This window comes from Brachionichthys hirsutus, unplaced genomic scaffold (assembly GCF_040956055.1).
Source record: "Brachionichthys hirsutus isolate HB-005 unplaced genomic scaffold, CSIRO-AGI_Bhir_v1 contig_245, whole genome shotgun sequence".
In the NCBI taxonomy this organism is placed as follows: Eukaryota; Metazoa; Chordata; class Actinopteri; order Lophiiformes; family Brachionichthyidae; genus Brachionichthys; species Brachionichthys hirsutus.
This window is the reverse complement of record NW_027180450.1, coordinates 63,857-135,945: the sequence shown is the minus strand read 5'-3', so window position 1 is coordinate 135,945 and position 72,089 is coordinate 63,857. Positions and strand designations below refer to the sequence as shown.

At 43.3% G+C, this 72,089-nt stretch overlaps 3 protein-coding genes across 4 annotated transcripts in view; 2 read left to right on the top strand and 1 right to left on the bottom strand.

Annotated features, from left to right (window-relative positions):
• The window catches only part of LOC137914992 (testican-3-like), a 12,627-nt gene extending 10,513 nt beyond the window's left edge, over positions 1–2,114 (top strand). For both annotated transcript variants that reach the window (XM_068758468.1, XM_068758469.1), the window contains one exon: positions 85–2,114. In XM_068758468.1, coding sequence (XP_068614569.1) covers positions 85–242 — 158 coding nt within the window. In that variant the 3' untranslated portion in view covers positions 243–2,114. The remainder of the gene's footprint in view (positions 1–84) is intronic.
• A 3,050-nt stretch (positions 2,115–5,164) lies between these two features.
• Positions 5,165–10,698, bottom strand: LOC137914990 (choline transporter-like protein 1). Its single transcript, XM_068758467.1, has 16 exons — positions 10,675–10,698; positions 10,411–10,497; positions 9,673–9,815; positions 8,928–9,064; positions 8,662–8,755; positions 8,342–8,511; positions 8,158–8,247; positions 7,937–8,079; positions 7,550–7,736; positions 7,021–7,189; positions 6,736–6,892; positions 6,527–6,610; positions 6,293–6,430; positions 5,970–6,206; positions 5,647–5,721; positions 5,165–5,510 (listed from the first exon to the last, which is right to left on the bottom strand). Exons 1-16 carry the CDS (start codon positions 10,696–10,698, stop codon positions 5,499–5,501), a joined length of 1,947 nt encoding a protein of 648 aa, XP_068614568.1. The 3' UTR covers positions 5,165–5,498.
• A 7,383-nt stretch (positions 10,699–18,081) lies between these two features.
• On the top strand, positions 18,082–71,540 carry LOC137914989 (rho GTPase-activating protein 7-like). The gene is made up of 17 exons (XM_068758466.1): positions 18,082–19,908; positions 24,155–24,289; positions 24,390–24,503; positions 34,414–34,447; positions 57,409–57,480; positions 59,643–59,724; positions 61,139–61,202; positions 61,284–62,908; positions 63,416–63,595; positions 65,070–65,229; positions 65,884–66,091; positions 66,597–66,813; positions 67,172–67,286; positions 68,207–68,422; positions 69,254–69,471; positions 69,583–69,756; positions 69,879–71,540. The coding sequence occupies exons 1-17, from the start codon at positions 18,082–18,084 to the stop codon at positions 69,976–69,978; spliced, it is 5,541 nt and encodes a 1,846-aa protein (XP_068614567.1). The 3' UTR covers positions 69,979–71,540.
• The last annotated feature ends 549 nt before the right edge of the window (positions 71,541–72,089 follow it).

Below are 72,089 nucleotides of genomic sequence, written 5' to 3'. Positions count from 1 at the left end.
TGGATTTTATATTTATAATTCTGAATTTGCAGATGTGAAAGTGCCACAAACATGCTCGTAAGATTCGCTTTATTCTCTTCCTAGGCGTGATTTTGGAATCTTCCGGGGACCCGGGCAGCGGGGACTTGCTGCTCACCGACGACGACGAAGATTCCTTTGTCCTCCGCGACCGGGCCAATATGGATGATGAGGACGACGAAGATGAGGAGGAGGATGACGTCAATGACGAATATCTGTCATAATTGTTCAAAGGAAAAGAAAAAAGAAAAAAAGAGAAAACTGTTTGGTCAAACTGCACGTTTCTAGGCGACTCCCCTGGCAGATACTTCATCGTTGTAACCGCCTGCGGACTGCTCTGCGTATTGTTCGTCCATTAGTAAGAAAAAAAATACTCCTGGCAAATGTTTATGATTTATCTTCCGATAGAATATGATTGGTTATTGCCACGTGTTGACTTATGTGTCGGCCGGCCAGAGAACAAGACAAGGACCAATTGACAACCGGGGGGGAGTTGGTCACTTGTGCAAAGACCTCTCCCTTCATTGGACGGTCCACATCTTCTCGTAGTCCTGTCTTTGTGCAGCACTCTGATGCCTGAGGCACAAAATTAAAGAAATCCTGCCACCTTTTTATCCCTTATCAAGCGTTCCCGTGTATAGGTGGGATGTTGGTGATTTAGATAAGAGACTATTGCACTCTGTAGGTTTCTTTTCATCTTAAAATGTTTTTTTTTTTTTGGTAAATGTGACTGTAACTGTGTGGAAAAACAAGGTACCGGTAAGTGTTAGACATACCGGTACTTCATTACATGCTAGCTGCGTCCTTTGAGACACAGTTTGAGTCACAATCATCTCCGAGGCTCGGCGACAGGGAGCCACAGATTAATGCTTCTCCAGCGGTGTCGAGAGGGGGAATATTGTTTTGAATCTATTTTTCTAATCCATTGTTGGTAGATGGAAAGGATTCTGGCGTAGCAGGTCGATGATGTGATGTCGTTTCAGAAGCAGAGGGGAAGCCTTCGCTGATCTCTTGAAGCAGGTGGAACGATGGTTTTGCTACCCCTAATACATCAATGAGCTCAAAGAAACCCTCGTCTCAGCTCGCACCGGAGCCTTTTACTAGTAGAGTTTGATGCTTTCAATTTTCAAGACAAGGTTTTATTTGGATTTGAGGTCATTTGAGCGCACGGGTGTGATGGAATAAATAGCCGGCACGGTTAATGAAACTACGCAGGAGAGAAGACGTGTTTGAAACATCTGGCAGGGGGATAAAGTGCATGGCGTGTCTTTCACTGGTGAAGACAGATGACGGGAACTGTGGGAGAAACGTGCTGGCTGGGCCGAATGAAGCTCGTCTTTGCGTTGAATAAGAGTGGTTTGGTGTCAAGATACTTGATTCGAGTTGGGTTTTGGTATGTGTGTTTTAGGTCTCTTAATATGGTGTTTAATGGCCCATGTCTTTGACTTGTTAATATAGGTTCGCTAGAATGTAGAGAAGCACAGATATAGTTATCAGTTACAGCTTAAAAAGCAAAGTTAAAATGGTTTATACCGCATATTAGTACATTGGCTAGAGGAAGCCTTGGTTTAGACAGCTTTATACCGTTTCATCATCTTACACTGTTTTATTTTACGGCTTGATTTGTATCTAATCTGCTGTAACAATTTATAGCGTAATATCTGTCGATGTTCAAAGATGAATCTAATCCCAGATTTGTGCATTCTTTATAAACTCTGTGGTGGGATTATGCAGGCCTGGGATTTGGTGGGCGCTTGTAGTTTTTCGGTTATTTATCTCCCTCATTGTCAATCAAACGTCTGTTGAGATTCCACGTTGAAACCTGAAAAGTGCCATTCAGCTGTCTTTTTGTTTCTGCTTTTTCTCTCCCCTCGCTCCTTTTTCAATTGCAATTTCAATCCACTTCACGAACTGGAGAACATTTCATTCTGAAAGTGCGATGAGATGCAAATACTTTGGGTGACCTCAGACACTTTAGCCGCACTCAGCCAATCACACTGTCATCTCAGCTCTGATAAGCTTTTAAAGGTGATGATACAGATGCATTTTTACAGTGTGTTGTATGATTTGCGGAAATAAAAGTTATATTGACCAACGTTTGCTTGACTGCACAGTCGTGAGTGTTATATATGACTGCACATGGCACCCCCCCCCCCATGTGCTCATGTAGAGATAAAGGTGGAAGCTGAGCGCTGGTTCGGCTGATGGTGGGTCGGGAATGACACGCTACCTGTTTCAAGGCAATGTTCTCAATGTAGGAAAGTTGCTGCATTATGCAGGTGAATATTATATCAACCCACACTGTGCATGCATGTATGCACATGCAAACGCACACACACACACACACAATATGAAATAGCACAGGATAAAGGCATGTTCATTGACCTGAAAAAGTCTTACTTCCCTTTTCTTTAGACATCCAGCCAGAATAAGCAATGTGATAGGAAATGAAACAATATCCAAATCTTGATCTGTGTGTGTGTGTGTGTCAGCTTCTTCAGACAGGGAAGTGAATCTTGTTTTTATTTTCACACACCACTTCCCTCCATGTGCTGACCATAGAAATGTGCAGATGTACCAGCTCATTTCCACACAGCTCTCTCCGTTTGAAAGTGTCCCACCATAAAAGGTGATCTGCCAGCGCTTAGGGAGACGCTATGGCTTCACACTAATGGGAAATGCCTCGGCTTGCAGGAAGCACTTATGATGTGCAGAAAGCAGGTTTCCTGGATAAGAAACATTCTGTGACGTGGGTTTACTTTATCGCTTCCCCTGTTCTGCTGTGCAATGAGCAGTCGTGCAAGTCAGACATCACCTGCTACATTTGTGTGATTGTTTCTGGCATTTTCAATTTCAGTCCAGTCCAGTACTCAATAAAAAGATGCCCACACTGATTTAATTCTCCTGTATTTAATATATATATATATATATATAAAACTCTTTGAGTTTGCAACACTATGCATTTAGTAAAAATTCTTAAAGGGGCCATAACTGCATTAAAATTAGATTTTTGGTAGTTACTTTCTTCTTATTCAGTTAGTATAAGCTCTTCACAAAATGTTTACCACAGGGATTTTGAGAAATCTTCTTCAGTGTCTCTCCCTCACACACACATACAGATCAATGGAACTGATTGCTGTATCCCAACCCACTATTTGTCAGCAGGGCTTGATATTGATATTCAATACCTTGAAGGCATCTCTAGAAAGTAGGATTAAAACTCCTTCAGCCGCCCTGGAAGGGTTTGCTTCCAATTAGTCGCCTTAAACATTCATCAATTGATTCTGACGAGGATGAAGAGGATTTTATGTATATTTGCCAGCATACTGCATTTCCACCAAACCACCAGCCTGACAACAAAACACATAAGGCAGGTGTGATAATTGCCGGCATCAGGCTCATGAACCTGAAGGCGTGTGTTCCTCTCCTTCATTATTATTATCCGTCATCCCCATCAAACATTTTCATTTCTGCTTACATGTCTGTGTCTCTTTGTGCTCTAAATGAAAGCAGCATTGTAAAAGGCCTGAGCTGAGCTCTTGGGGCAAGATGCTGAGGAAGCAGAATGGCTGACCTTAATGGTTCAGTCACTGGTGGTCAATACTCTGACACACACACACACACACACACACACACACACAGTTAGTGGGCTCATGGAACTGCATCTGTCAGCTCAAACACTCGACATCAGGTTGTGAACTCTCAGTTGAATCAGAGCTTCTGAAATTGTAAAAAAAAAAATACACGTGGTATTTGTTCAAAATTCATTCTAAGAAACTTCAATAAATGCACCAGCAGTTATTTTGCAGTATGTGTGTTAAATCCGCTCCGTTTCCAAACAGAGCAGAATTAAAGGCGTCTGTGTGCCGTGGTACTTTTTTCCACTGTCTGTTTCTGAAGCTTTGTTAAGAGTAAAAAGTGATTGGCAACACACTGCAGCCGTCGACCCGCAAACAAGCGCTCACTGCAATAACCAATATTAACGTTTCCTTCCGGCGCAACACTTGCTGCTTCCGGCCGAGGCAGCCTCCAGCACAACGTGTTTTCCTCCCTTTCTATCCTGAACAAAAAGCCTTCCAGGAATGGCCAGTATTCCATCAGAACTCTGTGCCAGACAGGAAGCTGTCATCGTCCCCCCCTCCTGGATTCCAGTGTTTTATGGAGGCAGCCAGCAGTGCACAGAGGTTTCTCATCAATAAGCCCAAACTGTTCAGAGGCTTGATTGCTGTCAGGTCAATGCTGGATTGGAAAGACACTGGTGGGGCTGAGGCAGCGGTCATACGTCAGTAGATTGATTGCAGTCTGACTGGGCCATCCACCTCTGACGAAAACACACACCCTGTTCTCAGTTTGCTAGAACATTCTGCGGTTGATGGAGATAGCATTTATCTAAAATGTGTGGTGAGAAATTCATCATCTGCAAATGAAATCAGTGTTTGACATGTCATACAAGTTCTCCACAGATGCTTCTAACCAAATGTAAATCAGGCTTTGAAATGTGGATAAGAAATATTGGTGCAACGATTCATCCCCCGTGCGCATGTCGCGGGAGCAGGCTTGGCAGGCCTCAGAATTGGATTTTGTCGGGTAAACGGTAAGCGGGGGAAGCAGAGTCGTCATTGCTTTTGCAGCAGCTGCTGCCCTCAGGTGGTTAAAGTTACACTCAGCTGAACACTTTTTGTTCACACCAGGGCTTCGGGTTAAGGACAGAGATACGATCTGATAGGAATGGAATGCACGTTGTACATTCCCTAACCGACAAGCACACCCGATTCTTCTTCTTTCGGAGGCCAGATGCAGGCAGACATCGCTGAAGATGCTTTTTGTGACAGTGTGTTACTGGAATTGATAAATATAATTTCTGTCACCTAATGAAAATCGGTACATTTGTTTTGGAGAACATCCTTAACAAATATTTCATGTGTGTTAATTCGTTTCCTATTGCAAGGCATAAATTATTTGTTCTGATCCTAAGATTTTCATTGCTGACATTTCACTTTATTTGCTGCCATCTACTGACTAGAAGGGGAGTGGAAGTTCACAATCTGACGCACGCAGACCCGTCGGCCATGTGACAAAGACAGAAGGAAGTCATGTGACCATGAAACAAACTGTTTTAATTCATTTAATTATAAAACAACTGTAACAACGCAGACAAACCACAGTTAGCTATCCATTTCCTACAGTGAACAAAGGAAATAGAAAACATTTTAAACATTCATATTACAGACTTGAACACAAAAATGGTTATAAAGACAAAAACAGAACAAGTTCTTTTTTTTGACATGTCACATCTATTAAGTGTTAAATCTTATCTTTCAAAACTACAGAACCAAATCCAGTGTATTTTAAGTGGAAGACATAAATAGCCCCTGGATCGATGCAGTTGTCTTACTGACTTCTTTGGAGAGAACTGCTGGTAAAGGCCGAGTTAAGTCCGTGTATTCTTTAGTGGTTTTAACAGTTTTTATGAACTTTGTTCAAGAATTTGCCTGCAATGGAAAATAAAAATAGAAATTAGTAACTTCTGGACACAGTAATAGAATTCAACACAATTGATTCACTGATTTACACAACGGAACAGTCAGGATCCAGTTTGAAGAAGAATGCAAAGATTTTCCAGCTCACCATGGACCTCAACTCTCCTCCATCTCCATCACCTGGCTTGTAACGATCCATTTTCCTACTGTTCTCGACGTATTCCTGGGAACAGAAAGAGATGAGTCGGTCACATTGGCACAGTGTTGGTTCTTTTATTGGGGTAATACATTTTCAAGAAACAAAGAGTATGGCAATATTGATGGAACGTTTGGACAACAAATACTGAACGGAACGCAAAATCCGGTCCAGACATGTACACTAACCGCACCAGAGACTCCGTTTCAAATATTTTTAATCTCCAAAACACAAAATGTGCACTTTAAATGCTCTATTCTCTTTTAATCGCTCACCATTAAAGCCTTGTCCATGTAGTACTCTCGTCCAGGACTGCCATCGTTATACTTTGAGTCCACAGCAAAACAGAGGAAGAGAACGTCGACCACAATCTCAAAGACCGAAAGGAAGCAGTGAGCCACCAGGAAGGCAAAGACACTGACGATGAGGATGGGCAAGACCCAAACGGTGTAGTCCCTCTGGTAGTTTAGAGCCAGGACGCCAGCAAAAGCCGTGCAGGAGACGATAATGATCTGAGACAATCACGTAAAGAAAAAAAAAAACGCATTAGAATAGCATCACACATAAGCAAAAACCAGAATATGTCTATGTGTGGTACCTTCCCCAAGAAGAGGACAAAGTCCCCGACGGTGTTAATGGCGGCGACTCTGAGGGCATTCTCTACCAGGATGAGGAAAGCGTCTCGGGCTGAGGTGCAGAAGCTCGTACTGTTGATGGCTGTCGCAGTATAAGCATTCTGACAACATAAGAAGTGGGCACAAGTACTGTAAACACTTGGGACCTGGTTTCCACGGTGTACTACCGTGTACTTCATCAGCCTCAAATGACTTACTTGATTTAAATATGCGAGACACTTCTCAAGACACCACAAACAGCAGACACAAGCCTTCAACATGCAACGAGCGCAGGCGTTCTCCTGTTAAAAAAAGAAAGAAGAAGACGACATTCAGTTAGAAAGCCTGTATTTTAAAGTGCAGATAATTGACACTTGCAGGGTAAATATTTGTAGCAAAATAACGGAGACGTGACTTTGCAGCTCACCTTTCCTTTGAGCTGGCTGTGGATGTAGGTGAGGATGAGGCGAGGGATTTTAACCAGGGTGATGATGAAGGAGCCTTTGGCCAGAGTGCCCAGATGGTAGCGGACGGTACGCACCATGGAGGACAGGATGGGGGTAGTCGGCAGCTGAGACTTATTCCTAACACACACAAAAAACAGAAGGCAGAAGTAAAAACGTGTAACCTAAAACTGAAACGATCCTATAAATTAACAGCGAGGGGGAATTTCAGCCATTTGTGCGACGAAAAACAAACGATTGTCCCCGACCTTGTGAAGTAATAGGTCACCACGGCTCCAGCAATGGTCATCTGCTGGAAGGCGAGTATGAACTCCGTGATCCAGATGAGACCCACAGCGTGATACCAGACCAGGTACTGAAGAGGCCCCTGCATTTCATACTCAACAATGCCTGTGGAGTTGTTTTTCATTGGCGCTCCTGTGAAAGCAAACGATAACTAGGAACGACTAAAAGCAAGAGACGTTGATGCTTCTAACTTTAAAAATACTCATTTACAGAATAAATAAAAAGCTGTAGGAAAGCACTGTGGGAGCTGAAAAGAGACGCTGTTCTTTTGACTCCACGCTCTCATGTCATGTGATTGGCACAAGATTCCGTGTGTGGGCGCCCAGTCATTTCACGAAACAGTGAGAAACTGTCTGCAAGGAACAAACTCAATACTCCACTTGTTTGCACTGATAATAGAAAATATTATGAATCGTGTACAGCACATAGCAACACGTCTAAAATTCAATGCATCAGACAAACATCCGCTGCCACTGCAAGTCCCGTCCTTACCTGAAGTCCCGAGGAAGAGAAGTACCATGATCCAGTACATCCAGAAGAGCATGAGGGAGATGAAGGTCCAGAGGGGCTGCAGGACCAGCAGGGGAAGGTGGATGAAGACTTTGCCAGCAACGTGGAACAGGGAGATGGTGAGAGCCACGCGCTTCCTCATGAAGAACATCACAATCAGGAGGACTACCTGAAGGGTTAGACAGGGAGATGTGAACCAAAGACATCAGCGAATTGAACTTTAGAGATGGAATTACGACCAGGAATAAAAAGCTCGACTCTCAGAAGAAAAGACTGGCGGTGTCTCGTCTATTTCCCGAGCTTTTAAAGCTCTAAAAACGTGCTCCAATCCCTAAAGATATAAGAAATGATCCATACATGCAAACATACCGTGAAAATTGTGGCACCAATTGCATAGATAAGCAAGGCTTTGACATTGTCTGAGGCTACTTCCTTCCCAAACACCGATAAGGTGTTATTAGCAACAGCGTTCCTGTGGTCCGCGTAGAGCCACCAGAGGATGCCTGTCCCTCCTGCAAAAGGACAGAGTTCAGCATCATCCCTCGCACAGTCGCCGACGCGAGTAATCGTGCGCTGCCTTTAAACGCTACCTATGGAGCCAACGATGACCAGGATGGTTAGAATCCACACCAGCACTTTAGAGATGTAGCGAATGACAACCATCATGATCAGGGACAGAACTGAGGGAGACGGCAGAGCGACACATGAGAACAGGAAACACTCAGGAGAATGTATGTCTAATTACTGTGAGAGAGGTGTGACCCTGTGCTATACCTAAAGCCAGCAAACAAAGGCCCATAATAATCTCCTTGCTGGCCATCACCCCGGCGATGACCCGTCGCAGCACGTTGTTGTCGCTAACAAACGTGACGAACGCCTGTGCAAATTCAGCATAGCAACTGATATCCACAGGAATACAGCGGTGGAACACTGGGACGGGCTCACTGGAGACGATGGAGAAAATACATTATACATTATAGTTGTTCCTCTTTAAAGCTGGAATATCTACAAGTAGATGAGTCTGAACTGCATATTTGTGCAAAAAGTTCATTCGTTGAAATTTCAATGAAACCTATGACGATATTCTAGATTACCTTGGTGGGACGGGGAGTTTAGGACATTTGGTGGCTCTCTCTGAATGGCTTACGTATCGGGTAGGAGAGACATCATAGGAGCAGAGATGAGATCCTGCCGACAACAAACAATGGTTTACTTTCAAATATCTGACGTTTGCATGCAATTCTAAAGATTTCCAGTGCATATAAATTTGTGTTATACATTTATCATAGATAGATCCATAGCAATACTATAAATAATATGAAATAGGTCAACTGGGTCCACTCCAAAGACATTCTCTCACCATTATTCAGGGCAAACTGCTTTAGATCACTGTACGTCTTCAGTTCATCGGCGGGACATTTGGAGACGCACAGTGCGATGGATTTAACCCTCCTATTGATAATGTCGAGGTTGCAAGGATCTAGAAAGAAAACATACCTGGCAGAACGAAAAATGGGAATTTCGGTTTAGCTGTTAAATAAAAAAGTCAGTCGTAAACAAAGATCAGTATTTGGGTGCTACGAGACCAGCTGGAACTTTTTTGTTCGGGCAGAAATGAAAGACGGTGACATTTGCTTTTCTGTCGCACAGATCCTCCTTTGTAGCAGAAACGCCTTTTATTCAAAGCCTCCACGGGCAATTGGCCCATCAATAAAGCATGAGCCATTGTTTCAGGATAACTGGGCCTACAGGCTGCATGCTGATGCAAGGCTTCAGCCCAAGAGGAGGAATATCATCACAAACGTCTCCTACGAATTAGAACAGGAGGACAATCTGTGGCAATTATTACTATTATTATTACAGACTTTTAGAGAAATATAAAAACTAACAATCTCTATTTACCCTCTGATTTATTCTCTTAATATACAAATCGGCACATTAAACATCAGACCATCCTGATTGGAGAAAAGTCTACCGGCGCCTCGTGAATCTATTGTTGCATCAGGGGAAAGAAGAGAAAATACATCCCGTACAGCCGGGCTGTAACGTAGTTAAGGAAATAAAAACATGGATTTGAGGGAGAGGAGCCACAGTGTGTAACCAACTTGTTTTCTCTCATGTCCCGGCCACTGAGAGCCACGCCCTCGATCTTGGTGTTATTATGCCCACAGGTGTTGCCATAACTGTCGTATCCTGAGATGAGCCTGGAGGCGGCTCCTGTGGCGATGGGATAGCCACAGATACAGACCTGCAGGTGACACAGAGTACAGTCGATCAGATAGCTGAAGGACAAGACAAGTGGTGAATATATATTACTCAGCATACAGCTCCATTTGCTCATCTGTAATGGATGCTGCACGAGATGAAGGACATGATTTACAAACACGTCTTTACTTTACTGTAATTTCTACTACATGCAGAAGATCTACAAACAAACGTTCTCATGGTTAGGGGCGTTGAATTGTACATGTCGGTAACAAATCTGATCTGCAGTCTGGTGGGGCGGACTCGCAGGCTCCGTTGTCTTTTCCTAGACAGAAACTAATGGGAGTACAGACTGCAGACATTAATTTATTGCATTGCAAATTATCCCGCAATCGGCACTTTTGGAAATCTTAGATCTGTCTTGTTTTAAAAGTTATTTGCTCACTCGGTTTTAATCAAGCCTTCTTGTACTTTTGGACTGAAACCATCTTATTTTAATATTTTGTGACATGCAAAGTACTTTAAAAAAAAAAAAAACTTTACTCTACTGGTTATTTTTTCCCCCTTAGAAATATCCCGAACTTATATTAACACTGACCTTTTATTACACATTTAAGACAGCTTGAACAGAAACTCACCATCCCGACGCAGAACACGCCGAAGACGACGAGCCACGGGACGTCCGTGCAGCTGCGCTGCTCCAGCGGCTTCCAGTCGCGTTTGCTCTGCCGAGGCATAAATAAGAGCTTTAAAAGCAGGTGGAACGCAGATATCCGCGAACTACAAGGCTGCTCCGAGAACTACAAATAACTGCGCGGTTGTCTACTCTACGCAGCAGCAGCCGCGTCTCACGCGTAAAGCAGCCAGACCCCCCCCACCATGTTTCTTTTTGCTGAGCTTACCTCTGCGCTGCTACAACAACCCATTGCGGACCAGAGCGCATTCAAACTTTACGCGCCTTTCTCTTTGGTGAAATGTTTTTCACCTCATTTCCTCTCCCCCTCCTCCGTCTTTTCTCTTCTCTCTGTAGCTAGAACCCGCACAAAGACACGAGTCCGCACAACTTTGCGCAACGACGGCCACTTTTTTCCCGTGACACGCCCCTGTCTGCGCCGAGGTGAGCCAAACGCGGAAGAAGTCAAGTTTCATATGCTGCCTTCGTGGGCTGTCGGACATGTCACTACCTGTGGAACGCATCCATTCATCTTCTTGTAGACTTTCCGAGAAGGTAGGCGTTCAAAACGTTAGATGGAGGGCCTCTAATAAATTATTAGAGTTCAAGGGTGGGTAAAAAATATCAGAATCGAGAATTAAGATTAATTTACTAAAATTAATGTTCAGTTTGCCAACATCACTGAAATAAGTAAGTGGACATCTTGCTGAAAATATAAACAAAACAAAACGTTTGCATTCTACGCGATTACGTTTCTATTGCACACACGGTTCCCCTTATAATAACCGTAATATGAGGTTTTGTCGCCCCCCGCAGTTTGCATGGTGTTATTGCATGGCAACGTGCCGGGGCGCTGCAGGACCTGACTGGTTCATCAAATCTTCAGCAGAGACGACTGTGGAAGATGAGACCGCTGCAGCTCCTCCTCCTCCAGCATGATCAGCATCTTTAAGGATGACCGTTCCTTCTGGTGAAGGCTGCTTTATGCTCCCTATAAGTAGGATGGAATTCCAGAAAGCCTCCTGAAGAAGTGATTTTATTCTGCTTTTGCTTTTATTGTGCTGCCGCTTGTAGAGTAGAGAAGCAAGCCAATGTTGATATTTAAATGTGCCAATCTCTTGATTTGTTCTGAGCGAGTGAAAACTCCCTGCAGCCTTAGATTAATGGTCATCTTGAATAGAAGTCCAATCGCCTCAGATTCAACCGTCAAGAATTTCCATGACCTGGATGAATCACCATTAACATATTTCAAGTAATTGCTTTGTAATTGGTGAGCATGTAATAAAAGCAAAAAGAAGGAGGAATGCAAGTGAGATCTCTGAACCAAACGCAGCAATCCGATGTGAATATTTGTGAGAGAACGTGGTCAAATGCTGGGATTTTATATTTGGAGCCAAAATTCAAACTAACATGGAGAAGCAACAACTGTTCAAATGATGAAACGGCTCCTGGACTATTGTCTCCTGGCTCTCCGTCTCAACTATTTCCTGCTGATGATGATGCTGTGGCAACAGTGTCTAAGGATAACACTTTTTCTTGGATCTCTACCGGAGGAGTCGATGCCAGCACAGCATATGTTTCGCAGAATCTGGGGTGGGGGGGTGCAGTACGTCACTATTTTGGCCTTCACTGGGATGAGTCCAAGTTCAACAATTGTTATTCATAAACATAAGACAGGAGGTTAAACACATCTCAGCAGTCGGATAGTTTCAACATTCAAGCTGTTGTAAAATGGCAAACCGGCAAAGCAATACTAAGCATCTGGTTAGAAAACCAATTTAAATGTGTCAGATGGCCCCATGTTTACGATACCAACCTATGAAATATTCAGGCTATTTAACACTCATGCACGTCTGAGTGTTATTTGAATCTTACGCTATGGCGCTGCACATTCCTTCACACATTTTAAGGCTATAGGCGTATGAGAACGTTCTCAGGTGCATGTGTTTATAGTATTCTGGGGAATTGGTTGGGGTCACAGATTAAATCCAGCTGGTGTTGTCAGAGTCTCGTTCCATATGGAGCAGTCTGAGCAGAAGAGAAACTACATCTGCTTGAAAAGTGTGTGCCTGATTTTTTATTAATTACAGGCAACATATTTTTGCTCTTTTGTGGATGTCAAGCAGCTGTCATATCCTGTGAAGATGGCTTAGAGACAAGGCATAATTTAAAGATTTGCAAAGAGGACACTTTTATCATATTATTCATAAATGCAGAGAGAGACAAGGATGAAGATCCAGGATTTCTGCACAAACAGCCAAAGGAGAGAGAGCTGCCTTCCTTCATGGTTTATATCTGTAATATATTAATTGGACATTCCAGGATATTGATATCAGTGATATGGAAAAACTAACGATTGCCTTAACAATGCTGTTCATCCCCACATAATAGTGGCAATGGGTTTGCATTTGAAAAAAATAAATACTTTCATCCCTAATAGGTTTGATTGACTCTCAATCAATCAGGAGGGAATAAAACATAATTGTTTATTACAGCAGAAAGTACGTGATTATTAAATTTGTTGTAAAATATTTTATAGTTTGTCTCTTTAAAAACATTAGAACAGAAGGTCATCTGCCCTGAGCAGGATTAAATTAAGTTAAGAGTCCAGACACTGGGGATGATGGTGGTGGTGGCTGATGACTCTACGGAGATTGCTTAGGCTGATGAAATAAAGAGATTGGTGGTTATGTGGCTCGGCCTGTATAATGGCAGTAGCAAGATGTCACTGTACTTTTGACAGATGCGACCAGTTTGTGGGAAAAGCTCATGGCTCAAAATGACAGCAGCTTGTAAAGAAAACTGAACTAAGGTCTTTGTTCATCACATATTGACTGTGATGCCGGATGTTTCTTTTCTAGAAAGAGCAGTGATGCTCTAAAAGGGCAATGACCCCATCACTGGGAGACTGCTGGTCCTCAAGGCCTGTTAACTGCACCAGAGAACGTAATAAACAAAGAACAGATGGCACAAAGTAAACACTAATGGGACTTTCTCAGTGCGCAGAGCAATATTTTCCATTGTCGTCATGAAAATGACGACGCGGTTTGACCTGACGCACCAAATAACTTGCTACAGAGTACAAGCACACATACATAAACACAGCCACCCACACAATGATGCTATATATCTGCCTTTCTTGCTCTTGCATATACACAAACACACAAGAAGATTAGATTGATTATTTTAGCCTCCAGAATGTTATGGTCTGTATCCTCAATAACTTGTACTTCCTGTTCTCACGGTGAACAGTCACATTATAACCCGTGATCAGCAGCCAAGGCGCCCTCGGTCTCTCTCACGATAACTTCTTCTTGCATTTAGATCCGCACAAGCGAGGCGAGTTAAATCCAGATATGATTAAAGTTTTCTTTTTATACACGACAGTGATGGATCCCTCAGTGGGTTTAAGCTGCATCTTCTGCATTTGGATCTTGTTGCATTCAGCAATTTTGCAAATGCGCAAGAATTCCCACCCGGGCCTGAAGCTGACATGACTGTAGGCTTTTGAAAATGAGTTGTTAACCGCAGGGCACAGCAATTGACAGGAAAGAATTGCAAATATCCTGGCATCGGTTTAGTTTTCTTTTTTTAGTGTAAATCAATCCAAACAGCCACCCCAGAACTCCACATAACTTTCAGACAAGGACAGTAGAATATGGCAATTTTAAAGAATCCTTATAAAGGGTGTAAGAAAACATCTCAAAGCAGGCTGTATGTGGGCCAGAACTCAAAATGACTCATTTATAGCAGGGCCAGGGTTTTTTTTTCCTTCACAAACGTCACCTCCATTTTCCTACATGGGCAAATGCTGTGTTCTTCAATGCCCATGAGTTAGACTGGCTTATTTTTTCAATAATAAACTATATCAGAGAGGAATGTGAGGCTATTTCCTTTGGGCCCTCACTGCTCCACTTAAGCAGTTCAGGGTTTGAACAGTGGAGGAAGATAGGGTGAAACATGAATAGGTCTTTCTTAACAATAAATGCAACCGATGATGCTGCAATCCTAAAGGGCAAATGCATATTCTCAAAATTAAATACAAGATTGATCCCAATACCAACTGCACACACACACACCCACACACACACATTCACATGAATTACAACAAAACAGAGAACATTTCAGTTATCTCGGTCTGTTTCATGAGGTCATCGTCAATGAGTGGAAACTTATTCTGAGAGTGACTCATTTTTAGCCAGACCAGTGTTATGACTCGATCGGAACTCTGTCTGTTGGTCTGTCTGCTGCTTGGTTGGTTGATCCACCGCTTTGGTTAAGACTAAAGAAAAACAAGGGTGTCGTAAAAAAAAAAAACCCAGAAAGATGAACTGTAAGATGTGCGACCGCTTTGCCTCTTATCTGCTGCCATCGTCACACATTTCTCTTCTCCAGTATCGTGATTTGTAACTGAATATTTGCTAAATTATAATATAATCTCAAATATCACCACCTATAACAGATGGCATTTACTTTCTAAAGTACTTTGGTGCCATTTGCTGATAAATAAGTTAATTATTATATGCGATAAATGTCATTATATGAGCCTCACATTGCTGATAGAATAACAATTGTCCTCTAAACTTGCAATTGCAATGCGTCCGTATAATACAGCTGACACACAAACAGGCATTGCACACACACACACCTGTCTAGTATTGCACAAGTTGTTGATTTCCTGTGTATTTGCACAGTTTAACTGATGGATCACATTGTGATGAAGGCCAGTCGCCCTGCGGCTGTGGAGGATGCTTGGATTGGCAGGGGGGGGATTGCCTGGCCTTTTAAATTATAGGTCCATGTTGTATATCCACAGAGGGTAATGAGTGGATAGCCTAAGTCATGCTCTCTGTCAGCCTTTGCACTTCAATCGCCAGCCGTGTCCACGTGGAGGCTACTGCGACCGAAAAGATTGGCATTTTGTTGCAGTGCACTCGGGGCATAACCACAGGGTGCATCATGTGACAAGCTGGAAGGGAGTCTTGTTGAACTTGGCCGCCTCCCCTCGAGTGCAAACATCTGTGTCCCTTGAGAGCCAACCTTGACGGCAGTATACTGTTTCCCAGCGAGGCCCCTAAGAAAAGACTCATCCACGAGCTCGCCTCACATCTGGATGACCCAGAGGTTAGAGGCCACCATTCCACGGGCAGTAGCAGGGGGATTCATTCCAATTCTCCCTTGTCCTTGCGTTGTCCCCAGCGCTTTGACACACTGCTCCTTTCATGCAAACTGACCAAACTGAGAATGTAAACTTGATAAATGAATCGCAAGGTGAGACTGTAATATAAGGACCGCTGGAAACGAGGCTCGTTTGTTAGATGTTTCTTGTGCTACTGTAAATCCTAATGTTTTGGGGGCCTTGATGTTTTTGACTGAGGATAGAATCTACAAAGCGAAGCCTGTGAAATATTCTAATTTGTTTTACGACCTCTGCCTCAATCAAAATTCAAAGACAGATGAGCTTTTCTCTTAAATGGCAGTGACATCAAGTGTAAACATCGCTGTGCTTTGCCTTTCTTCTTGGTCCCTCTGACAAATGACTATATTAGGAAATGAATTACCAGCATTTTGGTGCTTGGATATTCTTTTTCCATTAGATCTGCTATAAAACAAACATATCTGTTTAACAGAGCTTTTAACATTGTCGCCATGCATGCCCTCCAGATATTCTTACATTTTGGAAAATGTTTTTTCAAATGGCATCTGTAAAGATATCCGACTTCACTTTTTGAATGTTTGTTTTAAGAATGCTTGTAGGATTACAAGGCGACAGATTTTTTTTGTATACGCTTCAGAAATAACTGCCAAAACATCTCTCTGCAATCTCTCGTGGACCACAGCCGGAGTTCTTAGGAGGCAGCCTTGTCTGTTAATAATCAAAACCAACCTGTGGAAGCCTCGCTCAGGTTTGTAAAAAAATTAAAAAAAGCAGAATTTAAATAAGAGAAAATAATTTTAAGAGAAGAAGCGGAGGGGATGTTTCTCTGCGCACAAAGTACATTCAAGGAGGGTGGAGTGAATAAATAAATGTGTGTAGTGTGCTGGATGATCTGTGAGACGGGGGATGGGGCTCCTAGGATGTGACTCAGACTCGCTGTCAAAACCAGTGGGGAGGGAACCAGATGAGAAAAGGGATAGACTGGAGGAGAGCATGGGTGGAGTGGGGGAAAGAAAATCCAGCCCCTCTTACAACACCCCGACTCCTCTGCATTCAGCGTCAGCAGAAACTAATGTGATCAAGATGTCAACTGTCTTTGGACTTATCGCTGCCGCCCGGCTTTTTGCCCGCTTTTGGGGGCTTCGGTGTCTTTCTGACAGTTTAACTTTGGAGATACTGACCGCAATCCGGGACATGGCTCGCTGAAACCGAGATCCTTACAAAACAAAAACACATGTCAAGTCACATGGAAGGGGATGGATTCACATTTTCCAAGTGTGGAAAGCGTTGCCTTTGCGGATGAATGAAAAGGAAACTTGCGAGACATTTGCCCTCAAAGCAGTTAATGGATATATTTAACGCATTTGTTGGATTGTGGCATGATGTTTCATTAGAATATATCTGCAGCTGCTGGATTATATTTTTTAAATTACTGTTTGATCCTTGGAGAATTTACAGCAAGGAAACGTTGTTACTCAATCCTGAGAAACGATGAGGAATCAGTTTCACCGCTGGTCCGACAACAAGCAGAGAAGCAACAGCTTTGGGACATTTTCTGTAACTTCCTGTGCTTAAATAATAATCAGGCACAGGTTCCCACCAGAGGTTGCAGATGGCAGTTGGCACCATCCAGCTCGACTTGTGAGGAAATCAAAGGTGAAAAAGTTGGGGCATACTCCTTAAAAGTTGTTTGATGTGTTGGGCAACAAGCATCTCCGGTTTTTAGTCACTTACTGCACAATACAGTAAGAATATCCAGGATTTTCTATTGGCTGTATCTCTTCGTTCTTAATCTTCTGTTTATTGGGATATCTTTGTATATACTGTATAACAGCTTGAATAGAGGTTGCCCTGCTTGTGGAATCTTTCTGTTCCTTTCCTCCTGTTAATTGTAACCTGGAACCGCAGAAGAAAAGCAGATTGCTGTACGGCTCGGTTTGATTTATGTGATGGGACTGACGATATGAAATATAGCAGCTTGTTTTAGTGCTTGTACAGGCACTATAAAATGTCCAGAGCAATTTTAGAGTCAGGGTTATTGCCTATTGTATTGTGTTGATAGCTTTGCAGTGTAAATCCGGAATGCTGGTTCTACAGTTCGCTGTGTAAAGATGTTATATTTATTCCTATTGATTAACATCTCGATGTTGTAATTGTTCCTCCTGGAAGCCTCTCTTCATGCATAAAACCGACATTCCTGATGACATATATTCCTGTGGGATAAAATTCACGACTTCAGAATTGACCATTTCCCCGTATTTGATTGATATAACTGGGAATCCTTTCGTCTTTTACAGATCCGGTAAAGTTAATGCTTCCCTGGAAACTGTAATATTACGTCCCCTGACTGCCTTAGCCGATCAATTTAAAAGTGAAATCCTTCTCGACTTGTTTCTTAACCATATTTATTATCATATTTGCAGCAACGTTTGTCGTCTCAAAAAGCAGCTCTGCCTGGGATAGGACTCGCATTTCGCCATGCCAGTGGCCATGCGGAAAAGGAGTTGGGAGGAGCATGTGACTCATGCTTCAGGGTTACAGTACAGCTACGACGATCTGGATTTAATCTGCTGTCACGGCGTGGACAGCGAGGGGCCTTGGATTGGGGCAGGTGCTTCCAAACAAGGTCGACGAACACGATGCTCCTCTATGCCCGAGGGCCGTCGCCAACTGTCCACAGAGGAACTCGCTCGGACATGTGAGACGCCCGCTTCGATTGTGAATTATGTCCCTGATTCTGAAGCATTGGGGTTAAAAGAACGCAACGCAAGTGTCCCTCTGGATTTGCAGGAGGAGTCAGTTGACGGCCGTCGTGACTTGGCAGATGTTGACATTCCCCAGGGGGCCTCCGAATCTGAGCATCTCCAAATCGCAAACATTGTAAATTCTGGCGAGTCTCACTGTACCTCAAATAGTGGGACGTCTACTTCTAATATTTCTTGTGGAATGGATAATGCCGGTCACAGTGAGAAAGCCATCAACGATGAAGGTGAAGTTGGCGCCGAGCTTATCCAGAGTTACAACATCTGCAGTGACAATAATGTCTTTAAAAGTCCACATATCTTTGGCGAAGAGACACAATGCATCTTTATCTCCTCAAACAATGGGCCTTCACTGTTGGAATCTGCTGGTGAACAGCATGGCAAACTTCCAAATCAGCAGGAGACAAAGGAGAGCCGTATAGAGGGTTACAGCAGACCTCTAGAATTCCCTGAGGCAGCACAAATCCAGCGCTCTGCTGCTGAACGGGAACCTCAAACTGACCGCCCAGATGTAGAGGGAAAGAAGGTTTCCATCTCTGGGTGTCGTGATGCAATTGGTACGTTACCTGCTGGTGAGCTTTGCAGTTCAGTTCGTGTGATGCAGAGTGACTTGGTCTCGCAGACCAGTAAAGCCACGGAACCAGCTGTGCCTTTACTGGCAGAAGCATGTGACCGAGGATTAACTGAAAGATGGAGCAAGGATTCTTCTACCAAGATGCGTGGATTAAATGGTCCAGGCACTCGGAAAGAAAATGCAAGTCTTACACGTCACTCAAGTGACAGTCACGGAGGAGAGCAAGAGCAAAATGACTGGACGGAATTACTGGATGAGGCTCGTGTTGGTGAACTGTCCCACCAGACTTTGGAACGGCACAATACTGAGACAACAGCACTGAGCATGCCTCAGGCATCAGATTGTGCACAAGCAGGAAGCAACGAGGAGTCAGCAGATGTCACGGGACGAATAACATCATCTGATATTTGTTTGAAAGGTCAGTGCCACTCTTTGACAGCGATTATTCAGCATGCAGACCAGAGGCTCTCCAAAGAGCCGTCTCTCTGCGAAGGTCCAACCATTGCTCAGCAGTTGGAAAACAGCTGTTCAAAACTGGAAAGCATCCCAGAAGTCAGCCACGTAGAGCTGGATGACACCCCTTTCTTGGATCTCCAGCAGAACTCCGATTTCACCCGAGGTCCAGAAGTTCAGCATGCCCACGCAGGCGATGGGCATGTAGCCACTGAGCAGCCCATCGACACCCCGTCACCATCGTCTGCAGAGGACCACACTGAGCTCCAGCCAGAAGGACTCCATGGTAACCGAGAGGTCTCGGGATATTGCTTCAGTGAGTCACCAGCCTCTAAGGTAGCAGATGGTCAGACGCAGGACCACAGAGCAGCTGCCACAGTATCTAGAATGGAGGAGACAGATGAGGATGTGCACACAGTCACTGACAGAGAAACACAACCAGCCACTCTGCTTTCAGACAAAGAGGACGAACCTGAAGACAGGAAGGACAGCGTGGTCAAAGTGCGCATGAGAAAGGTGAGACTTTTTATTATTATTATTATTTTATTATAGATATGAATGTAGTAGATCACACATGCTTTAAATGTATGTTGTCTTCAGCACCTTGAAACTAACTTAGCTGAGGTAACTTCCTTGAAATATATGGCTTACAAATCATTTCTGTCCCACGCTCTGGCAACCATCCCGGCAAACAATGACTTAACTCAGAAAGACTTAGCAGATCTGTGACTTGGGGGGGGCAGATCTGTGAAATGTTTTACCCGTTCTCAACTGCTCATTGCAAAACAAGGTCCTATAAGGGCATGGAGACTGGAGGGGACTGGAGGTTGAAATAATCTCTGTGGTGGAGGGCTTAAACTGCTTTTACAGCCAATACTGTGTTTTGTACTATTTATACTGCGCCTGCCACTGGGCTCGTTAGGTACAGTCGAGTGATAAAAATGTGAGATAAAAATGTCGGTGATAAAAATGTTGAAATAAAGCAATGGCCCTAGAACTGACAACATTCTGGTTCACTCTTTCTATTTGTGCAAGAGTGAGCCAAACGCTGTACAAGAACCCCAGGAAGACTAGCTGATGCCACGGTATCAACTAATGGGGATCCTTTTTAAATAAATAAATCCATTAATTGTGTTCCAGTGTACGTGAAGCACACATGCAGACAAGTACGATGTTGTCAAAAGTAAAATTCTTCAATCACTAGGTTGACTTTCAGAATGTTATCACTGTGCAGTGTTAGTGTGTTTGTTGCATATATAAGTAACACATGTGTATTGTTTAATTTATGACACAGTTTAATGTCACTGCATATGGACTGTTAAGCTACATGCATCTGCCAACATCTGTAATTCTTTTACAAAGACATAACCGATACACTTCTATTCTTTTCTCCATTGTGTAGCCGCATAAGATAAACAAGATAATTTGTTTTTCTCCCGGATCATGTGCGCCTTGTGATGTGACACAGTATTTATCAGTCGGAGCACCTCGTGTTGGGTGACGTGGCTGACACTGTTACTCTTATGTCTGTAAGCCGTGCCTTTAACTTGCTGGAATAGAAACTCAGCCGTCAGTTTAGTAGGTACTCCTCGATAAATCTTCATCTAACATCATCTAATTCAGATGACCTGAAACAAAACTGAAATGTGAAAGTGTTTATTTGCAAACAATCAGAATAATGGTGATTAGCAGAAGGCTGCAGGTTGTGGACCTGTTGAATTGTACTGTTATATTGCTATATTTTTCTTTTGCGTGACTGTTTTATGTTACAGTATTAATGATGGAAACCCGGCGCAGTCATTGCATCGGCAGTGAAAATTTAAAAAATACAATAATTAAGAGGTAGAATGACTACAACTATAAATAATAAAATAAAAGCTTTATTAACCAAAATTAATATGAGATACACATCTTTGAAACATCTGCAAAGCCTTGGTGAAAATGCATTATATGTAGTTATTGGTTTTAAGGAGGCATATAAGTGCAATCCTCCCCATGGCAATCATTTCCAGAGTTTACCGACAACAGTTTAATGAGATCTTCCTGAGACCGAGTAGTAATAAGACACACCTGTTACAAATTAACCCATTTAGCAACTTAAACATGCTTCTTTTGGGGCATTCCACAGCTCTGCCAAGGTTTGGCATCAAATCCAGGGAAAGCACATATTTACAGAAATCCTTTCAAAAGCTGAGGGAAAATACTAAATGTGCTGTATTGGTCTTTCTGTCTGTCAAATTGAGTTTATAAAAGAAAAAAGAGAAAAAATCATTGTATTTATACAGCATCACAATTTTATTGGATTTGGATTTACTTTATGTTTGCATTAATATAGCATTAAGTCTGTGTTGGCGCAGAAGCCTTGGAGGCCCTCTTAGTCATGACCAATGATGAGGTCATCGCATCATCTGCCAGAAATGAGTGAAGGGACATGGAAAACCAGTGTCACTCTCATAGCCACGAGCTCCAATTTCACGTTCAAGGAGCGCTTTGGAACTTTATATTAAACCTTTTTGAAATAAGCCTGGTCACTGGTGCTCGAAAAGAAATGCTCAGCCGTAAAGGCGCCAATGGCGATCCATCCGCCATATGGTGATGACTTGCTTCCTCTCCGCACCAAAGGTTTTCCATCATGGGATGTATTTACATGCTGTATGAAATGAGTTTACTGCATGCGCTTTGGGGAAGGTTATGAAGACAGAAAGGAAATCAAGTGGATCCATTAGCATCCCCGTGGGAGGTAACATACTCAAGATAAAGGGCATAAAATCCCTAAAATGATGCTTGGATCACCTGCTGGATTACAGTAATCATTAGGTCCTCATTGAACCATGTTGTTCTGCTTGTTGTTGTGGATTCAGTTAATACAATAAACCCATCTGGTTTGAATAACATCTGGAGATTAACCTGATATTGGGCTTTGTTGCAGTATTTGCTTTAGCAACAAGACTTCAGCCTAAACTCAGGGCCAACATGGCTCAACTGTCGTTCATTAGACAACAGAAGATCTAATTTAGCCAAATCTGTCTCTTTTTACCTCTGACCATTTTTTACTAATCCGATTGGATCGGTCTCAAATCAAAAGATGAGGGAGCATCTAAAGACCACCCAAACAATGAGAATGCCTTCCTTAAAATTTGGTCTATCTAAGGTGGCTGACATCGCTCCGCCCTTTATTTTGCTGTGCCACTTTGTGATTATTTCTACCATCTCAAGCCAGATGCTTTTGTTCATTCAGCGAGGCTCTGTAAAGATATCTTTGTTTTTCCTGCAACACAATGGATCATTGTGAAACTTTGCCAAGTAGAAAAAAACGTAAATGAGATGTGCACAGCCGAGAGGAATACCAATGAACACATCGATGCATGGCACTTTTCTATGAGACACATGGCCCTTGATGTCTGTTTGCTTCCTCAGTGAACTCAATAGGATTTCAACAATAATGGGACACTAAATGTGATCATAAGTCATAAGATGTTTCTCGGGATGGGAGCCAGCAGAGCTGCAGCTTGTTTATGATGATGTAGATTGGATCTGGATCCCAAAGACTGTGGGCCTGACACACATTAATGAATGTAGTCATCACGACACACCCATAGCAAACTCGAGCAAAACAAAATCAAAGCCTCATTAGCTACTTCACAGCATATGAAAGGTTTTTATCCCTTACTTTATCCTGCAAAGTCTTACTTTATCCTGCGAAGTCAAACAGGGCATGTTAGAGATTGTGACAAGATAATTGTTTGGGACAAATGAGCCGGCCATGTGATGCAATTTATTGAGGCTCTCGACAGTTTATTCAGACAACCACAACCAAAAGGCCTGGATAAAACACAGAGGGAGAGGAAAACTGACAAATATACCGTGTTAAGAACTGCAGATTTTTTTTTCTAATTTTAGAAAAGGCTCGCATTGTATCAAACAAAAGCCGACAGAGGTAGCAGCAACAAAGGACAGCGTGGTATAGGCGAGTATTTAGCTTGACTTACTGGAGACACGCCACCTGGGGTCAGTGTGAGATCCTTTATCACGGTGTGAGACTGAAATAATGAACAGAGAAGATTCCAACGCAAACACATTGACATCTTGATCATCCTATGTCAATGATTACATAGCGGATGAAAGGTTGCAATTGTGGGTAAAGCAAAACAAACCGACTGAGACTATTTTGCAGTACAGGAAAGAGAAAGTGCACAAGGTGAAAGTTAGAAAGTCAATAAGGCCTAGAAAGGAGAAGCAGCAAGCAGGGAAACAGCTCACCTATTAGGATGCCACTCTGCAATCCATTTCTTATGATGGATCAAAAGCCAAAATTTACACCCGGTGTTGTCAAACATGAAATCAGTCTGATAGTAATTATTTGGTGGTTGTAAAAAAGAAAAAAGAAACACAGATGTTTTGGTCTTTTCAATTTGAAAAGGTAAAGTTTTATAGTGGAGGCTGGAATGTGTCTGTAAAGATACTCTGTAAAGATACTCTGTCATCAGGGCCGCTGTACATCTCCTCGTAGAATAAATTCAGAGGGGCTTGTACGAAAATGTCTTTGTGGGCTGGAAGAAATTCTTCCACACCAACTTCTCCATAGTCCAGAACTGGCACTTAAAAAAAAAAAAACAACTGGAGCAGCACATATGATTCTTTGTCCTTATTACTGGCTGCATGGCTGGTCCACTAGGAGAAGGGTTCAGCTTTTTAGCGCATCAGCTGGTTGCCAAAGAAGTACTGGTACTACATGAATTCACTTCTGCATCACTTTGTTCAGTGTGAACATGCCCGTCTGGACTCAATGGTGCTGCTGCTGATCAAGTTGGACCAGCTGGACCAGGAAATTGAGAATGCCCTCGGTGCCACCTCTTCGACTGACAGCACGCCGACCCTTCATCGCCGGACACTTCTGGTACTTCTGTTGATGAAATACTGAAATAATGGTGAACGTTTGTTTTTAACACAACAATGCCATACCTATGATGTCATCGCTGTTTTTTTTACCTGTGCAGGAGCTTGATGTAGGAGTTGTGCCAGCAGCAACACAAAATCCTCCTCATCTGCCCATTCCTGCTGTCTCCAGCGCAGGACCAACGCAAGCCTTTGGAGCAAAACCCAAGAATGGGGTAAGTCGGTTGCTCTCTATCGTATCATTATACGTCAAAACACCACAGTCAGCCAGCAGGAGGTGACCATCTGGAAAGAAAGCATTTTAGTACAGAAATATCAACAGAGCATTTTATTCCCATTCATTCGCTCTTGTTTTGTTTCTAAAATTCATCAGCAGGTTTTTGAGGATCATTTTTTATTCTTACAGTTTTCGCAGTTTTCACATTACCAAATAAAATCCAGAGGAAATACAAGAAATGTAATCCTCAGTGATTTCTTCAAGATCTCAAAACCGTTACAGGTGTCTTACAGGGATCTGGCTTCTCTCGTGTTTGTGTGATTAAACAGGATTAAATGGAGGTACATTGTTTTTAGTTCAGAACATTGGACATAGCTGTCCAAAGGTTTTAATAGAAAAACCCCAAAACCAAACAGAAAACACACACACGCACGCACACACACACACACACACACGCACACACACTTAGGAGGAATGCACTCCAGCACTGTGGGCTTAGTCAAGCAGACGTTAAGACTCTATAATTAGCTGGTTCCATAGATCGAGGCCGCTTCACCCCAACAATGGGGTCAGAAGGGGGGGTCTAGAGGTGAAAAAGCAGGTCAAGGGTTTGGGGGGGACACCCTTCAAGTGAGACGTACATCCACAAACCCCTTGCTTGCTCACTTAATGACTTTGTCAGCCTTGCTATGCTATTGTCTTCAGAAAGAGGTCAAATTGAACGAGGCCAGTCGCCGGGGGTTGAGCAGTCAAGCAGGCATTTAGAAGTCGGTGCTAGAATGGAACTGATATAAAAAGGGATTTTAATGACAAGAATCGGTGTTTGGTGAGCTGCTGTTGTAGCCGCAGCTAGCCTGGGGCGAGGGCGCCAAATCGGCCCTCCTGACTACCACCGACATTCACTCAATCACATTCACACAGGCAATGTGGGTAAAGTGTCTTGCCCAAGGACACAACAACAGTGTACACGTGCGTGTGCCGGAGCCGGGAATCGAACCCCCAACCTCCCGCTCAACCACCTGCGATACAAAATGGGATATTGCTCAATGCAGATAAAGATGTTTCTGTTGCAAAATATAAAAGCCAGAACAAAACAAAGTTCGGAATGTTCTCACATTCCTGACTTATGTCTCATAATTCCTGCTTGATATTTGCATTGAGCTCGGCTTTTTTTTGTTTGGTTTTTTACTTCACTAGAGCAGAGCTTTATTCGTGTCGTGCGTCACAGTTGATTTAAAGGACAGAGAGCGAGCTACTCTATGATGTGTGACATGTTCTGTCTGTGGGCAACTTCCATTCCTGCAGTAACCCACGGTAACCCACTAAGCTTAGGTAAACAGTGCTTTCACTACACCTAATAGGAGCTCTTTACGGGGGGAGGCCCCATGAGCTGATTGACTGAGCTGAAGCAATGATGCCTTCATGAAGGAGCTTCTCAGTGGTTAATAGTACTAGGGGACTATTGAGTCCTTTCAGACTCAAGGTGTTGTGATGCCCACTTACCGGTAATCTTTTTGTTTTGTTTTGCTACACAACACAAGCCCTTTAAATGACAAGGCAGATCAATCACGGTTGAGGTGACCAGTAATGGATTTTTATGAAAAAACAACCAAATAAATGATGTATACAGTGAATAAACATGTACAAATAATCAAATCATACTCTGAAAACAAACCTTGTATTGTATATAGTTTGATCAGTGAATACCAACTCAAAGCTAAAACAACAACAACAACTGGAAACATACCAGATATTGAATCACTAGATATGTGCTGTGCCTTTTCATTATTATTTGCATATATTGCCTTTCAACATGTCTTAACAGCATTTTCCAACAAGCAGTTATTTTCAAGTTTACACAAGACAGCAAGAACATTGTGTCAGAAAGCCAGTGGTGAGTGCATCCCGTTTTAAAGGCAACAGAGACATTCCTACAGATTCCTATGATTTATGAGAGGAGTAACATAAAAGTATGCGGGCCTTTTGCAATACAGTCTTAAAGTTGCAAATGAAATAACAGCATAGATCTCTCAATGTGGGTTCAATTCTGAATTCTGAAGATGGGAAATTGATTTTTGACTTAGAAATACTTTTTTTTTAAAAATAAAACATAATTAATTCACTCACATAAACTTAACTATATACTTTGTTTTAACTTCTGAGTAAACTCTTGAAATATTTTCTTTTCTTTTTTTTTATGTATAAGAAATTGGAAAGAGGGTGTACAATTACGTTTGTATTTATCTGGCCCTGCCTCATTGAGCCAAGCTTACACAGGTACTGAGACCATTACCGAAGCTTTCATTGTCAGATGGGAAAGAACGACGTCTGAATTTATATGAATGAAAAACAAAGATAACAACCACTACTTGCCAGTATTTACAAATCTGTGTACTGTGGATGTGTATCTCTAGACGCATTAAAGCGCTGCAAACCTTTGTTGGCGTTGAGAGTCAGTGCCAGAAAAGATTTGAGTGTCTCATCTAATATCTTCTGGATGCTCGCAGAGGAGCGCTCACCATTTTTTTTTTGTGGTAAATATTTATGGACTTCATGTTTATAAAGGCTCTGAATAACGATTTGTTTATCTTTGGTACATTTGCATTCCTTCCATCTCATGATGGATTATGGAAGAGGTAACTAATACTTGTGCTTGTACCGTCCTCCTGACACCTCCTCGCACTCACTATAACACTTTAGTGTTATTGTACCAAGTGCATGCTTGCCTTTCTTTCTTTTATGCAACAATAATAAATGTGAGGTGGCAGCATGTGGCTGCTGTTGATGAGTGAACACTTACAGCACTTTGTATGTACAGTATATACTGGCTGTTGTATAAGGTATTTTTGGTTTTTGTGAATAGATTCTTGGCTCCTCCCTCGATAAGCTGGTGGCTATTGTTAGCCTTCAGCAGGTGGTTGTTATTCTTGCATTGAATTTGGGGCGAACGTCTCGCGGATGTTGGGCCACAGCAGGTGGTTTTTTTTTCTCATGGTGGATTTGTTATTCTTTGCCCACTCTGTTTGTCTGGGCAAGTTTCCATTACTTGCTTGGTGTGGCAGGTGTCGTACAGTGTTATTTCCTTGTGTAGCTTCCTATTCTGCAACAGGTGGCTTTTTCATCACTGGAAGACTTATTAAAAAGGTGACTTTATTTGTACCCGAAGGTAGAATTGGTTTACAGCAGCTACACTTCAACCGTAGTCTGCCGCTGGCACGCCCGGGCAGTGTGGGTGAAGTGTCTTGCCTAAGGACACAACGACAGTGTACACACGTGCCTGAGCCGGGGATCGAACCACCAACCTCTCAATCATACGACAACCCTCTCAACCACTGCACCACCGCCGCCCCATTGAATAATTCAATTCAGGGATGGAGAAACACTAAGAAACATTTCAATCTCCATCATCTTTGTAAACGTGCCAGAGTTCTCTGACTGGTTCATTTTCGTCTGAGTTGGTACGACTATTGAGTCCTAATTTAGTTATACAGTATATTATATTTTGTGCTAATATTAGCTTTCAAGATGAACTTTATTTGTCATATATACTGTATGTTAGTACACAAGGCACACCACACGCATGCATATGCGGGGGCCAAGACATATTTTTTTGTCTGGGTTGGGATTTGAACCATGCCCCTCCGGTCCCCAAACCAAGTCCCATCCCACCGTAAGTACTGAGGTACTTTGCAGGGCGAAAAAAGTACTGAATTGTACTTTGCAGTACTGATTATTCCAAATAACAAATCTAGTTATTAATCACACTTACATATTACTTTTACAATTTGAATAATAAGTCAGATGATTCATTGTTTCAGCTCTGAAGTTTTGCCAACACGTTAGTTGGTAATTGTTTAAAAACCTTTTACTGATTTATTTATTGAGGAAATTGATTGATTGGCATGCTTTTGTCTTGGTGCCTAATCTGGAGCATCAAACCTAAGTCATGTGCGATGCGTGAGCCATTTGTTCAGTGACTATTTTTGGCGCTTTGTGACTGCAGAGGATGTGCCAAGTCAAAGAGGTGGGCGGAGGCTGCCGACCCCCGGCCACCTTCCTTGGAATGTTACAGTCGGAAACAACATATCATTCACCCTGAGTGCAGCGCGTTCAGACCGCAGCTACTGACCAAGGCTCAGACCTTTGCTGTCTGTACATTTAGCACACAGGAGGGTTTCTCATGTCATGTATATTGTAACAGGGGAGGCCCTGTACCCTCCCTCATCCTCAAAGTCGCAAAAATTCTTTAACAGGGCAACCTTTGGCCCCGTGTTTGGACCTTTAAGTCTGTCACCATGGCAGCAGCGCTCCAAACATGTCTTCTGTCATTGCCTTTGGTGGATTTGCAGTTTTGACAGGAGTGCTGAGTAATGTGCAGCTTTAACAAAAGAAACCCATAAACTATAACTTACATTGACACTGCTTTAGGGGAATTGCCTTTTCAATTAATCACCAAGTGATTTTTCTTTTTTGAAGCCTGATCTAAACAAGCATGTTCCCTCATACCTGAAGATTACATCTGGCAGGCAGCGGTATCTCTGCAGCATCGCAATACTTTATAATCACAAACAATGATGATGATCAATTGTGCACCCTGCAATTTGCACTTTGTCTTCTTGCCATTTTGATCAGGCGTTCAGCCCTACTAGTGTATCCTGTAAGCAGTGATATTGGTAGCTGAATTTCCATGTCTGAATTCAACTGAAATGCATTTTTTTTAAAATAATTTATTGAGAAATATTTAAATATAGGCTGACAGAAAGACTTAATTGCCTGTCAGTTGCTTTTGTATGTACAGTATATAGTTCTTTGTCTGTCTGTGGTCTGGTGGAAAATAGAAGTGCAGCGGTTTGCATGTTAAGGTCACTGGCAGATCTCTGCCCTCTTCTTCCTCCATCTTCCGTTTTGGCAGCCTCACTGTCCCAAAACATCCTTTATTCAAACTTTGCCTTCTGTCCCTTTCAGAACAAAAGACACAATTATTTGTTTTTCAGACTTTTATTTATCTCTACATTTGTTCCTGCTCTCTCTTCAATGAGACATCGTCAATTTCATGCGTTGGCAGCAGGGATGATTATGTATTCATCTTAGAGACTGTAGCATGAGTCACCGAGCTATGAAACAACCAGCATTCATTCTGATGAGGGGCGCCAGAGACTCTGGTCACGGCCACGTTGGCCACTTTGTGCGACTGTCATTGTCCCCAAGGTTCGTCCTCTGCTGAGGACAGATGGTACAAGGAGACAAACATAGCCCTGCTGTGGTTTAAAAGAAACATGGTAAGAAAAAAAGAAATCAAAAAAACAAAAGGCTGGTGTTTGGAACAGGATGTGGAAAATGAACTTCTCCTCAACCCCCAAGAGGAAGTCGTGTTTTTCCTGTGGATTCAAGGCTATACCCGTCGCATGAAGCACTTAAAGAAGAGGAGAGAGGTGCATAACCTTCAAAAGGTTTTTTTTTATGATATGATGATCATCAGCAGAGCAATAGCCCAAACTATACCATTTATGAATTGAAAGTCTCCACATGAATCAGACCTATTAATCGTAAACATATCATTTTGTCAGGTCAAGATTTCCTGAATTGATACACATAATTGTTTTGTTTTAGTACCTTTGCCAATGTCAAACGTCACATAAAGCTTCAGGATGATGGCGCTTTGTTGACAGTAAATCTTAGGGATGACTGGAAAATGCAGGCTTCTGGAAACATGCATGCAGCCCACTGATAAATCACAGAGCGAACAAACACACTGAAGGCACTCTCACACGCATAAATAGATGCAGAAACATATACATTGGGATTCATCACAAACCCAGACGCAGTTCAGGCGACACCATCCACCATTTATGTGACTTTTATTAAAAAGCAGCGCTTCAGAAAAGCACATTTCTGTTTATTTATCTCTATTTGTATTACTGTTAGCCTGAAGTTACCTTACTTGACCTGATGCACCCTTGAGTGCCTTCAGTTTTAAAGGCTTATGATGGCATGCGATCTGTCCGCCCTTTTAAAGGCATTTGTTTTTCCATCGAAAGTGAAATACATTATTGCAGTATTTGAAACTATATCTGTGCAAAACATGTGTTTACAGTCAGATTACCCAGCAGTCGGTGTTCTATTGTAGTGGTGAATGCAAAATCGTTGGATTTCTTTCTTGAAAGTAAAAATAAAGAAATAAAAGAAATTTGAAAATCCTCCACTGGTCCTGCTGGTAGTGGCTAAACTGTGTGTCTGCTGCAGGACTGCAATGGGGCCACTAGAGCCTTCCACTGAGGACAGTCTAATCCCTCTGTGTTGTTAGCCAGTCTCCGATCTCTCCCAAAAATGTGAGCTGCTAATCCACAGGCTAGGACCGTTGGTGCAGTTGGGATCACATGGCGTATCCCTATTAATGCTAGTCCATAAGCCACAAGTTCAACCTGGTGGAGAGTGGGAACAGGTGGCACTTTTTGTTTCTGTTAATTAATGTAAAAATACAGGGATAGAATAACTTGATGTGTTTTTATTCTTACCATCGTAGTTTGCCTTTAGGGAAGAAGTAAAAATGATCTAATCTCATTGAGGTAAAAGCTAGTTTCATAAACTTCGCCAGATGTTTCCTGAAACCAGAAAGCCGAGGCTTTGGCTTCCTCTTGTAAATAAGGACAAAAGAGTATGACTGTATGAACGTTTGCAAAGCCACTTTTCTATTTTAGTCAATGTCACATCATGCAGATCAGATCTTAGCTTGTGTCTATGTACGTGCACAGATGGCACGGTAACCTCCAAGCACAGCTTAAGGCTAAAACAGCACTTAGCCATGCTATAGGCTTTGCCTGGGGTTTTAGCTTCACAAATAATACCAATTAATGCTAGTGAGAGATTTTAAAGCGTCGTCATATTGAGTACGGAGTTGTTTTCTTTTCAAATAGCTGTTCAATCCAACATCTGGACAATAATACACACCTGATGCAGGAAATGTTCCAATGCATCATTACACCTTTATATATTATCGCATCACCTCCTGTTGTCAATCTGCAAGCAAGACATATGGAAGCTATTAAATTGTGTAACGAATGGGGATGCAGGGGAGAACGGCAGCGGGTGGGGGGGGGGGGGGGGGTCAGTGGACTTTTCCGAAATGAGAAGCTCTAAAATTAAATTGTTTCCCACGGTTTTCTCAGGGTCGACAGAGCATGGGGAATAAATTCTTCAACAAGTGCAGGGCAGACCTGATTCATACCATAGCATTAAAAAACGCTGTGTATTGTTGATACACTCACACACACGCACACACACACACACACACACACAGATGCACAATATCTTTCTTCCCTGTGTCAGAGTTACCTTAGACATTAAATGCTGGAGCCACCAGCTTACTTGACCGTAATCCATCTGAACCAATTTAGCTATTTGGTTTAAGTGCTGGAGAAAAAGGTCTGGGTTAGCCTGAGCCCCCTAATCCTTGGTCAGTACAGACCATGGGTGGTCAAACACACCACTGTCTCTTACACACACACGCACACACACACACTGCAGCTGCACTGCAGGAGGGGCCGAGGCTGAGATTGGTGGAGTTGAGAGAGGCACGGCGGATTGCTCAGATTTGCTGTGAAAGAGCTTGAACATCTTGCCCTCAAGCACACGTTGTTGGAAAAATATTGGTGATCAAAAAACTGGCTGAATATCAAACAGCCTAAATACAGGTCCCCCCCCCCCCCATCCGTTAAAATGTGTCTGTAGAGTTTAGTATTCCTTGGTCAGCTTCATACTTGTGGAAAAACGCAGACCAAACCTTCACATTCTTATTTTAAATGTAAACCTGATGGCTTCACAGACAGATGCTGACTGCACTGTTACCACCGCTTTGTCTTCACTGCATATAATATCACAAATTCTCCTGCAGTTGTAACAAGTTTGACTATAAAGATGTAATGAGGCATGTATGTACGGGTTGATAGACGATGCGACGGATGTACAACAGGAGCATAAAAGTGTTTCATAATGAAAGTAGATACAACTGCTTCTTGTATCAGTGATGGCACTAATGGCCCTGAAGTGCTTCACCACACAGACACATGCTTGCTGGTCACTGCACACGTACAGTACATGCATGTGTAAGACGAACACGCCTGCGCCTCCACACATCCCACTTGCAGTAAATTAGTGGTAATAAACGAGGCAGCTGATGTGTGTGCTTCACAGCTCGCTGGAGGACACCTGACACACATGCTGAGGTGGTGGGGGTGTGGTGCTGCGGGGGTGGGGTGGGGGGGTCTGACCGTGGTGCTGTGAAAACACTCGCGAGTGGGACTCAGTATTTTCTCTGTGGTGTCTTTTTTTTTTTTAGGTCATTAATCAACAGTAAATCCTGAAGCTATTTGTCCACAGGGAGAATTTTAATCACATTGTCCTGAAACGTGACCCTAAAAGTGATTAAATGCTCTTTTTGTCCGCCCGTTTTGTGCAAAAATGTGATCACACACTTAGATACGCTCACACATGCACCTCAGCAGATGGACTTTAAGATAAAGTGGGTTACAGAGCAAATCAGAGAACTCTCCTACTGGCATCTAAAAATCTGAGAGACAGATTAGATTGGGACTAAAGCAATTGATCCAGTGTTAATCTGCCACATAGATTAAGGCATTGTGTCACACTCACCACACTGTCTGCAGCTTTTGGTTTGCTTTATCATAAAATTGAAGGGGCCGCTTGATATTTGAGACGTAAATGCAAAGAGCCTGTAGTGAAATTTCTGCTTTTTGATTATTCATTCTGTTTTCAACACAGAACATACTATACAATCCATAATAAATTAAATAGCAAATTGAAGTCGGATTTGTTCATCTCATTGGATCAAATGGTACAGAAAGTACCATTACAGATACAGAAAGTTTAGCATGGATTATTATTCATGGCTTGCATATTTTCTCCCAGCAGCATCCAAATTCCACTCTTTCATCTGGCAAATATTTCATTTCTGGAGTGATAACATTTTTTTTTATAACATTCTTCTGTCAAGCCTCTCTCGTTGGCTAGGAGTGGAGATGGTGGTGGACTGTAATCGCATATGTTCAATTAATCCTCCTCTGCCGTGGTTATCTATTACCCACTTATCTTTAGGAAAAGTGGAATGAATTGGAGTCATTCTGGAATTCTGGAAATGTATAAGATCATTTAGAAGTTTCTACTGGGTGACTTTTCTCATTCATTTGAAGATCTAATGCGATTGTGGAAACCTTTGTTTCATTACCATCCAAATACACATAAACAAAAATTAACAGTGTTAAAAATCAAACATGGAGGAGGAGGAGGCATTTATCCCATGTAGAAATGCATTGCATAAAGCGATTAAATTATTGAGAATGCGCCATATCCTCCTTTCCCTGCCTGCTCTGTTCCATGGAAGCGATTAAAACAGATCAGGGTGTGGACGTCTGCCAGGGAACCTGAGGTCGAAAGTCAGAAGCAAAAAGAGACCTCCGCATTCCAACTAACTGCCTCCACGCCCACCACTCCCACCCTCACACAGACACACCACCAACATAGACACACACACACATACACACACACACACCAAAGAAATAGCTGCTCGATTTCTCTCACAAATCCTGTATTGATTGTTTTTTTATTACATTTTGTTAATGCTGAGAAACTGTGGCATGAGGTATGTGCTGTGATTTGCTCTTCACGGAGGTTGTGTCATTATGCTGTTTGTTCTCACTTTAAATCATTCAATATTAGTTCGGGTTGTCTCTGTGGGTTCATGTGCTGAACAGAGTTGCTTTTATTCAATTCAATACTAAAAGGACTAGTTCATGCAATTTTCTGAAAGGATGATTTTATTCACACTAATGGATGACACAGACCAAGCCTACGTGATCTCTGCAAATTATTTGTCTTTTCTTTTTCTTTTCCAGGACAAGTCAAAAATTCCTGAGAAACAAAAAGCTGGTGAGTCCTTGCTGTGGTTTTTTTTCTTCTACATTTTGACTCACTGTTGGTCTGCAGTTCATCTGGTGTCTGTCTAGTCTGGTGTCAGGTGAAGAGGTGATTAATAGCATTGTCCACTGTAGACAACATGGGGGTGGGGGGGGGGGGGGGGTGGAGGAGAGGCTCTGGTTCTATCAGATTCTGGATGCTTGAATAGATAAGATCCTAGACTCGTCTACAAACCGGCAAGCCAGTCGCCTTTCAAAGATAAGGGCCCGACGGGCTGCCACATCCGACGCCCAAAATGTCTGACGTATATTTTCCAAGTTTTACCCTCAATGTCTGCTAAAATCAAAAAGTCATACATACATGTAGTTTTGTGATTAGCCTTCAATGATGATTCTTCATAATTTCACAGTCTTGATATTTTATGTCATCGCTTTTCAACGCTTGCCGTCGCCGTCATTATTCATGGCTCTTAAAGACAAATTAAGTCTGTGGCGACTCCCCCATGACTGTGGCTCCGACCTCCCTGTCAGCAATCTGCTGGTAATGCACGGGGTCATCGACAAACGATGGATGGACAAGCTTACTGTCAGACAGCTGGCAGGGGAGCGGTGTTCATTAACTCCCCCCCCCCCCTGTGTTGTCAGTCCACAAGCGTAGAATACCAGGAGGTGGCTCGACGTAGGGACGAGGTTTTCCCACTGCCCCCTGCCCTCTCAACGCCTGGAGTCCTCACTCACTGTCTGTCGGTCTGTCTCTCTATTTACTGGCACTTGTTGAAAACCGCTGATGGGAAATGCTCAGAAGCTGTTGGTATGTTTTTTTCTTTCTTGTGTATGCACAAGCTCAGCGATCACTACATGCTCAGCACCAACTTCCAAGAGGTGAAATATTCTATGTGATTTTTTTTTTTTTATTCAATTAATTCAGCATGACTTCCTGTCAGCACATTATGTAATCTCCATCTATGGACCCTGTGTGATGGCACCCTGGCTCCTGGAGGGGGTTGCTGGTTTGATGGGAGGTGGTGATGTTTTGGGGGTGGGCACAAAGCCCAGTGTTCATTGTGTCACATCAAAGACCCCTCTGTATCGCTACCATTTAAGCCCATGGGAATGACACATTTGTGACTGTTACATCACACACCACGGCCCTAAAAGGCTCCTGCTGCTGCCCCATCATGAAAGGCAGCTCATTGACGGCTCATTTTACTGTCTTGGCTACAAGGGACGCGCACCGTCGATCAAGAAGATGCTTCCACAGCCTCCTGTAAGAGCAGAGTTGATGACTCTGGTTGCACTTTTAGTTAGTAACCAGTGTCAAAACTTTCCATGTACATAAAGAGAAAATATTGACATGCTGCAAAATTAAATAAAAAGTGACAGCTTTTTGTTTAATAGTGTTTTATTTATGGAGCTCTTATAGCCAGAAGCATCACAAGAGCTGCAGAGAGCTTGTGCATGGGAATGAAAAGAATGGCATTACTCATATTATCCTGCATGATGATAAGGACTCTCATGCAGTCTGCATGGCTCTCCTTATAATCAGTTAGGCACCATCTGCTAAATCATCAAAGTGAAGCGTAAAGAAAGGGCAACCGAAATCATTGTCTTGTTATCTGTGCATTGACCATTTTCAAGCACAATTAAATGCATGTCAGGGAAAAAGTATTATATTAATCATTGATTACATATTACTGGATTTAAGTTTATTTCTAGTGTTTTACTTCAGAAGACTATCAGCCTTTCACCAAACATGAATGTAATAGTTTAAAATTAGATTCATTAACCATGAAATCATACGTTTAGCCTTTGACGGAGGTGCTAATATAACACAACACATTCATTCAGTTTTGTATCCTTGTTGTTCTTTTTGTACCAGAGCACCTCAAGTCAGATGTATATTGTCAGACAGATTGGCCGGTGTTTATCATTCGGAACAGCTTGTTTGGTGCTGTGACCTCGCATCCTCCAGGAAGGTCACCGGATTACTCAATGTCAGTGAAGGACAGTCTAAAGGCTAAGAGGTTAACAGAAGACAGGGATTGATAACGTATCAATACATGGCATTCAAATATTTCACGTCTATTTCTTAATGATTGAGTGGCAGTACATTTCTATTTTTGTGTTTGTTTTTTATTGTGTGGCCTTCTTTACAGTCATCCCATGTACCTTCACTCCTTAGGACGCCATGGTTGATTGTTGGGAAGATGTAGTATTCAGTAATAGCTGCTGGAGGACTGGGGAATGGGATGAATGCAGGCACAATGAAGTGAGTCTTTCATTAATACCCAAATGCTGTTTAGATACTAAATGATATAAACTTGAAGAGCAAAAAAGAAACAACCATTGACGTGCTATATTGACCTAGCGGATCATTTTGAAAATGTCTTTTGCAATCAGAAGGCTGCAGAAGAAGGCCACAGTGAACGTGTGGCCGTCCTCGGTCCCAGTTCTTGTCAACACCACACAACCAGAGATTTCAGGACCTAAGAATGGACTATCATTTTTTTCTTTTTCTTTTTTTGCCTTGATTGTAGCTGAAGTTCGAGGCACCATGCCGTGCCTTCCTGATCTAAATATAAACCAGTGGGAATATATAAACAGAACACAATGACAGGCAAGCCAACCAATGAAGAGCAGGGTTAGGGTAGGACCCTTTTGTCTGGACGCGTAGACTTTAATAGAGTTTAAAGTGCTGGCCTCCGTTGAAGGTGGAGCCGAGAAAAAGTGAACAGGAAGTAGTTTTATGGCCTCACTGGAGTCCTGTATGGGAGGGGTTCTCTAACGTCTGGGGGGGTTCCTGTGAATCATCGTTTGGCTGGTTTCCTTTTGTCTCCTGCTTCATGTTTTCTTTACGGTCATTCATCTCTTCTTGAAAATCCGTGTTTCAGTTCATTGAGATTTGCTAACAGTTATTTCATCACAGATGGATTCTGGGAATTGGCCATTCACTCATCCCATGATTCAAACTTTTCTGTATGAAAGACACATTTTGAAACTGGAAAATGAGCACATTTTCCCAATTTCCTGTTAATTCAGAGAAGTTCACCGTGGAATTGGTTAGCTTTCATACTTTTGCCCTTTATACTGTGTAACAGCATGTGCTTTGAAGACACTGCACTCATCAGAGAAGGCGGTTTCACAGATGTAATAAAGCTCCCATGCCCTGGATCCAAAGTCAATGACAGCTCAGGACTGATGTTTCTGTTTTTGTTGCTTGTTCCAGCTCTTTGAATATGCCTGATCCCGCTTTTCTTTGCCATCTGTTCCTACACCGTACCTACAGGAGAACTGTCTCTGTACAAGGTCACATTCCTCGCATCCCCCTCGTCAGCCTCCAGCAGCCTTGACACCTCCCCTCCTAATATGACTTTCTCCCTGGCTTCCTGTGTGGAGACTGGCACTGTAACATGTTGTAGCTCATTCCATTTACATTTCACACTTAGAACCTCTCAGTGAATACATTTACAGATGCAGATGTTTCCCTTGGGTAAAAAAAAAAATTTAATCTGCATGGATGTAATTGATGTTTTGCTATTTCAAAAAGTCCACAAACGTTGTATGTTTCAAACACTTTGGATGTGGGCATCTGTTTGTTTTACAGACTTCTGGTTGAATCATTGTGATTATCAGCAAGTGTCCCTTTTGTTTAACAATAAGCTCATTAAGAGTAGAAAAGAGTCATTTAGAGCAAACCAACATTTTTCAAACCTACTTTGTTTCACCAATTTATTTAAAGAACATGACCAAAAACCACTTTGCTTCCTGAAGCGATTTGGGAGTTCTTTCTTGGGGAATTTATCTCCCTATAGCTGTAGGACTCTGAACAGGAAACCACTACACGAGGGGGAATTTTACAACAGGATGCTGAACTTACAGAGTTGCAGCAACAAAAGTCTGAAAGAAAAAAATGAGCTTTATTGAGCTTTATTTTTCATCCCCTGATGTGCATGAAAATCAAGAAGTGCTCTTATTAGAAAATGGGCCAATATCGTATTTATTTATTTGTTTTTCAAGGATCAACCTCATTATGTAGGTTTTACTATACTCTGTTTTCTCACTAATGCCTTGAGGAGCACCTGTACAGGTCCCTCCTTACTCTTGTGATTATCACTTTCACTGGGATTTATTATTGACCAGGACTCATGCCTAATCTGAATCCAGCAGGCACTTTCATCCACAAACAGGCAGTTGTAAATCTCCCAGTGTTGACAGGATGAGGTCTGCATGCTGTCCCCAGGCTAATGAATCAGCCCTGGCTCAGCAAGACTCTCCTGGATGGTTCATTCCATTCTTGTCTGCGTTTAGGGGTTTGTCTCAAACTCATTGTTTGAATAAGGTATGTATGGGAAATGTTGTGTTTTGATAGCTCAGGGTGTCTGATAGCTTATTGTATATTTAGTTCTTCAGTTAAGTCACACACACACACACACACACACACAGATGGTGTGATGGGACCAGTCAGAATGGAGAGTTATATGAAAGAAGGGCAGTGGTGTTGAGCGAGCTTGCCTGATAGCAGATTAAGACATCAAGCAGATGGTCAGATCAAAGGGATTCACACACAATTACAGTCACATTTGTGGCACACCCACTCATACATACTTCAACATCCCGACACATTTTTGGCCATACTGTAACGAATAGAGTATAGGGCATTGTTTTCACAGACGTTGTGAGGATTGACTCTCATATACTGTTTACATACAGCTTTTGAAGTCCTTCCATGGTCCACCCCTTCACCTATTTTTCACCCTTGGTCTCTATTTCTAGGTTAGTATTTTGGCAGGTAACTCTCTCTTGCCCACCTTTCTGTGGAAGTCAGATGTATCTCCTGATATTTCATTGTTTTCACTCCTCTTGGGGCATTTTGCCTCTTCATCTTGGGTCTAGATGTGGACAAGTTACAGTAATATGTTGTCAGGATATCAACACCGGCCTCGATTTGTATTTTGAGTGACTCGGATCACTTTGTTTTCCTGCATCCCATCGTAATGCTCATTTATGACGCTGTGAAAGGGGCCATTGCGTTACAGAAACATTGTTTGCAGGATTGTGAAAAGCAAAGGCGCGGGAAGCTGGTCTTATCAGTTTCAGCCAACCTCAGGCGACCATAAAGTCAATGGGCCACATCGAGCACAATGCTATCAGCCGGCTGCAACAAGTCAATGTTGGGTACATTACCTTCACTTGCTGAAGCAATTAGTATGACTGGCTTTCTCAAGTGTGAGCTCAGTGTGGAATGTAATGATGGGCAATCTCAACAGCACATGCTGCTCACAGTTACACACATATACACTCGTCACGCTCAGATAAATCGCTGCCACTTTTTGTATGTTGAGTATATTTATTCGACAGGACATTTTTTAAAGTTATTTTACTGTGCAGTACATTTCCCTAGGCTTTCTGGCTTAAAACAGAAATTAGCACATCATGACACAGCGAATACGCAAGTAGTTTTTTGTTTACTCATTAGCTCCTGAACTAATATGAATTCACTTTGGTTTTAGCTCTGATTTGGACTCTACCAACTAACAAGAAGCAAATTTGACTCTTTAGATTCTACATGTTCACCAGCTAGTCCTTGGCTTTCTCCAGCTGCAGTTGGAGTTGAACAGGTGGGGTTAACAGAGCTATTTTGCACTGCTGTGTCTGGAAATGGCAATAATTGCCATGGTTCCCAGGCAACTTTATGTGATAAATGGACCAACGCAGCAAAATAAGTGATAATCGTGCAGGTTTTCTGATCTTTTCACACTACAATAATATCTGCACTCTTGCATGGAAAACGAATATAGTAATTATATGGATCGTATAGGATCAAGTGAGTGAGTGCATGAGGGGAAGTGAGTCTGAACAACTGGAAAAAGGAGGATGGAGAGATGGTGTTTGTGACTTTAAAGCACTCAGATATTCACAGAGGGTGCTGGAGCTTGTGTCAGAAAACACTCACACACGCACGCACACACACACACTGGCAGAATAGAATATGAGAGCAGTGCAGCATCGGCTGGATGTATCCCAGCCGTTGCTGCACTAATGCTTGCTGCAGCAGACAGGAGACTACAGTCCAGGGTGGAGCAGAACAGAGTGATAAAGTAAAGGTAGGCGAAGCCAGACCAGTGAATATTATAGCACAGAGAGGAGAGAGAGGTTATCATTGTTTACTTTAAGATTGATATTTTGCAAGTTATATATTTAAAAAACAAAAAACATGCAGGTTTTTGAGGCTAAAAATCATACAAACTCTATCTGATCTAATCGATACGAAGAACGTTCCAGTCGACCCTGACCATCATGTCTCGATCAATGAGGCTGCTGTTGCTGCAGAGGTCTTTCAGCGACCACATCAGGACCTCAACCTCTAAAGCCATAGATTTACTCAGCAAGACAACCCGAGAGAGTCGACTGGCAGGTGAGTGACGAAAGCAGAAACCTGCATCCTGCATGCATGCAGGTGCTTGCGTGCTGAATGTACAGCTGGAATCTCCATTAAGAATTATTTAACATGGTGCATAGCATATGGGTGGGGAAACGGCATTGTCATTGTTTTAGCAACAGTAAGTGATGCGCTTCGAGGTAGATCAATAGACAGCATTCAGCGGATGCTTAGGGGATGCTGTACTTCAGATCAATGCGAACAGAATGACTCAATCACTTCTTGACCCATTGTTTAAGATAATTGACTTGTTTGTGTTCTATTTAGCTTTATTTTGTACTCTATGCCACAGCAGGGTGTTTTGTTGGTTGGTTGTGTTGCTGGAAGCGTTTGCACATTCTCTCTAACATTCTACCACAGTTGCTTGAGAACCGGTTTTACCCATGCATAACTAATGAACACACACACACACACATTGGGCTGAGTGCTTCAGAATAGGCTTCCAGCTCCCCGGCTACCTCGCTCTTAAATAATACAGATTGTCATCTCTTAAATAAGAGCAGCAGTATAGAAAATGGATTAATAGAACTGCTTTCAAGCAACTTCATCCACGAAGACAGGCCACATATGGTACGGTGGGCTTGATTTGTTTATCTTGAAAGGAGTCGACATAACTTTCCCTCCTAAACAAAAGGTCCTGGTCAGTGCTGAAGTAGAGAGCACGATGTAATAAATGACTTCTAACAAATACTGTTCAGGTCAGGTTGTTGGGACTTAGCTCGCTGTTAAATACAGCGACGTGCGGAGAGGGAGGTTCATGGCTGGTGAGATGCTTACGTTTAAACAATCAGATTTGCAAACGTATGACCCTAGAGAGTCGCTAATTCCCCATTCGTTTAGCAGAAGTTAATGGGTTATATAAAAAAATTCAGCAGTCTTTACACTTTTAATGAAACTGTTAAAAGGGCAAAGCTGGAATATTATTCTCATCTCTCCCTTTTAGGCCAAAGGTGTGGAATTCCAACAAGACACTAACAGATACTTTAGTATTTAGGTTCCGCACAAATGTGGATTTCACCTACTTCATCCGTTCATTAGTAATAGTTGTTAGAATTTTAGAAAATTGAATCACAACACATGAAGTGTTCAATCGGATCTGCTTGTGATGACTTGGACACCCCAGCAGCTTTATGTGAGCTCTTTACCCGTTTGGTGGGCCAGATTTAGCCCGTTGCTTCTCAGTATGCCTTCACATTGAGGCCAAGCTGTTTAATTTGTGTGTCTATAAATAGCACCTTCCTTATTATTTTATCAAGGCAGATGAATAACTCCACAGTCTACTTTTGTACCTGCATCCCATCCAAGTCGGGAGAATTTGAAAAAGTAGGCCAAGAGCAGTACGTGTTTCCTGTCATCTGGTTTTAAATATTTTATGAAAGCCAATGTGCGCCTCCTGAGGAAAGCGTGCCATACTTAAACTACTGCAACAATCATAAAGTGTATGTGCGTGCGTGTGCGTGTGTGTGTGAGACTGATTCATAGCATACCTAACAGCGTGCACAGACTTTTACTGTGTTATCATGGGTAAGAGTCGACTATAAGATTTCTACTATAAGATTACACCCGAGCTCGACGAGACATGACTGTGGGATACGTGCCAGGGACATACCGTATTTTCTCTCTCTGCCTCATCTGTTGATTTTTATTATTGTGTGTTTGTGTTTTACAGTTTTTTAATCAAGTTCAAAAGCATCTGTGTGTGTGTGTGTCTAGCGGTTTTCTTCGAAATTTAAAATGTTGAAATTAATTCTAGAACCTAAATGAGGATTTATTATCATAGCATTGCGACTGGACAGTAACCCACTCGGGTCAGTTTGCTGAGGTGTCATGCAGCCAGATCTTTTTTATCTGTTGTTTGACAAAGCAATCCACTTACAAGCCTTAACTCCCAAAGGAGATGAGCAGCAGGTGTCCAGAACGGCACAGGTGATGCGGATGAGCTGATGACACGGGCGTGGCGAGAGGAGAGCAGGAGGGTGGAGCTATGTGGAGCAGGAAGCTCTGGCTGGGTTCCTGACAGTAAGGATTATGTCGTATTGCTCTGGTAATGAACAGTTTATTAGTTTTCTTCCGGTCACTCTGACTGATTTTCCAGTTTATGGGTGACTGGTAGTCGTCTTTCACAAGTGCACTGGAGATGGTGAAAGCTTTTGCCTTATCTATGATTGAATTACCTGGGACCCTTCAGCACTGTTCCTGCTCACCGATGTTATAAGTCTCCTTGTTTCTGCCCCTGTACTCTCACACGGCCGCTTGTTTCGGAGACTCTGGAATGTTTTCCTAAACCCAGCGACTCCAGCGAGTTCCAGCCAAACTTGTTTACTTTGCTCGTTCCACCATGCTGCACTCTCCTTCGGTGTGTTCTCACTTTCTCCTCTCCTCTCAACTCGTGAACTCTCTCAATGAGTCTTTTGACACTTAATATAAGACACCCCCTCTCTGTTTTATTGATCCAGCAATATTAGTATGAGTCTGTAGCATTACACGAAATAATGGTAAATAATTTTGCATGGCAAGTTGGTTTGTCTCTATTTTGTGTAGAGAACACAATGTCAAGACACAAAAGTAAAGGTAAAAGCACATACGGCTAAGTTAAACATGAGCTTTCAACACCGTGAGCTGTCTGCTGATTCGTCAGTGGAACCCTAATCAACAGACACTTTAATTATTTCGGTTTCCCTTCAGCCTCATCATCACTTGAGCAGGATGTCTAGCACTTTTCACCAAGACTCAGAGTAGCCCACTTGATGCACGCTCTTGACTTCCTAATGTCCCGTTTACTGCCAGGGCTTTAAAGCTGCACCTGGAAGGTAAACGCGATTGTTCAGCACAGAACTTGAACAAACACTCATCTCCTTCATAGCCTTAAACATCCCAGCTGGAACAATGAGTCTGCACTCTCAAGTGCCCATTGACATTGTGCAGCGACGAGGAGCAGATCCCTGTAGAGCTGTCGCTCACAGAACTCCGGATTTGGCAAAACTTGGGATTCCCAAAGTGGCGAGCACAAATATTTGCACACATTGTGGGATTCACTCCTGCATCAATGCTGGGCAGTGTCTGATTTCACACTGCAGACTTTCAGGCCGGTTTGCTACTCCTCCTTTTCTCCCTACACGGGGGGCAAACAATCTGCTTTTGATTGTGATCAGTGTTTCTTTGTTGGTTGTGACGCAGCTGTCTTTATTAATTTGAGTGCCTTGAGTCATTTTCGTATGGAGACGGAGTAAAAATGAGCTTTAAGCAGACCAGAAGTTGCATTTAAAAAACACATTCCGGATGAATCTTTTCCAGATGAGGACTTAAATTATGTTCTAGTGCCCCTTAAAATTGGTCTCATCTCTGGTGGCTTAACTTCCTCTTGGGGTGCCTGAACTTATGGTATGTTGTTTGTTTATTCTCTGGTGGGCCTTCATTTCCTGTGAGTCTGCTTCTTTTTGTGGCTCTAACATGTCTCAGTGGGTTAGCCATTTTTAATTAAACTCAGTCAATCCACGGGGGATTTTGAGCAACAATCCTGATGCTCTTCGTGGCATTTTTGGGGGGTATTTTCTGTTTGTGCATTCACCAAGAGCCGATGCAAATGACACTGATCTAAAATTCGCATGCCAAATCAGAAATATCTGTGAGTCCGGAGAAAACTAACTCAATTGTCAAAACATGAGAAATTAACTTGCAAATAATCAGAGGTCGGTATGCTGTCCCGGCATTTTCAAAAATGCAAACCCACTGACAAGTTTCTGACGTCTTCACACAAGGCACCCTGTGTTTATCATCCTGAAAGTGGCCTTTCATCTTAAGCAAGTCTGTATCTAATGAATTGCACATGTAATTTTCCACAAGCAGACAAATTAAATGCGAGACAGCAGGTTCCCCTTAAGGAGGCGTATCCATCTTTACGTCTGATTTCAGATATTTATGGGGATTTTATCTCTTGTTGAGAATTCAACTTTTGGCATTAGGCTCCAGATCATAAAACAGCATAAGCTACAACTAAAAAACAAAAAAGGGCACACAATGGAGCACATTCCGCTGCAGACGGCGCTTTCAATTACATTAAACTGATAAAAAAAAGAGTTTTTTTCCTCGGGTACATAAATTCATATTATTCCCTCTAGTATTTTATATGTTCTACATTCTCTGGATCCACTCCAAAAAATTAATGGGTTCCTGCTTGTAACATGCTCGTCCCTTCTTCCAAATTTCATCAAATTCCATCTGTTAGCATGTACCGTATGTAAAAACCTACTATGTTCGCCAGGCATTTATCGAATAAATAGAGTTGTAAATGGTTATGTTTTCCGATCTCCAAATGTAGTCGTGGCGTTTTGGCTAAGATGTTGCTTATTTGTTATTTACAGATCATCACTCATTCTGATTTAACGTTGAAAACCTTCTGGAATGTGTCTGCTGTTCTAGGGCGCATCTTTCATGCCCCTGCTGGCCCTGTTCTTTAGGAATCTCAAAGAAATGTCTGGGTCAAAGCTCCAATGTGACATATCACGAGATGTGCTCCAGACGACCGCAAAAACGGCATGAAATGAATTCGGGGCTGGTCGCACGCACACACAGATCTGTCTGTGGCAACTTTACAAATGGTTCACTGTTTCAAAGAGTCATAAGACAAGAGTTGGTCCCGTGTTAACATAGCTGAATTTTGATTTGTGCTCCTTCCAGCTCATCCCAACAGAGACCTCCGAAGAGCCTTAGCATAATCTCCCTTTAGACTGAGGTGCCTGCTAAATGTCCATTCCGTCTTGTGATCGATAAGTGTTGCTGGTGACCTTTCACCTTGTAATCATTCAGGGATCGTAACCTCTTTGCTACCATGAATAGGTGAACACAAGGCTCCTGCCTGAGCGTCGTCTCCCTCCATGTCCAGGCCAGTCTTCACTTTAACTCTTTAGAGCCCACAATAATACCAGTGCAGGAGTGCTTAGAATGGGGATGCTGGGTAAGTGACACGTTGACAGCTTAATGTCTTTTGTGTGAGAGTGGCTACGGTCGGGGTCTGTGGCAGGATGTGTGCCCAAACTTTCTGGACTTAATACCTTGACAGGTAACACATTTCTCTTCTACTCCCTGAAACATTTTTTTTTCTTAATTAGGTATTTTTTAAAAACTAAGTAGAACTAAGTATTGTTATAAACTAGACTCCGTTCTGTTTGATTTTGCTTGAGATGATTTAAAAGTTACTCCTTTTTTTTCCCTAACCAAGATTCTCCTGCGTGCATCTGCCCCTTTCTGGGGTAGCTCTCATTTGAGTGATAATGACTGGCAAACAGGCATTTGTCTCTCTTTGCCTGTCTTTCTACAGCTTCAATAAAGCTGTCATGTGAACCACTTGAGTGGCTCTTACAAATATGTATGCACAGAAACCTGAGCTGGAAAAGCAAGGCCATCTGAAGCCTCGTGAGCACGACGGCTTTTAGGATCGAGTTTAAAACCTGTGTGTGAATAAAGACAGAACACAGTAACCCAGCAGTCTCTTGTCTTTGTTTGCTTGCCTTGTGTTTGCCTCATTGCCTTAAAGCCATTAGTACTAAAAGCAAATAAGAAAAGTAGTTTTTTTTTTTCCTTGTTTTTTTTAATGCTGGAACATTTGTATCTCCCCAGACAGGATGCAGTCATTGGAACATATTTGTTAAATATATTCAAAGTTCACTAACCTTTCCAGATCCATATAAATTTATAATAATAATTTGTTCCTTTTAATGCTTTAACTTTTCTACAAATTTTATTTTTTGTCTTTTCCTAATACAAGACACCCGACTTTAGGAGCTGATTCATTTGTTACTTTCACCAGATGATGCTATATTTCACCTGTTTCCATTGGCTGGCTGACTGATTGACAGGTTGGTTAGTTGGCTGGTTGACTGGTCGGTTGGTTAGGGTTACTTTAAAGTAGGTGTCTTAAATTATCACATCATCTCTGAGCACATTTAAATCAGCTGGCATCATCATTTTACAGCTAATATAATATATTTTTTCCCATGCATCTGTTTTGGAAAGAGGATCTGGATAGACAGAGAAGAGTCATATGAGCACCAGAGCCTGATCTGTTGGGCATATGGAGGATCTGTCACTGCTGCCAGTCTCCAGCTGGACAGAATTAGTCCCCCCTGCTACTCAGGAGTTGAGCTGTCATTCCCCAGGGACCGATGATTAGGGGAGTCACGGATCTGACTGAGGCTCCTGCTGTTCATGCTACCTTCCAACCCTCAAACACATTGGTGCCATCTATGGACTTCTAAAATTAATATCCAACTGTCTAGTGAAAATAGTAGGAGGATGACAGTTCAACTCTTATTATCACACTTCTAGAGTGACTTGTGATCAAATCTCAATAAATAAACCCAAAACAGATATATGTTTTTCAAAAAATGAAAGAAAAAGCCACAATTTAATTTAAAAGTGCACGATCTTCCTGCGTCACCCACTGACTGATCCTGCACAAGGAGAGAATGGACATAAGGGACTTTGGAATTTCGTCTCAGTGTGACTTGCCTTAGCACGCCGTGAAAAAGTCAAAAAACAGGAAAGAAGATAGAAAAGGGAAAATAATTCTACACTTTCTATTGTCGGAGATGTTACTGGACACCGCTTATGGGCCTCTGAATGCAGGACACACAGAAAGATAGTCATATCAGTCACGTAGACAGAGCAAAACAGGCAACAGATCCATATATGCACAAAGGTTTTCAGCTTGATGCTGAAAATACCCGGCCTCCTTGGCCTGTCTGACTCCTCCTTTGTTCCTCATTACTCACTTAATCCATCACAATATCGCAGCAGGAATCCTCACTTTTTTGCACCCAAGGCTCTGATTTGTAGGAAGCTGGCTCACGTTTTACACCCTTGCTAAGCCTGGCGGCTGTCTGGCAAGCCGGCCTTCATCCAGAGCGATTCGTCATGACCTCAGACGCTTTTACATTCTTATGGGCCACTGTCACAAGCTTTTTAACCAAAGAGAGCTATTTTAAATGAGCTCATTTGGATACACGTGCAAGAAGCATGGAAAGGCACGGCGCTGTTGAAGAAACAAACCCACCTCAAGGGCCATTTACTAACCTTTGAGGTTTAATCTTCATCATCACAGTCATACATGAGATCAAAGATTTGAATCATCCTCCCCAAAGTAAATGAGCTCAGTTATTTGAGTATTTGCAGAGTTTTTCTGAGTAAAGAGAGAGAAATAAGGCCCAATCATTTTTTTGAGGGGAAGAGACTGTGATTTGTTGGTATTTTTTGTTAACATTAAATTCATAAAGGAACTACAGGATAATACTTTTTTATTCCCTTAAATAATCAACATGTTAATTTGGAAAATCAGATGCTGTAGAGCACAAAACCTTTCCAGTAAGTTTTAAATCTCACTTGATCTGGAATAGGAATTCTGGACATTTCCGGGCTTTCGAGCACCGCTGGAAATATTGCAAAGTGTTCCTTTCACAGCCATATGTTTGGCATCATTAACCACTCCTCAAGTATTTACTTGCTTTCCCAAGCAGACCTCCACCTCTTGTAATTCTTAGAAAATGTGGTCCCACACACACAGTCCCACGTTGTGCTGAAATGAGATTTCTCCGGTATTTAAGCCTGTAGAAATATATCAAACCAGCTTGTTGGAGTCCCTTTAAGCTGAAAACCTCCGAGCTGAGCTATAAAATGTTGGTTTTGAGTCTAAGCAGTGAGTTTAATGACAATAATCAACCGATTTTAACAGCTTTGCTTTAGAGGTTTTCACTCACTTGGCATGTTACCTGTGACGTTTGCAGGGAATAACACTGAATGCTAAATGCCAGCTTCCATTATTTGGAGTGTTTCCTCAGAACTGCTGATTTCTCCAACACTAAATGTGTTGAAATTCTTATTCGCCTCAAATTATTTTATGGAATGGTTTTTTTTAAACTTTCAACATCAGGTTTTTCTAATCGTGTGTTTAGTTGCTGATCGGTGCAAATCTTCTGTCTTTAAGATACTTAATTAAATGGTCAGCTTGTATGTCAGTATCAGTATAGTAAACTACATGATGTTTGCCACCAGAAGGTTTATGTATACAGATGTTGGCAAGAGAGCTTTCCCACGCCGCTATTATGAAATGCATACATCTGGTAGATAATCAGCACGGAGGATATAAAGTTTGCTGTACATGTGTGCATTTAACTGTGTTTCTGTGGTAAAATGTACACGTGTGTTTATACTTACACTCTGTTTGCTTTTGCATTTACTCATTAGTGTTGGCCAATAATTCTCCGGGCCATTATCCGAACTCCAAGGTTGAGTGCAGTCACATATGGTAGTACTTTACAGGGATACAAATATTCTACTGCTTAAAGATGCAGCATATGCTCAAAGATTTACAGTGAACTGAGCAAAACAAATGTATCTGCAGATTCTGGCCACTGCTAGGTTTAGATGTTTGTTAGAGTTTCTAAAACCGCAGAGGAGTTCAGGATATAGTTGGATGTGAGTCTAAAGTCGTCCGTGGAACAACGTTCACTACATGAGAATCTGATCTGAAAAGCGATGGAAGTCGTGCTTGATCCGAGATCACTCTCCACGCTTCAGCAAACTCAAAGCCGTTCCGTCACAGACGGAAACAACTAGCGGGATCGATCCCCTGGATAACTATACCCACAGTCCAAAATACAGGCGACCCAGTCAGACCCCACACAGGCAGCGCAGCATGTCGTCCCAATTCATAAGCAGCCAAAAGGAAAGTGTTCAGCAGCCAGTCGTGTAATTTTGTCATAGCTGCAGAGGTAAACAATTAAAATTCCTCATCGGGATAGTAAAACAACTCATTTGCCCAACCGGGAAAGTGGTAAAGATTAATTAAACACTTTTCTTTCCTGGAGCGAGTAATGGGAGTTCCTTCAGAACTCCCAGGCACTCAAGAGAATATGGCGGTGGGTGAAGTTATTTATGAGGTGGGGCGTCAGCCAAAGTTTCAGTTACCCTACATTAAGTAGGGTCAGAGATTGCTGGCAGACTCCAGGTCTGTATTGTAAAGTTTGCTCCACGTCTGAAAGCAGCTCTTTATTGTTGTTTGATCACAAGAAAGACCGACGTAGATTTGGAGTGAGTAGATTTCTCAGCGCTGCGCTCGGCGAGGCGAGGCGAGCGAGGACAACAACACCTGGAGCGTTTTGAACTCTGCACAACGCCTGAAAGCCCGTTGCTCCTTGACAACAGTTTGTTTACCCTGTTTGTACTTTACCCATCATTTGAAGCCTTAATCGCTGGAGCCGATGAGTAAAACCAAACCCAGTAACAACCGTAAGCTTTTGTTTTTTTGAACCCCATCAACTGGTTGAAAAACACGCCGACCCATTGTTTCAGTGCGTGTCGGCCTCCTGCCTCTATTGTGATTACGGTCAGTCCATCAAAGCCCGGAGAGGGTGGCGGCGAGGCATTTCGTCCGCTTGTCTGCTTCACACATCCTTTGTTTGTGTGTTTGTGTGTGTGTGTGCTGGTCCAAGCCTCTGTCTCAACACACTTCCGCTTCACCATTGTGTGTGTTTTTTCCCCCCTCTCGCTGCCTCTCTTTCTCTATCTGTGTCGCTCTCTCTAATTGGGCCGATCCACTCGTCCATAGATGAGCTATTTCTGGAGATTCCTGTTATGAAAAGATTATTCCCCCTCCCTCCTCCGTCTCACTCTCGCTCGCTCGTTCACGTGCACACACTCACTTACACACACACACGGACACACATTATTATAGTAATAAATGCACAGAATACTCATTTCTTCTCTCCTTTAGATTACTTTATGATGCCTCTTGACTAACATCTTTATGACTTTGCTATCTGACCTTCTTGTCCACCAAAAAAAAAAACAGTTCGGAAGCACACATTAACGTGTTAATTTGTATTTTAGGCTGGCCACCATGACCTTTGCTGACCTATACTTTGATTATCTCTTTTGTGAGCTCTTGTTGACATGGCCTTGGGTGTTGGACTGACGTATCCGTCCGCTGACCCTCACCTGGCCTCGGTGTTTGGGGTTAGAAATAGAAGAGGAGGGTAGTAGTGTGAACCCCAAGGCAAGGATCTTTTATCTCTCATCTATTTTTTCCGGCGCCCGACTCAATTATTTTTTTTGTCCACTTATCCAGTTTCTGAAGAGTTGACCCTCCTGGATCGACCGCATTATTCTCCTCCTCTCCTCTCTTGCTGCACATCCGTCTATTTAAAAAAAAACGCAAGTAAGATTAGCATATTATCACAATGTAGAACTATCAGTGTGTCAATGCGACCTGCCGTAAATGTGCCGAATGTGTTGAGAATGCAGCCAATCAGCGGTGTTTGTGGCGCGTCTGGAGCAGAGCAAGAGCGCACGAGCAGTTCTCTTTCCACTGCGCCACCTGCAGCTTCTCCAACTAATCCAGCGTTATAAAGGAGCGTCTCTGTGGCTTCACTATTTTCTAGTGATATGCAAAGTGAGTCTCAATCTCCAAATCAGCTGCGCTTCTTTTCCGACAGGGACATCTTTGCCATGCGTATTGCCGATATGACAGATTTGGAGCTTTGGGCGTTTTCCCTTCGGCATGGCGATCTGATGGAACTGGCCTGAGTCGTTCCGTCCTTTTCCAGCTCCTGCTCCTCTTCCATCAGGTGGGAGCACCGGAACGGGCGGAGGAGGAGCCACAGTGGAGTTCCCCATTCCTAAAGCTTGAATCACACCACTCTCTTCCCATTCACATTCCTGCCAGGGACCGCTCCATTCAGGCGCTCGCAACGTAACGTTACGCGCTCAGAAGATAAAGGGATTCCGTTAATCGCAGCCGTGTTAGATTAAAAGCCATGGATGTACTGTCCTGCGTAACAGTCAGGGGATCTTCGCAGACCATTCTGTAATTTAGAGTTTTCCCTTTCCCTCTGGATTTAACATGCGCGCTTCGCCTTAACATTGGAGGCGACCTGGCTGCACAGTAACCTGCCGAGGAGCAGATGTGAGTCTGGTTTTACGCGGAGGCTGGTCGCGACAGAGACGATACAAAAATGATATTAACACGTAAGTAAAGTATGTAAGCCTCTTTTAAAGTCATCAGTTTTATAGAATTCTGTTTGAAGTTATGTCTCCCGACGTTGGTGCGGTTTCCTGTTTCTCCTGGAGAAATAAGACCTTTTTTTTCGGCTGTTATTATTTATCAGCATGTGTAGATTTTTATTTTATTTTTTGTTACTTTTGGTTTGTGAGACTCGATGGGGGGGGGGGGGGGGGGGTTGCTTGAAATTTGCCTCAAAGTTAAACACTTCAGTTCGTTTTAGGAGCGAAACGCTGCGGGCTGTCAGATAAGAAATCTCCCTGCTTTGCGCGTAACTCCGCGTCTCCGGCGTCTCCAGTGTCTCCAGCGTCCCCGCTCCTGGTCCACAACCCACCTTAGTTTCCATCTTCTTTTTTTTTTTTTTTTAAGTTTTACGCACGACCATTTACAGCCAGCTGTTCTGCTTATCGGGAGCAGCTCGCACATCTGGTCACTGGGAGGCGGCTGAAGTGGAAACCTTGACCCATGAAGCCGAAGCAACGTCTTGAGCTGGAGTCGGGACTTTCTCACGTTGTCTGAGGCTTTCCTTAATATTCTCCAAATGCCTGCCATATTTGTGCTTCCGTTTTATTTAAATGACTAATCATTCTGCCCTAACCGCTGACCTAATTGGATCACTTTGATGGGCTGGGTTCTGTCAGTATCTAGAATGAAATGTTCAGTCCTGAGCTGGCGGGCTCAGCTTGATTTGTGGGATTTGGCTCTGTCTCTGCTGTTCTAACAGTTTGTTCCAACTCACGTCTCCTTATCAACTTTACCCCAGGCCTTGAATAGATATGAGCGCAGAGGGAGGTTGACCATATAACCGTTAAGGATGAGCTTTAAAGCCCCTGTAGACCTGGGGGAACATTACATGATACAGTACACAGAATTTGAGATTTTGACACTTCACACACTTGATGAGTGACTGTACAAGAGTTTACAGTAATATGGAAGTCATATTTGTTGTACACACTCTGAACATATATATTTATACAATGTATGTCAGTCACTGATGGCACTAAACGGTTTAGCGGTTGGTGCGTGTGTCCTGAAGAGAGCCACAATCTCTGCTTAACAGGAAGTGAGGTAAGGCTTTATCTGGATGATTTATGTCCAGTTTTTGCTCTGTCTCCCGTGAGAAGGCACATATGGTCATTTTTTTCTGATTACCCCCCCCCCCCCCAACCAAAGGATATCTGGCTGTCCTGGGATCTGCTTATGAATGGGGATTGTAAAGAGCTGTCATCTGGTTGTGGAAATCATATCACAGGCTTTGAACACACCATGGTCACCTGATCCATGGCAAAATCCCACCTTGTGTGCATAAATCTTTCACCAGGGAACATGGGGCGGGCCCTTTGGGGTTAGGTCTGTGATGATCCATCAAAGCCAACTGGATTTTTCCGTGCGTATGTGTCCACGTATTCATTCTTGTCCCAGCTGGTTGTAGGAAGTTGGAATAGATGATGCAGTAACCTTATTCTCCATGGGTGAGTGTGTCAACGGGGCATAGCTTGGGGCCAAACAAACGGTGATATTCTTGGCATCATCTGGCTTAGCTGATGGCCATCCCCTCTTAAGGAAGACCAGCTGTCTCCGTAGAAACACAATACCCAATTCCAATCTTCTACAATATCTGTTGTGCTCTTTGCACTCCCGCTAGAGTACTGGAGGGACTTTACGTGAGTGACAGGAATGCGGTTTGGGATCATGGAATAGCTCAATCAATGGTAAATCATTTAGAAACATGTTCTCCAAGTTCATGAACACATCAAGAGTTTGTCCCTTGTCACCACAGAAGTGAAGGGCAAACACTGGCAGCATCCAAGCTCCCGGATTTGCTTGTTCTAGATTGCGGCTGAGCCGCGGAGTCTGGCCAGGTTTATCACATCGACTGTCTAGACCCACTTTGCAGCTCTTTCAGAATGACCCACAAAGACCTGGAGTTGATAAAGACCCTTTGCCTGGCTCTTGGGTTGTTTTACAGGCGGCACTTTGAGACCTGGCGAAGATCAGGTATATGCTAGATAAGCTACCTCAATTCACAACCACTTTTAGTGAAGCATTCTTCTCTATCCACCAACTTCAAAGGGACAGTCCCAGTGATAACTGAATTCAGACTCTTGACCTCCAGGCTGCCACGTATGTAGCCGGGCCTTTTGAGGTGGGAAGCAGCATCCTTTGTTTGCGAGCCGTTGACAAACTCCCACCGGAGCTGAGCATTCAGACTCGGCCAAGCCAGACTCCGCTTTACCTCCCATGATGGAGAGTGGCAATTGTGAGAATTTCCTGCCACAGGAAAGGAGAGGGGAGAAGGGCTGTGTAACGTTTGAGCAAGCAAGGAGAGCAGAGCGTTGAGGGTGAGAGAACAGAAATGTGGAAGGCAAAGTAAAGTTGTGGGTGTGTAAAGAAGTTGATGCACCTGGTTGTTGGCAAAGCCATATCCTAACCAACGTCAGGCACATTCCAGGGGAAAAGCCCCTTGTGATTCGTATGAAAATTTCTATTAGCAAAGTCTTTACTGATGATATATGGAGATAATCACTGTGTTGTTTTCACTCATTCAACCCAGCTAGAACTCAGTGAGTGAGACTAATGTTCATACAGAATGAGAATTTTTTAGTTTGAAGCATGTCCAAAGCGTAACAGACTATAATATCTGTCTATCTCTATGTCCTGCCTGACTTGGATCAGGAATCCCGTCTGCCCCCCCCCCCCCCCCCACACACACACACACACACACACACCACACACACACCCTCCTCAGCTAGACAGCGTGTTCTTTTCCATTCATTTTTTATGATTTACATATCTTCCCATTCAGCTGTTTGTTTGTCTGTTGCCAAGATAACCAGCTGGGACCAGTGATGGTAACACATTGCCAAGCAGGGGATGGGCTTGATTTAACACAAAATTACCTTTTGCTCCACAAAATACTGGCCTCTGAACACTTTGTTTTGTTCCTGCAATATGTGCAATATGTAGTCTTCATTGAATTGGGTCAAAATGACAAAGGACTGACAAAGCTGTGGCTTGCTGGTGTAATACTGGAATAATTACACTTACCTGCACTGGCTTTCCTTTCTTTGATTTTATTATCGGATGGATGGATGTAAACACACAAAGATGGTATTTTAAGTACAGTGATTGGCTTTAAATATTTGGGCCTGGCCTTACTCCTTTCACATTTACAGCCTTTTGTATTTCAACCAATTTAGCACAAGTAGACTAAATTTCCCCATCAATAGGTCTTTAACCACATTTTTTTCTCAGCAATCCAACATATTGAAGTGCTAATTGCTTGCTGTGGCTGTACACATAATTACCGGAGCCAGTGTTTGTCTTGGCTGCATCTTCACCTATTATCTGACCAGGAATAAACGAAGGCCGGGGCTTGCGGCCGGGTGGCCCGTAGCCACTGCAGCGCCACTCGGCTCTCTTCCTGCAAGGGAAGCAGGAAGAGGAAGTGAGTTAGTTCCTTTAGCGAGGGCTGAGCAGGACAAGTCAGTGAATACAAAAAGTCAAATGTACCAACTGATCACAGCAAGTAGAAATGTAAAAGGGTGGAAGGGATGTTTGCTGATTACATTTTTACATTCAGACTGCTTGAGATATTTTGTAATAAACAGCTTTAATCACTTTTTTTTTTTGCATACAGTATAATGATATGTTTATGTAGCAGATTGTTTATGCTAAATGAAGCATTTCCCAAGCCAAGCAAAACAAGATTATATTCTTGCTTCACCCTGTGACTGAATGGAGACAAATTATAGCGTAAATAATGTGATAATCTTTGTTTCCGAGACACACCATTGCTATATTTTGTCACTGTGAAGTCAGTTTGACACACGTTCTCGTCCACCGGGGTGTGTCCCTGGATATCCCTCACCTCCAAAGGGGCTTTATGCATCCTGCAACCTTCTTTTTTGGAGTTTGAACAGTGTGTTTGTATATATCTGACTTAAATTTCAATAGCCTTACTGTCTTTTGCGTGGTTTGCCTTTAAGCACGAGGTTGTTTTTTTTAAAACGCACGTGGGCTTGCATGTGACCACACACAGATACACAAGCAAAACGCAAGAAACTCTGGCTTTACACAGCGTGCATTCAAAAATGTCGGTATAATTACCCTTTGGTTTCGATGTTTCTCTGGGTTCACTATTCTCCAAAAATACTCCACTCAGCATACCCACCAAACACACAGCTTCACTCTGTTTCACGCCCGCAAGAAAGCCTGGCGCTCCTCTGTGAATGGCTGCTCATGTGTCGGGGTGGCTCCAGTGATTGAGGGAAACCTTGTCGTGGTCTTGTCGCACCTTGTTGTTGACGGGTTTGTCTGCCGTCTCAGCTCGTTGTTGCTATGTAAACGCTCATGAGGCCCGATGCAGCGGTCCTCTTCCTCTGCTCGCTCTGACAGTTCTTTTTTCGGTTACCTTTAACTTGTCCTTATCAGGTCAACCCCCCAGTTGTTGGTGTCTCACCGTGTTCCACACGACTTATTATCTCTATTATCCCGGTAGCTCTGTCCCAAAATGCCGAAGAGTCATCAGTCATAGGAGTAAGAACTATTCCTTTGAGCAGTTTTATCCTTCATTTGAGGCAAAACAGCCTGTGGAGGTGATGGGGCAGTTCAGAAGGACTGGGGCATTAGCAACCATTTGGCATATGTCAACTGAAGGACTTCAGCAGATAATTCACATCACTGTGGCTCCTCTGACACAGTCGACCAAAGCATTCAGCCGCCACTTAGCATAGCAAGCCTAAACGTCACACCCCTGTGCTGAAAGAGGTCGACTGAAGAGCTTGTCTGGTAGCGCCGGAAGGGCGGACAATGTCCAACTGCAGCAATGGCATCGATGCACACTTGACAAACAGACATCAAATATGTGTAAAATATATGTCCAATATTCGTCCATGTTAAACCAGAGGTGCCATTTTTGTGATCATATTACCATCATTTGGTGATATAAGCTGGAGGGCAGCAGTTCACATACAGGAAATCGAAAAATAATTAAACCTCGGTAGGAAATAAAAGTATTTTTTACCCATAGAATTCTACCTATTCAGATGAAAGAAAAGAAAAATGTCTCTGCACAATTTTTATGTGAAGGTAGAAAACACTGCCTTGCCTGGATAAAGAGATTAAGTGGTGCGCACTTTGGTTTGGGGATGGATGTTAACACAATTTGCAAGATTGATGCCTTGAACTCGAGCTTTAGATGCATGTGAGAAGAGAGAGAGATACTATTAGTGAGAGATAGCTAAAAAATATCAAGGGGTTTACTTTTCAAAGGATGCTGAAAATGCATTTGATTCACATAGAGGAAATATTTTTGGGTTTTGTGTGATATTTTATGTGCTGTGCTCAAAATAATTCCATTTGGATTGGCTACATATTCCAGGTTATTTGGGATTGTTAATATATTTGAACTTTGATTATATTTTCTGTTCAAGTGGAATGAACATTTTCCTCCAATTCTTCCACTTTGTTTCCTCTGCAGAGATTGAAGCCAAAGAGGCCTGTACCTGGCTCCGAGCAGCAGGGTTCCCACAGTACGCCCAGCTTTATGAAGGTAACCACCCTATGAGACACCTCGCCCACTCCCCACTCTCCCACCTTTAATAGCAATAATGATGACAGAAAGAGCAAAGGAGGCTACATTAACAGAGGTGTTGGTCTAACAAAGCCAGCATTTGAATGGGAATTATAGTGTTGTAGCCAGACGTCTTTCTTTGTTGTTGTTGCAACATCTGCAGGCTGGTTAAGTCTGAAATGAAATTACTTTAGGTAAATTGGAACTACTAATCTTGGATAGCTCAAAAACTCATATCACAATCCTGCCAAAGGGATAGTAGTAGCCATACTACTGAAATGTGAGCACCCACCCTGCTCTTTTTTATTATGAATGCTAGAAAGCTTATTTAAGACCACTATGTCCTTCATCAAGCACAAAGTGCCAACATTCATGCTTTGTATGTACACGTGACACAAATAGCACAGTGTTCCTCAGCAAGAGAGGGCGTGTTTTTTGTAGTTCAAACAAACCTTAGCTACTGTGTTACATAAGTTAATAATGATTGAACTTTAAGAAAGAAAGAAAGCTTTTTTTGTTAGTCATTGAAATGTTGGCCGCTACAAACGCCGCAACAAAAATTCAAGGGGCCCCTTGAAACAATCACACACATGCATATATGTATAGGGGCCTAATAGCATGCGGAGAAGGCATAGGGTGAAGGGGCCGCCATGATCGGTGCACATGCAGCAGCAGTTGGGGGGGGGGGGGGGGTCTGTGCCTTGCTCAAGGGCACCTCGGCAGTGCTCTGAGGGTAGACTGACCCCTCTCCAGCCACCAGCACACACTCCATGTTTCACTCCAAGCAACTGAGCCAGCTTAGTTGATGCACACTAATGCTTTATTTACACTTCTTCTCTGGATTGTTTGCTCACAACCCCCCCCCCCCCCCCCCCCCAAGATTAGAAAGATAAGCTCACGGTTTACAGGAGCTGCCCTAGGTGGACGATGTGTCCAGAAAGTGATGGATAGAGCAGTTAAGGTTGTGTAATGGGTACCATGTGAACTCCTGCAACTAACATTAGAATGAATATAAAACAGTTTATTTATTTTTGCTTTATTTCCAGTCTAATTGGAAAATGTACATTCTTGAGCATGTTCCTCCGGGGACATTTCAGCAAGCATAAATCTAGCTGTAGTAGCTCCAGGTAGCAGCTTTAACTATCCTGCTATATGAGTTACCATGGGCGTGCCAATTGCCCTTATGTAACTCCAGGATGATGTCAACAGGTCATTGCTTGTCGCCACTTTGCTGTAAATGGTTTCCTCTTTGAGCGGAAGGCTCATTGTGTTTCCGCGAGGCAGATGACGCCGTTTCTCAACGCACGGTAAATAAACTGCAGCAAGAAAGTCAGAACCACAATCTAACAACATGCGGATTTAACGCCCACGCTCGTGCGTTATTCGTCTCCACACAAGTAGGAATTTGTACGAGACATTTTTTTTTTTCCGGCATCCACAGGACAATCCCCATTGTCTCTGCTTCCTATGCGATTGCCTCACTAAAGAGAAGCAGACTGATAGGCCTGTTTCAGTACAGTAGGCTAAAGTTGCCTCCCTTATATGGCATTTTCTCATCATCATCATCATCATCATCACCCCTGGGGATTTAGATTCAGGATTCTAACATTTCGGTTCTACTGATAAATCTCTATACCAGACTTTGCTTAAAATGACCTTTAATTTTAATTTACCTCTGCCACAACCAGTGGTGTGGATTTGCCAATGGGTCGTGCTTTTAATGAGGTAGACTAGGGGGGGAAAGAAGGAGGAAAGGAAGTTGAACTTCCAAGCGGCGGTGCAGTACCTATTGTCATTCTTCAATCAATCCCCTGTTTTCTCTCACCGCGTTCCACATCCCCCCTGCCTACCAGGTCTGAAAGCTGCAGCTGTGTTTGTTTGGTCAGCTAAGACGCTACTTCCTCTTTTAGCTTTTTATCAAGCCTGTATGTAAGGAGTCGGGGGGAGGGCGGAAGGCCCTGGTGGGCGTTTCAGTGGGTGGCCATCGTTTTTTAAGGTTAGGTTGTATCTTTACATTCCCAACACCTTGTACTTATGAGCAAGTTTAAAGTTGATTCTGATTCAAATGCTTTACATTAATCAGGCCCTTTGATTCAATCAACAATACTCACACTCGCACTAATCTCACTTTCCCTGTTCAGATTCCCAGTTTCCCATTGAGATCTCCTCAGTCACCGGGGACCATGACTTCCTTGATCGTGACGCTATTGAGGCTCTCTGCAGGTGAGATTACAAGTCAAACTGAACCTTTTGTGCTGATTTTCTTTTCAAGCTACATTCCCGTTAGTTTTCCTTCTTCCCTTTTCATTACTATCTCCACAACCCCCCCCCCCCCCCCCCCCCCCAAATGAAGCCATGAGGGTATGACTTCAAAAGGAGGCATGTTTGGAAAGCTGCCATGGAGATGAAAGATTGAGATAAGCACCCTGGAGTTATGTACTGTACTTTTCCCTCTCTCTACTAATCTATACATGAACCCTCATACAATATCTTAAACATTGCTCAATAGAGGGTTGGATCAGACAAATTAAGAGACTTTTAGAACTATTTGACTTTGGCTTGTTGCTATATATTTTTGGTTATGGCAACCAAGAGAAATCTATAATAAAAAAATATATAATTAAATAGTGGTCACCAGAATTTGTGTAGAAAAATTCACAATAGTACTACAGCAGATACTTTAGTTACACGGAACAAACTAATGTCAATTTTGTGTGACTTTGTTCATTTGCATAGAGTGGCCATTTGCAAAAACAAACATTTGCCTTGTGTAAGATAATTTTCTCTGTTTTTTTTTTACCTGCACTGTCACCAAATGCTTCCAACATTGCACACCTGTCCTATCTTACCGACTTGTCAGTTCACTTCTCTTATGCAATCATTGGTTCAGGGCTGGGATTACTTCATGCCTTCTAGTCAGAAGTCGGAAAAAAAAAACACACACAAGTTCCACCTTACTTTGTTTTGCAAAGAACAAAGTGCAATAAAGGTGCAACAGCCCCACCTTGAAAGACTGTGTAACATAAGAATCTACCTCAGTAGCAATCACAAGCAAGACATAAATGACTTCACAAAGTTAGCTTAAAGGACAAAGGGCGCAATGGGCAGAAAGGACTTGGATGATAAACCAGCCGATGCCCCTTCCATAGTAGTTTGCGAATAAGGAGGAGGTCAATGGCACAAAGGGCAATAATGCAGTCACCTCTTTGACCAAATTCAGAATAGCACAAATCAACCCCAGCAGGTGTCCCTCCATACATCTGGAATCTATCATCTTAATGCCTCCTGTCTTGGCAGCCTTTCACCCCCCCCCCCCCTCCCCAAAGCCCCAACTATCCCTCCGTTCCCATCCCCTCATCGTTCTCCATTGTTATATGATCTACTCTAAAATCTCTCCAGAGGGCGGACCCCAGCACCCTCACTCTCCTTGCCAGGTGGCTGCAGGGATAAACTTACTGCCCCCCCCCCCTCGGTCTCATGTGGGGATTATCCTTCAGCAGCTCATTACCCTGAGTTGTTCCCCCTCTGCCTTTCTATTCCCCTACATTTTGTTTCATCCCAACCCATCCTGTCTTCCATCATACATCCTCTTGGAGGTGAGAGGTTTGTGTTTATGCAGCTCTCCCTGTGTTCACAGGAGACTGAACACCCTCAACAAGTGTGCTCTAATGAGGTTGGAGATATCACCCCAAAGAAAACGGGTAAGTCCGCATGAATAATGTCTAAATCTATCCGTCCCATGTCCCTCCTCCTTCTTATCCCCTCCTTCTTATGCCCTCCAGAGTGAGGACTCTGATGAAGACGAGCCCTGTGCCATCAGCGGCCGCTGGACCTTCCAGAGGGACAGCAAGCGCTGGTCCCGCATGGAGGAGCTGGAGGTTTTTCCCACACTGCCCACAGATGCTGCTTTGAGCCCATTCCTCAAGGACCAGGTTTCCCAGAAGGTCAACTGTGCCTTGCGTGAAGGAAATAGTTCAGAGAGTGTTCTGACTGACCTCAGTGAACAGCCTGAAGTGGGCTCTATCCACAGCAGTGGGAGTGGAGGAAGAGGAGAAGAGAAGAACCCTGGTGCTACCCTGACAAATGAAGCTGTTCCGACAGGAGCCACTCGTGCCAGCTCCGTAGCGAGCATGTGTTCATCGTCAGGCACGGGTGGCTCAGGATGTGCAAATGAAGATTCCCTGTCTGATGGGATGCCTCCATCTCCTCTGGAGACACTTAGACAGTTCACCTTTGATGTGAACACGGGGATGGGGGCACCAGGAGGAGTTCTGGATAGAGGAGGTGGCAAAAGCACACGATCAAGAGCCAAGAGTTTTCTCAAGCGGATGGAGAGTCTGCGGCTCCGCAGTGGGACCACGCCCAAGAGAAAGAAGAAGGGGAGCACCGGCGGAGGGAGGATCGAAATCAGCGGCCCCGTCGTCAAAGAGGGCCTGGATGATGACAAGTTGCGGAGACTCAACTGCGTGGACATCTCCAGCATCAACCTCAATCAGAACTTCAGTCACCACCACCATCCCACCCAGACTATGACACTTAACAGGAATCGCTCAGTATCCTACTCCACTCAGACCAGCAATGGTAGCACTGGAAGCACCGGGAGCAGTCAGTCTGAAGCCAGCAGTGGGAGCGCAGTGAGCACGCCGAGCCCGGTGACTCGCACTCGCAGCCACAGTGTAGCGGCCGGCTCCAGTAAGAGAGGAGGAATGTATCTGGAGGGGTTTGATCCTTTCAGCGTTCCACAGCAAGCTCCAGAGCGACAGCCGACACCCCCACCCAAATCTGCCCCACCCATCCCCTGCCAAAGCGCTAGTGGAATGACAGTTGATGAGCAGAACCTCAGGAACAACTTCAGAGACAATGGCAGGCGAGCAGAAGAGGAAGAAGAGGAGGGCCTGATATTCTTCTACTTGCCAGAGGGTCACAAACCTGGAACCTTCCCAAAAGCCCTGCAGGATGGGAGTTCACGTTTTAACAATGGGAACGATAACGGGAACTCTGTGATCTTGAGGGCACGGCAAACTCGACGCCAGCGCCGTGGCTCTTCCGGCTCCATTGACAGCCGGCTTAGTTTTTATGACAATGTCCCTTACGCCGAGAGAGAAGAGGAGGACGAGGGGGACGAACAGAAACTAGAGCAAGTCCTGAGGCACGTCAGTGGCCTGCAACGATATGTCAACGCGTGGTCAGAGGCCGTGGCTGGTGAAGAGGAGGACGAAGATGAAGACTCTGATTCAGCGCTGGACTCGGCCTCGCCATGCCCATCCTCCCCTCTGCAGAACCCGCTCGAGGAAACGGAAAACGGGAGTGACCAAGACAGTACAGGAAACCCTTTGGGCGAGACGGAGGAAGGGGGGAGAGAGAGGAGAGATTCTGGCGTTGGGGCATCTTTAACCAGATCCAGCAGGTCAGTGAAGGTTAGAAGGTCAGATCACCAAATGATTGGTTTACACACTCACACACACAAAAAAAGGAATCTGATCTGTCATGGTTTGCAGAAAGGCAAATGTTGAGGTGTAACAAGGAAAAGTGTTTTCCTAGAGAGCAGCAGCAAAGGCTAAACAGAGGAACATGCTGGGACTTTGCTCCTTACGTAATGCTGTCGACTGCGCTGGAATGCAGCTTCGTCTCCATAGGACTGCTGCTGTTCCCTCAGGAATCTGCACGCCACAGTACAATTGGGGGGTGCAGGGTTTTTTTTTTTTTTTGGTCTTTTAGGCAATCTCTCAATTGGTGTGTACACAAATCCCTGTAATCGCTAAAGCAATCATTTGCCACTCAAAACTGCGTATTCCGCGCCTGGCTGTAGCGTTTGTGTAAACTTATCCTTTATTTAATTACTGTTTTTGTTCTCACATCTCGGTTTATGCTCTCTCTCTCTCTCTCTCTCTCTCTCTCTTTCCACACACTCCAGGCCACAGAAACTCCGCTGGCCAAGCTTCCAGAACTCTCATCAGCCCAGCTCGGCCTTGGCCCAGCTCCAGATAAGCTCCCAGTCTGTGCTCCAGATGAATCTGCTCCAGAAGTTCTCTCTGCTGCAGCTCACTGCTCTGCTGGAGAAGCACACTCCTACGAACAAGCATGGCTTCAGCTGGTGAGTGGACTGCTGGGTTACATGTGTTGAGGAGAAGGCGACTTTTGTCACAGGGGGCAGTTTTTGTTTTGTTTCTTTTTTTTTTTTACCTTTGTAAGTGATGCCTTTGAATATATCCATTGAGCCTTCCATCCATCCGACCATGACTCCTCCCAGTCCCCTCCGTCTGCAGGTTGTTGTCTAGTGTGGTGACGGCTGTCCACAGAGGTTGGGTTTCGCATTCTTTTCCCATGCCCATAATTGCTGGGAAGGGGCGTGCATTGTCTTTTTCTCAACGGGGCAATCGTGGCAGCTCACACACTTGGCGTGTCAAGCGCTGGGGGGCTGGAATGATCGGTCCTCAACAATTATCCTCCCTCCTCTGTCTTCTTTATCGCTTCTAGAATACTGGTTTGACCTCGCTTTACATGCTGAGCATGATTACCCGATGGCACCTAATATCCTCCTCAGGACTCCACTCCCATACTTAACGTCTCCTTCATTGGTATTCATGCATTTTCTCCCTTTTTTCCCCCCTTCAGGTGAATTACTGTGGACAATTTGTTTGAAAGGAAAGCATTGGAATAAAAGCAACGGCAAAAAAAAATCAATAAGACAGACAACACAATGCATGACATTCTTCTCACTTAAACTTTATAATACAGAGAACACATTTGCATAATTGCTATGATTCAAAGTTTAACAACTAAGCAGAATGATTTTTCTTAAATCATCTAAAAAAAAATAGGGACTTTCCAAGTTGAAAAAAAGTAGAAATGGAATATCATGTTTTCTGTTCTGTTTTTTGCCTTCTACACTTTCTGGAATACAAAATGTTATGTCACCAGCCCGTCTTAAAACCCATTTTCAGTTCAGAGAAGAGCTTCCGAGTCTTGCAATTGCAAAAGACATGTCCTGAGTCATGAATGGTCTCTCCCCACTAAGACAAACTCACACCCCATGCAGATAGACTGTCATAAATCTGTGGGCCCTTGTGAAACGGTCAGTTGTGTGTTTCAACTTCGGAGTTTGTGGCTGTAAACTTTCTGTTCACTTGCACCTGACTTTGCACATACGCAAACACACAGAGTAAGAAATAGTGTGACAGATACTGTGTGCATGTGTAAAACGGCAGTCCTCCCCTTCGAGCCCACTGGTTTGTGTTATAATCCCACTGCTGTTTTCTATCCCTATCATTAACCTGGAGGCAGGCACTCGGTTCCCTCCCTGCACACACATAAAACATCGGAGTCTGTATTCATTTGAATTAGTCTTTCAGCTTGGCTTAAGTTCCGAATGGAAAACTGGAATGGAAAGAAATTTGAACCATCTCTCCGTTTAAATCCATCCTGGGAACACACTGATTTAGAATAGTAGTTTGCGTGCTTTTTGTTCATACTCGTGTTGTATGTTACTGCTGAAGTGCTAAATATCCAGAGAACGATGTAGCAGCATGGATAAATTTGCTTTCCTTCTGTGTGTGTGTGCGTTGAAGGGCTGTGCCGAAGTTTATGAAGCGGATCAAGGTGCGCGACTACAAAGACAGGAATGTGTTTGGTGTACCACTGCAAGTCATCGTCCAGAGGACAGGCCAGCCTCTGCCCCAGGGAATTCAGCAGGCCATGCGCTATTTACGCAATCAATGCCTTGACCAGGTGAGACAAAGAACACAGACAAAGACATCATAGATACTATATCTACATAATACATTGTAATCACAGCGTACCGTTAGTGTCAAAATACCTGTCAGACTGTCATATTGATTTAACCACTTTTTTCGTTTTGTTTCCAGAATAAATAAAACCTTTTTTTTTAAGCTCCTAAAGTTACATAATATACAGTTTTAAGACATCTGCGATCAGTCCAATACTCAAGCATGATTCAATCAGTGAATGTTACGTAAGATGGAATCGGAAAACGACTGCTGCCACTTATGGAGCAATAGTTCCTCGTGGAGGGCAAGACGTAAAGCAGAGTGATGGGGTTCTTTGTGTAGCAGGACAAGGCGCCTCTGTTTTGGAAGTGACGAAAGCTCATGGAAAATAATCAAGCTGGACATGCCAGGCGCTTTTTTCTCTTTTCCAACTCAACATTTGCCATTCCATGCATCATCAAAGTCCAAAACAACATTCACTACTCAGATTCTCTTTGCTTCTTGTAAATAAGTACACAATAGGCTCTATTGTGATGTAACCATGTATAGTCAGTGTAACCCCTGGTTATATGCAGTAAAGCATATTTTTCAATGACAGCAGCCTGCACTAACTCAAAGATGTTTTAGGATCAAACTTAGTACTTTTATTTTTCAGGTGGGTCTTTTCAGGAAATCAGGAGTCAAATCCCGTATTCAAGCGCTCCGTCAGATGAACGAGGCGAGTGGCACCGATGGGGGAGGAGTCACCTACGAGGGCCAGTCAGCGTATGATGTTGCTGACATGCTGAAACAGTACTTCAGAGATTTGCCAGAACCCCTGCTCACCAGCAAACTCTCTGAGACCTTCATCCAGATATATCAGTGTAAGAATACACATGTACATTCAAATCCTCTTGAGACATGGCTCCACGTATCACACACACACACACAGACAGGCACACATCCATAAAAGAATTCCATGCTAATTCTCTTCTGTTGTGGTAGATCTGTGGATGCATGCCCGCCACAGAACCAAAAATTGTGTAACTGTAAAAATAAATAAGGTGATGTATTTGATGCTTCTTGGACTCACTGTTAACAAGAAGTTGTAGTTCAGTTTCTTAGGGACTGATTATATAGTGAAAATAACCAGTCCTATGCACAAAGTATGCAGTATATAGTGTACTTACACACTCAAGGGGGCTTATGTAATACGCTCAACTCGGCACAGATCCCTTTATAGCTCATTACTCTCTGGCGAAGGAAAGCCCTTCTCAGCCCCATGCTAAGCACCAGATGCCGTATTAAAGATTGCATAACGAAGTATTGCCAGCGGTTAGTCGTCATTTTCTGCATGCAACTTTCACCATCGCCCTTCTCTCCCTCCAGACATGCCTAAAGACCTCCGCCTGCAGGCCGTCCGCGCCGCGGTGCTGCTGCTGCCTGACGAGAACCGCGAGGCCCTGCGGACGCTGCTGTGTCTGTTGAGCGACGTCACGGCCAGCGTGGTGGAGAACCAAATGACTCCTACCAACCTGGCCGTGTGTCTGGCGCCGTCGCTGTTTCACCTCAACACCCTGCGGCGCAAGGAGAGCTCCTCACCAAGGTGTGTGTGTGTGTGTGTGTGTGTGTTTTGCATGTACACTTGTGAGCTGTTGTCACTGCGTTCGCCACTTGCGTAACGCGTCACGCGCTGAACACTCTCAGAACAGGAAAAGGTCACTGTGAAGAAACAATAGAGCAGGAATACTGATGAGGAGGAGAAGAAACAAAGCCTTCTGGATGAGGAAGGGACTGAGACGGAGAAATACAAGTTTATTTAAAACATCTTTACCGAATTAAGGAATGTACTTTGTTCCACATTTGATAGAAGATGGTTCAGATATTCATGGTGAAACTCGACTCGTCTCCGTTGTTGATGATAATGCATCCAACTGTTCCTTTTTTTTTTTTACCTTCCATAGGGTGATGAACAGAAAGCAGACGCTGGGAAAGCCGGACCAGAGAGACCTGAATGAGAACCTGGCTGCTACTCATGGCCTGGCACACATGATCCAAGAGTGCAGGAAACTCTTCCGGGTTAGTAGTTAACCACGCCAGCAATGGATGTGGACTCAAACTGAACAAATTCCTCTTTTTAAGTTAAAGGTATAGCGAGAAAATGAAAAGCTGACAAAGTCATGCAGGTTTATTGGCTGACCTCTAGTAGATGGAAGAAGCGGACGCTAACTACGCCACTCCTAATCCCGTCTCAATCCCATGCAGAATAAAGTGTTGCTCTTCCAGTGCAGTCTTCTCCATGAGGTTGCAGCAGATTGTAAAATATTCCATGCTGTGGGTCATTACTGCTCAGTTTAATGAGATTATAGGAGAGCTTCCTGTCCTGTTGACGTCGCACAAACAGCAAACTCAATTTCGTTTAATTAGTTTGATCTCTTTTCGCTTGTGGGTATTCACAATCGAAAAGAGATTGAATTAAAAGACCTATGAAATATCCAACTGTTCAGTATGGGCTCTGTTTCAATGCGCCTCGTGCTGTCTGATCAGAATCCTGTTTCCCAGTGATTTTGTTAGTCTGCAATTAAACCCGAGAGATGGCAGGAAAAGACAGAGAGAGAAAAGACAAACAGATGGAAATGGGCCGTTATTAAGTTTTGTATTGCTTTGTGTCCTTTTGCAGAGTTTATTGATATGGTTTCCTGTCAATTGATTAAGATTAATCTAATCAGGCAGGAGGAATAATTAACGTAATGTTATCATAGCATATTTACAGATTGATTTACAACATGTCAAAGTGTAGCTGTTATTACTCCAGATTTTTAGTTTGGCAACATGAAGAATTCTTAAATTCTGCTCCCATTTCATAAAATAAATTCCGAGCCATATATGAAATCAATCACAAATTAACCATCATACACCCGAGCTCCTCATGGCCGAGGGAGCAGCATGATGGAAAGCCAAAGCAGTGCTCTCACTGTACTCCTCGTTCTTTCCCACAGATCCCAGAGGAGATGAACCGCTGCAGGAATTCGTACATGGAGCAGGCGCTCTTGCCACGGCGCTTAGAGGAACTCACGGGTGACGCCGCTGGGCGGGGATGTCACAGGGCCTACCTGCAAGACAGCCTAGACGGCCTCCTTAAAGAGGCCAAGGACAAGTTCAAAGGTTACGACAGCCGCTCGACGCCCGAGCATGCAGAGCTGGCCTGCAGAAAGGTGAAAACGCTTGTTCATTCAGTCAACCCGCTGTTTGGTCCGTATGGCTGCTTTCAGTGTGTTTGTTTGTGGTAGAGAGTCAAAGAGTGGAGGAAAAAAAATCCAGCCAATCTGTCTGTGATGAATAAACAGGCCACCATTCATCAAGTAACACATGTCTTTATCTCAGCTTCTCATCCTCTCCTTTTCCTCTTCATGCATCTGTCCAAAGCTTCTCTGAAATAACTCGTGGAAAACCAGCAGTCGGGGTTTCCTGTATAGAAACACATCCGTGTGAAGCTGACCCCCTTGTTTCTCATTCCCACACTGCTACTGGACTCTGTCCCAGAATGACATCAGCTCGACACGTGAACTTCACCAGTATCCCAGGCCTAGATTTCCTGTCCCTGCTTCAGTTTATCTTTTCTCCAGAGTGATCACAGGAGTGCAGCGGGTGTGTTCTTTGTTGTTAAATGGCAGAATGGTGTAGCTGAGCTGAAGAAGGCTTCATGGTGGCTCTGAGTGATTTTCATGCCGAGGGACGTAACGTAGAAAAGAAAATATTTAGCAGCTCAATTTGAAGTCTCATCAATCACTCAACCATGAGAATGGTGGAAGGGAACATTTACACATAAAAACATTTCACAGTGTCCTTAAATGAAAATAAATACTCAACTTTAACAGTCATTCGGAATTCTCGGCTAACGGCAGGCGTGTCCATGAGCCCATCGTTTCTTATCGTCGCTCTGCTTTCAGCTTTCACCTGAAGAAGAATAAAATGGCACCAAAACGCCGATGGATTGTAAAGGAGTTGTACGTGAGGTAATTGGGGCCCCTTCCATATTTGTCCAGGTGCATGATGGTTTCCCACTGCGACTGTGGAAGGTCACCGTGGATGTGCCTGCGAGTCCTGAGGAGGTTCTGACTCGAGTGCTGCGGGAGCAGAGCCACTGGGACGAGGACCTGCTCGAGAGCCGGATGGTGGAGACGCTGGACGAGAGGACAGAGGTCTACCAGTTTGTGAGGAACACCATGGCTCCACATCCCAGCAGAGACCACCTGGTGCTCAGGTACATATGCGTAATTTCCTCCTCTTATTCCTTGTCGGTTTTGCTTATTATTTTAGATTCTACGCTTATTTCATTTTATTCTAATCCAAACTCCTCACTTTTTAAAACAAGAACTTGGCTAACAGACCTGCCAAAGGGGGCCTGTGCACTGGTGTGTACATCTGTGGACCATGAAGGCGCACCTGTTGTAGGTGTTCGGGCTAATGTGTTAACGTCACGCTACTACATTGAGCCCTCCGGAGCGAACAAGTCCAGACTCACGCATATTTCCAGGATCGACTGCAGGTGAGTGAATACTTGGCAGCGGCAAAGACAAATTGGGGATTAGAAGAAGCCTTTTGTGGCCATTGCATGTCTTTTTAGCTGAAGGCATCATGCTATCATAGTGTCTCGTTCATCTTCCACAGGGGCCGTTTCCCAGAGTGGTACAATAAACTGTACGGACACATGTGCGCCGCTGATGTTGCGCGGATACGTGACTCATTCTCAGGGACCGTGGACAAATGATGACGTGGTTTGCAATTTGGGCAACAACAGACTCGCAGCTCCTTAAATTCGGTGCCAATAGGATATTTTAGATCCTACGCAGGACTTGGAAGTGACTCATTCCATCCGGACCAACAGAGAGGAAGATGGGCTCAATGCATCTCTAAACTCACATTTAAAGGACAGTTCCTGGATTGAAGATTGCTCTGATTTTTCTGACTAATGTTGTGGTTTTAAATCAATTCTGTCTGAGACTCACGCAGACATTTATCGGGACCAAAGGACGTGATGTCGCTGATGGGAATGCGAGGTTTAGACTTCATCAAAATGGGTGCTCTTGCTTCTGAGAAGCAAAGGGGGGGGGGGGGGGTTAAGCGTGTGCATGTGTGCGTGCGTGAGTGCATGAATGGTCAAAGCAACAAATGGTTAATGAATATATATTCCTCTCACTGGTTTCCAGTGCTGCCATAATGTGTACATACAGTATTCTCTAATGGTTTGTGTCTGCTTTTGTGTTACCTCTGCCCCCCTTTTTCTGTTACAAGAGGAATAGGCAATATAATAGTTGTTAGATTGATAAGTCAGTGGGTGAAGAAAGATGCGATTGTTTTTGTTATATGCAGAACGAGTAGACGGGGTCTAGTGAGATGGCAGATGAATGATAGAACAGAGGGTTTTATTTTTGCGTTTTTGGCTGAGGGAATCGGTGGCTGGCTCACCAAAACGACATTGAATAATCGAGGAAAGGGCCTCTGGAATAAAAGAATATTCCACTTGCATGTTTTAACGTTCAGATTAGCGCCATGCTATTGTGGTATCTAATTTCTTCAACAACCTTTAGGAGCAACAGAAGCTCATTAAGGGAACGTCTGTAACTGAGGCGCAGCGTTAAATACAGGATCACGCCAAGGAAGATAACAAGAGGTTAAAGAAATGGCTCCTCAAGGCTGAACTTTTTGTCACTATTCAGAAAACAAACAGTGTTGGTGTCGATACGAGCACAGTCGGCTCACTCTTTAGTCGTCGTCGTGGGATGAGCACTTCACACTTATTGTGACGTATATGAGCATCACCAGAAACCTCCAGTTTAACTCTACAAGATGACAGAGGGAGAAATGGTCCTTTTATAAAGGTGGAGATTTTACAGGTTTTACTGTAAAGAAGAGTGAATATAGAATATGTGTTTAAATTTCAAAAAGAAGGAAAGCTATTCTTTGCTGAAGCTTCTTTGTGCCGTCACGTTGGCGTTTAAGAAGCAAGAGGCGAAGGCCCTCGTATACAAAGCTGACCTTCATCACTTAACGTCGTCGCTTCGGTCCGACAGATCGTGTCTGTCATGTTCAACTGTAGGATGTATTCACTAAGCCATTGTTAGTATCGCAATGCGTTTTAAAAATGTGTCTGCCAAATAATAACGCATGACAATGGCAGTTAATTTAAAACAAATATATTTATACCTCAGATATATGTTTGTTTTGTATCATGCCATTTTATTTTATTGTAAATGTTAAGCTTTGTGTTGCAGAAATGAACAAATGTTTTATCTTTTTTATTAATATTATTTCTGTACAGGTTAATCAAAGTGCACTATTAAAAGTATTAAAGTAAGCGTTGCGTCTTGAGCATTTTGTATTCATGAGTGAACAGGAATTCTTTTTCAAACCCCGGACATTGTGACTTTGATTCATAATCCACTCAGATATTTGTTTCTGCTACAGTTTATCACACCTTCTCAGACTAACTGAGGATTTCTGTCTTTCCAACCCCCCCACGTTGCAGCTTCATTCATGCTGCACCAGTACATCCAGGGAGACACCTGAATGCCACCAGCTGGGTTGCTAAACGTGACCTCGGTCCTCTTGTTTCTTACATAATATGTTAGGAAGACAAAGACGTCCATTGTGCCACAGCTGGCCCGGTTCAAACTGAGCAGACTCAATGAAGAGGGGTACCAATGTACCCCTTTATTTATTTTTTGATCACATGTTCAACTATCTCACTCCAATGATGCTCGTAACCTGACCTTTTTTTGTTTTTTTTCTGTTCAGGCTTTGCCTTTATCACAACAATGGAGCGATTATCAGCTGTAAACTGTGCTGTTTCTCGAGGACGGGTACATTCCACATGCGTAC

Excerpts from the sequence above, each read along its gene's own strand:
- LOC137914989 (XM_068758466.1), top strand. The coding sequence starts at position 18,082 with ATGCCAGTGGCCATGCGGAAAAGGAGTTGGGAGGAGCATGTGACTCAT. Across the intron at positions 62,909-63,415 it reads TCTTTAACCAGATCCAGCAG|GCCACAGAAACTCCGCTGGC; the intron begins GTCAGTGAAGGT and ends CACACACTCCAG. Across the intron at positions 68,423-69,253 it reads CAGAGCTGGCCTGCAGAAAG|GTGCATGATGGTTTCCCACT; the intron begins GTGAAAACGCTT and ends ATATTTGTCCAG.
- LOC137914990 (XM_068758467.1), bottom strand. The coding sequence starts at position 10,698 with ATGGGTTGTTGTAGCAGCGCAGAG. Across the intron at positions 9,065-9,672 it reads CGGGACATGAGAGAAAACAA|GTATGTTTTCTTTCTAGATC; the intron begins GTTGGTTACACA and ends TCGTTCTGCCAG. Across the intron at positions 6,611-6,735 it reads ACAGCCAGCTCAAAGGAAAG|GAGAACGCCTGCGCTCGTTG; the intron begins GTGAGCTGCAAA and ends TTTTTTTAACAG.